This window comes from Triticum urartu, chromosome 4A (genome assembly GCF_056163025.1).
Source record: "Triticum urartu cultivar PI428250 chromosome 4A, HENAU_Tu73, whole genome shotgun sequence".
Lineage (NCBI taxonomy): Eukaryota > Viridiplantae > Streptophyta > Magnoliopsida > Poales > Poaceae > Triticum > Triticum urartu.
Window position 1 is genome coordinate 508,854,429 of NC_141876.1, and position 72,089 is coordinate 508,926,517.

At 46.4% G+C, this 72,089-nt stretch overlaps 1 protein-coding gene across 1 annotated transcript; it reads right to left on the bottom strand.

The window, feature by feature from the left end:
- Positions 1–22,055: 22,055 nt before the first annotated feature.
- LOC125552448 (uncharacterized) lies at positions 22,056–25,457 on the bottom strand. The gene is made up of 2 exons (XM_048716001.2): positions 22,849–25,457; positions 22,056–22,608 (listed from the first exon to the last, which is right to left on the bottom strand). The coding sequence occupies exons 1-2, from the start codon at positions 25,412–25,414 to the stop codon at positions 22,181–22,183; spliced, it is 2,994 nt and encodes a 997-aa protein (XP_048571958.1). The 5' UTR covers positions 25,415–25,457; the 3' UTR covers positions 22,056–22,180.
- Positions 25,458–72,089: the final 46,632 nt, after the last annotated feature.

Consider the following 72,089-nt stretch of genomic DNA (forward strand, 5'->3'; position numbering starts at 1 on the left):
GAATAGACTGGAGGGGAGTGGAGTGGAGTGGAGTGGAGTGGCTAGGGTTTGGTCCACGGACGTAGACGAATATATATGGGGTCGGATGGGCCAGTGTAGGCCGATTCCGACATGACAGATGCACCAGTTGTGCCCGGGCCACCCAATATCCGACCCAGAATTGGGCTACACATAAGAGGTGCCGGTCAGTCCAGGCATTTGAAACTGTTTTGAGGTGTCCGTATAGGCCTTTTTTTTCTTTTTCGCGGTTGGGGGTCATATTTTTTGAGAGGGATTTTGAGGCGTCCGGTCTTAGATGCTTTCATAGATCTCTCAGAGGGACATACACGAATTCTGGAGAAAATTTTAGCATGCATTATTATACTAGTCAATATGTACGTGCAATGCACGTTAATTTGGAAGTATATTAAGTGCATGCGTATATTAAGTAGGATATTATTTACATGTTGTGTTATTATGTGATTAGCATTATATTTGGCATTAAACTAACTACACGCTAAACGTGTTGAGCGCTCGACATTGAATCAGTCTAGGTCGTTGGATTGATATGATTTAATGGTCAAGATTAATTGGATCTGTCCATTTAAATCTTTTTATATTGGTATAGATATAGATATGGATACAACGATGGACGAGGAATTGAAGATTGTATCCATCGGATGCACGTACAGTATCATCCATATATACGCATGTCTCGTACAAGCAGCGGTGCATGTATGGAAGTATGTACACGCACTTGATTGCTTCGGATTCCGTGTATGCAGTACGCACAATTTCCATTTTCTACTTTGCGGTGAAAACTCAGATCCTTGGTGCCGGTCTTTTATTTTGACTTCTGGTTTTCAGCATTATTTATCTCTTAAACAAAAAAACTCAGATTAAGTTTTATTTTCGTATTTGGTTTCTCGTGACCAACACTTTTAAATAAGATTCATTTTGAACATATTTTGACGACTTTTAAAAAGTATGTTAAGTTTCAGTGTTGAAACTTAGTACGAGTGACCGATAAAAACTAATTATTTTGTGTCTACGACAAACAGAAAAAATGCTTAAAATTATATATCAGAAACTTGTCAAAACTTGGCATTCTTAGATGCAAAAACCGTAAGTTTCATCTTTCAAACTTAAAGTTGTTTGAGGAATTTTCCTTTTTTACTGTGCTCTCGTGTGGGATTCAAATACTTGGCGAAATGCGAGGCAAATCAAGCAAACGGCAGACCTTGGCAGGTGAGTGCCCCTGCACTTGCGTACCCCTGCGAATTTCCAAAGTAGAACCCAGTTGTCATTGGGTCATAGGTTGTTACGCAAAAATAAAAAAAGTCAAATGAATACAAATTCAGTATCATCGCTGGTTTTCTTATAAACGGAGGCGAAAATATAGTCACACCACGACTTACATTCATAGAACGGTTAATAACTAGTTAAACTACACTGTAATTAGTTAACTAGTTGCCATATGGTCGCAGCCACAGCCACAGCCACAGCCACAGCCACCGCCTCGTTGTGGTCACGGCTATGCCACCTTCATGGCCATCGCGATCCAAAGGCACATAAAGACTATGTTAGAGTGTCATTTTGAGCTAAAATTGCTATATTAACAGTTATTATGTCGATTGAGGCCATATGACGATTCTGCTGAAGTTGCTTCGCTAGCCGCTGATGGAGCTTAACCCGGACGTTCATAGGACGTTCCTAGCTCGTTGGACGATGGACACACATGTGCTCGTATGGCTTTACTGATTTTTGGAACAATGTACTCCTTTGTCGTGGAATAAACTAGTACTGCAAATTGGATATTATTTGTAGTCGTTTTCTATTGCTTTTTTCACTGGGATTTTTATATCCTTGGTATTATTAATGTTGGAAAACGTAGAAGAAAACAAAAAATTTCGTCCATGATCACCTAGAAACAATATGAAGGTGCATATATGGTTTTGGATCGATGATCATTATCGACTGCGGAGTGCGGCGGGAGTAGATGAGTCGGTGTAGATCGTTCTTGAAGTCCCTCGAATGAAAGACCGGAAGCACTGCCTCTCTACTTGGCTGCAAGTGTACGGTCTTCACGATCCGGCAAGGCTTCGTCATCCAGAGCTAATCGTCATCGGAAAATTAAAGAGAGAAGATTAGAGCCACACTGGGCTTCTAATTATGAGGATTAAAGGAATTAGGTCTAGCTCTAATTAGATCAATTAGGATCAAGTAGAACTAGAACTAGATGAACTAAAGGAGCTCCAAAACTTGTGTATAAATTGTGGCCAAAACCTCTGACATATATATTGGAGGGAAGAAGGAGGAGCATCACAAGGAGGGAAGGAATCCTCCCTCCTTGCCGGCCAAGTGGAGGAGGATTCCCCCCTCCAATTCGTCCTCACCTCCCTCTTTTCCTTGGAGAGGGAGGAACCACCCCTATTGGGCCCTTGCAGCCCAATTCTCTTTTCACTAATTGGCCTTTTAAGACCCGTTGATAATAAATTAAATATCAAAAGTCTCATAACAATTACTAGAGCCTTTTATTATTAATTTAACATCACCAGAAACATTTTTCACCTGTATATTATTTATCGGTAATAACTGGTATTGCCCAATAAACTCTGAAACCCTTCTGGTGACCCCGAAAAGCTTCCGGTTCCTCTTGGAACTATTCCGAATGTTAATGAAACAATTCCATGGATAAATCCTTGATACTCTCGTCATACTAACACTCCACAGATCAAGGTTACCTTAAGCTTGTGACCCTGTAGATTCGGTAAATCATATAAATAAACGAAACTCCTTCGTTCAATGAGCGATAGCGGAATCGTGGACGTCCATATCGGTTCCTATGATTATACGAATGATATTCGAGTGAACCTTTTGAAGGAAATATGCCCTAGAGGCAATAATAAAGTTATTATTTATTTCCTTATATCATGATAAATGTTTATTATTCATGCTAGAATTGTATTAACCGGAAACATAATACATGTGTGAATACATAGACAAACAGAGTGTCACTAGTATGCCTCTACTTGACTAGCTCGTTGATCAAAGATGGTTATGTTTCCTAACCATAGACATGAGTTGTCATTTGATTAACGAGATCACATCATTAGGAGAATGATGTGATTGACTTGACCCATTCCATTAGCTTAGCACTTGATCGTTTAGTTTGTTGCTATTGCTTTCTTCATAACTTATACATGTTCCTATGACTATGAGATTATGCAACTCCCGTTTACCGGAGGAACACTTTGTGTGCTACCAAACGTCACAACATAACTGGGTGATTATAAAGGTGCTCTACAGGTGTCTCCGAAGGTACTTGTTGGATTGGCGTATTTCGAGATTAGGATTTGTCACTCTGATTGTCGGAGAGGTATCTCTGGGCCCTCTCGATAATGCACATCACTTAAGCCTTGCAAGCATTGCAACTAATAAGTTAGTTGCGGGATGATGTATTACGGAACGAGTAAAGAGACTTGCCGGTAACGAGATTGAACTAGGTATTGAGATACCGACGATCGAATCTCGGGCAAGTAACATACCGATGACAAAGGGAAAAACGTATGTTGTTATGCGGTATGACCGATAAAGATCTTCGTAGAATATGTGGGAGCCAATATGAGCATCCAGGTTCCGCTATTGGTTATTGACCGGAGACATGTCTCGGTCATGTCTACATAGTTCTCGAACCCGTAGGGTCCGCACGCTTAAAGTTTCGGTGACGATTATATTATGAGTTTATGTGATTTGATGTACCGAAGGTAGTTCGGAGTCCCGGATGAGATCGGGGACATGACGAGGAGTCTCGAAATGGTCGAGACGTAAAGATCGATATATTGGACGACTATATTCGGACATCGGAAAGGTTTCGAGTGATTCGGGTATTTTCGGGGGTATCGGGGAGTTACGGGAATACGAGGAAGAAGTAATGGGCCTCATGGGCCAAGTGGTGGAAGAGAGGAGGCAGGGCGTTGTAACACCCCGGATATAACTTTCCTAATATGTACTCCAACTCTTGCCGTTTCCGGCGTTAAGTTATTTTATTTTCTCGGGTTCGAGTTTTTGTCTCTGTGTGTTGTGGACGTTGTCATGCATCTCATATCATGTCATCATGTGCATTGCATTTGCATACGTGTTCATCTCATGCATTCGAGCATTTTCCCCGTTGTCCGTTTTGCATTCCGGCGCTTCGTTCTCCTCCGGTGGTCATTTCTACCTTTCTTTCGTGTGTGGGGATTAAACATTTCCGGATTGGACCAAGACTTGCCAAGCGGCCTTGGTTTACTACCGGTAGACCCCCTGTCAAGTTTCATACCATTTGGACTTCGTTTGATACTCCAACGATTAACCGAGGGACCGAAAAGGCCTCGTGTGTGTTGCAGCCCAACACCCCTCCAATTTGGCCCAAAACCCACCTAAACCCTCTCCATCATCTAGAGCGTTCGATCACGATCACGTGTCCGAAAACCGCACCTCATTTGGACTCTCCTAGCTCCCCCTACCTCTATATAAAGACCCCCTCCGAAATCCGGATCTCCTTCTCCCCCGAAACCCTAAAACCAGCTCCCCTCGCCGCCGGACGTGTCCGAATCGGGCCGGACACGTCCGCCCACCGCCGCCGACCAACGAGCCGCCGCCACGTGGCCGGGCGCGCCCACATCGCCGTCCCGCGCCCCCCGCAGCCCGCCGGGCCCAAGGCGGGCCCTCTCCTTCGCCGCGCCGGGCCCGTGGCTTCCCGCGCGCCCCGCGCCTTCTTCCCCGCGGCCGAGCCCGCTCTCGCCGGCCGGCGCCGCCGCGCCACCGCGGCCGCCTTCGATGCCGACGCCGGCGCCTCGCTCCGGCGCCGCCCCGCCGCGCCGCTCCCGCCGGCGACGCCCACGGCCACCCCGGCCCGCGCCTCCTCCTCAACCTCCCTCACCGACCGGCCCCAGCTTCTCCTCCGTGCTCCGGCGAGCTCCGGCACCGACTCTGGCCATCTCCGTTTTGCGTGCTCCGGCGAGATCCGATCTGGATCTGGAACCCTAGGGTTGACCCCTTATTTTTTTCCTAAGTCTGCAGTTTATATGCCCTTGTTCATCGCATCGTAACTCCGCATCCGTAGCTCCGTTTTGGGCATATAGCATATCAAAATGTTCATCTCAGAGAGTACATCATTTCACTCCATTGCATCATTTTCATTTGAGTTCATCTTGATGCCCGAAATGCTGTTGGAAGAGAGCTACTTGAGATAATTATCAGATCTGCTGCTTCATTTAGTTATTTGTCATTTTTGCCATGATTATTGTGTGCATGCTATGCCCATGAGCTCTACATATGTTTTGGTAAGGGTTTTGCCATCTTTCCAGAGGTGTAACCCATGTATTTTTGTGATGTGTGTGGTGACTATCACAAGCTTGCAAAGTGAGGCACTTGGTAACGCTGATTTCAGGGACTTAGCATTTCCACTAAGTCCTTGACCTGTTTATCTCATATGGCGATATGTTCATGTTGTTTCCTAGTGATCCGTGCCTCTTTTGAGGATGATCAGTAAGGATGTTTTGTTAATATTGTAGTGCTATATCCATCCATGTCTTTTTTTGCAATTTTGGAGCACCCTAGCTTGAGTCAATCGAGCTCTACTTTTGCTACCTCGTGAATCTGGGCAGATTGTCTACTTGTTAGCGATTTTGCCGAGGATGTTGTAGTTGATCCGTGCATGCTATGCTATTGTTCTTGCCATGTCTAGCTTGCATTTTGTGTATTCTTGATGGGTGTAAGCTTAGATTATCATGACTTGCTCTGTAGTGAGTGCATCGAGCTCGTAAACATGCCTACTTGATATCTGTTTTCAGCATGCTCCAGTTTTCACTAAGTCTGAGAACTGATTATGTTTTTGCCATGTTCACATGCTTGCAATTGTATTTTCTGATCCCTTTTGGCTCAAGGTCACTAAGGGACTTTTGTTAAGCTCTTTGAGTAGCCCCATGCCATGCTTTACTTTGCCATGTTCAGGTCCTGTAGCATATAGTTTTGTTGCTCCGAAGAGTGCTATCTGATCTGAAATTCCAGACAAGTGTTAATTTCACTAAGTCTGAGATCTGTTTACCATATGCATTTTTTCCATGCTTGTTTGAACCTGTTAATGGATGATTTGGCCGTAGCTCAGTGCTAGACTTTTGTTAAGAATCTTGAATGCATCCCTGCCATGTATTTTTATGCCATGTTTGGGTGCTGTAGCATGTTCATCTCTTTGCATTTAGATGGCTACTTGCTGTAAATCGCAGACCGGTGTCATATTTGAATTGCTTGCCATTTCCAAACCGTAACTCCGATTCCGGCGTTCTTTATATCGTTTTCAAGCGATTTCATCTCATCTTTCCAGTGGCACACTTGGATACCCAAGTTGAGGCCAGGTTCATGCATCCCTTGTCAAATCTTGCATATGCATCCCGCATCGCATCCCGCATAGCATACCATCCTTGCATCATATTGTTTGATCCTTGCACGTGGTTGATTGTGTCCTTGTTGCTTGTTTGTCTTGTTTGGGTAGAGCTGGGAGACGAGTTCGCTAACGAGGAGCCCGTTGAGTTTGCTTTCGAGGATCCAGTCAACTCTGACAACTTTGCAGGCAAGATGATCATACCCTCGAAATCACTACTATCTTTGCTTTGCTAGATGCTCTCTCTTTTGCTATGCCAATGCTACGATGCCTACCACTTGCTTTCAAGCCTCCCAAATTGCCATGTCAAACCTCTAACCCACCATGTCCTAGCAAACCGTTGATTGGCTATGTTACCGCTTTGCTCAGCCCCTCTTATAGCGTTGCTAGTTGCAGGTGAAGATTGGAGGCCGTTCCTTGTTGGAACATTTATTTACTTGTTGGGATATCATTATATTATCTTGTTATCTTAATGCATCTATATACTTGGTAAAGGGCTCGGCCTCTCGCCTAGTGTTTTGTTCCACTCTTGCTGCCCTAGTTTCCGTCATATCGGTGTTATGTTCCCGGATTTTGCGTTCCTTACGCGGTTGGGTTATAATGGGAACCCCTTGATAGTTCACCTTGATTAAAGCTTTTCCAGCAATGCCCAACCTTGGTTTTACCATTTGCCACCTAGCCTCTTTTTCCCTTGGGTTTCCGGAGCCCGAGGGTCATCTTATTTTAGCCCCCCCCCCCCCCGGGCCAGTGCTCCTCTGAGTGTTGGTCCAACTGAGCGATGTCCGGGGCTACCAGGGGCAACTCTGGGCTGGCCTACCCGACGTCTGGCTCATCTGAGTGTGCCCTGAGAACGAGATATGTGCAGCTCCTATCGGGGTTTGTCGGCACATTCGGGCGGTGTTGCTGGTCTTGTTTTAACCTGTCGAAGTGTCTTGAAGAACCAAGGTACCGAGTCTGATTGGAACGTCTCGGGAGGAGGTCTATTCCTTCGTTGACCGTGAGAGCTTGTCATGGGCTAAGTTGGGACTCCCCTGCAGGGATTTGAACTTTCGAAAGCCGTGCCCGCGGTTATGGGCAGATGGGAATTTGTTAATGTCCGGTTGTAGATAACTTGAACCTTAACTTAACTAAAATGAATCAACTGAGTGTGTTATCGTGATGGCCTCTTCTCGACGGAGTCCGGGAAGTGGACACGGTGTTGGAGTAATGTTTGCGCGGGTTGCTCTCTAGTTTCTCGCTCGCGCTTTGCCTCCTCTTCTCGCTCTCTTTTGCGAATAGGATAGCCACCATATTTGCTAGTCGCTTGCTGCAGCTCCACATATATTTACCTTGCCATACCTATTAAGCTTAAATAGTCTTGATCGCGAGGGTGCGAGATTGCTGAGTCCCTGTGGCTCACAGATTACTATTACACCAGATGCAGGGCTGATGATTCCGCTCCAGGTGACGCGCTCGAGCTCAAGTGGGAGTTCGACGAGGACTCTCAACGTTACTATGTTTCCTTTCCTGATGATCAGTAGTGGTGCCCAGTTGGGGGTGATCGGGACCGTGTCGCATGTTGGGTTATCTTTTATTTTGGCGCCGTAGTCGGGTCATGAGTGTTTGGATGATGTAATGTTATTTATGTACTTGGTTGACGTGGCGAGTGTAAGCCAACTATGTTATCTCCCCTTTTATTATCTATATTACATGGGATGTTGTGAAGATTGCCTAACTTGCGACCTATGCCTTCAATGCGATTATGCCTCTAAGTCGTGCCTCGACACGTGGGAGATATAGTCGCATCGAGGGTGTTACAGGCGCGCGGCCCCCCTAGCCCAAACCGAATTGGACTAGGGGGCCGGGCCCCCTTTCCTCCTTTTCCTCCTTCTCCTTCCTTCTCCTTCTCCTCCTTCCTTTCCTCCTCCTAGTAGGAGTAGGAAAGGGGAGTCCTACTCCTACTAGGAGGATGACTCCTCCTGGCGCGCCCATAGAGGGCCGGCCGGCCTCCCCCCTTGCTCCTTTATATACAGGGGCAGGGGGGCACCTCTAGACACACAAGTTGATCAGTTGATCTCTCCCAGCCGTGTGCGGTACCCCCTCCACCATATTCCACCTTGGTCATATCGTAGCAGTGCTTAGGCGAAGCCCTGCGTCGGTAGCAACATCATCACCGTCCCCACGCCGTCGTGCTGGCGGAACTCTCCCGTGAAGCTCTACCGGATCGGAGTTCGCGGGACATCATCGAGCTGAACATGTGCTGAACTCGGAGGTGCCGTGCGTTCGGTACTTGGATCGGTCGGATCATGAAGACGTACGACTACATCAACCGCGTTGTGCTAACGCTTCCGCTTTCGGTCTACGAGGGTACATGGACAACACTCTCCCCTCTCGTTGCTATGCATCACCATGATCTTGCGTGTGCGTAGGAAATTTTTTGAAATTACTACGTTCCCCAACAGTGGCATCCGAGCCTAGGTTTTATGTGTTGATGTTGTGCACAAGTAGAACACAAGTGAGTTATGGGCGATATAAGTCATACTGCTTACCAGCATGTCATACTTTGGTTCGGTGGTATTGTTGGATGAAGCGTCCCGGACCAACATTACGCGTACGCTTACGCGAGACTGGTTCTACCGACGTGCTTTGCACACAGGTGGCTGGCGGGTGTCAGTTTCTCCAACTTTAGTTGAACCAAGTATGGCTACGCCCGGTCCTTGCGAAGGTTAAAACAGCACCAACTTGACAAACTATCGTTGTGGTTTTGATGCGTAGGTAAGAATGGTTCTTGCTAAGCCCGTAGCAGCCACGTAAAACTTGCAACAACGAAGTAGAGGACGTCTAACTTGTTTTTGCAGGGCATGTTGTGATGTGATATGGTCAAGACATGATGCTAAATTTTATTGTATGAGATGATCATGTTTTGTAACCAAGTTATCGGCAACTGGCAGGAGCCATATGGTTGTCGCTTTATTGTATGCAATACAATTGTGCTGTAATGCTTTACTTTATCACTAAGAGGTAGCGATAGTCGTGGAAGCATAAGATTGTGGAGACGACAATGATGCTACGATGGTGATCAAGGTGTCGCGCCGATGACGATGGTGATCATGACGGTGCTTCGGAGATGGAGATCACAAGCACAAGATGATGATGGCCATATCATATCACTTATATTGATTGCATGTGATGTTTATCTTTTATGCATCTTATCTTGCTTTGATTGACGGTAGCATTATAAGATGATCTCTCACTAAATTTCAAGATAAAAGTGTTCTCCCTGAGTATGCACCGTTGCCAAAGTTCGTCGTGCCCAGACACCACGTGATGATCGGGTGTGATAAGCTCTACGTCCATCTACAACGGGTGCAAGCCAGTTTTGCACACGCAGAATACTCAGGTTAAACTTGACGAGCCTAGCATATGCAGATATGGCCTCGGAACACTGAGGCCGAAAGGTCGAGCGTGAATCATATAGTAGATATGATCAACATATTGATGTTCACCATTGAAAGCTACTCCATTTCACGTGATGATCGGTTATGGTTTAGTTGATTTGGATCACGTGATCACTTAGAATATTAGAGGGATGTCTTTCTAAGTGGGAGTTCTTAAGTAATATGATTAATTGAACTTAAATTTATCATGAACTTAGTACCTGATAGTATCTTGCTTGTCTATGTTTGATTGTAGATAGATGGCCCGTGCTGTTGTTCCATTGAATTTTAATGCATTCCTTGAGAAAGCAAAGTTGAAAGATGATGGTAGCAATTACATGGACTAGGTCCCTAACTTGAGGATTATCCTCATTGTTGCACAGAAGAATTACGTCCTGGAAGCACCGCTAGGTGCCGGGCCTGCTGTTGGAGCAACACCAGATGTTATGAACGTCTGGCAGAGCAAAGCTGATGACTACTCGATAGTTCAGCGTGCCATGCTTTACGGCTTAGAATCGGGACTTCAACGACGTTTTGAACGTCATGGAGCATATGAGATGTTCCAGGAGTTGAAGTTAATATTTCAAGCAAATGCCCGGATTGAGAGATATGAAGTCTCCAATAAATTCTATAGCTGCAAGATGGAGGAGAATAGTTCTCTCAGTGAACATATACTCAAAATGTCTGGGTATCATAATCACTTGACTCAATTGGGAGTTAATCTTCCTGTTGATAGTGTCATTGACAGAGTTCTTCAATCACTGCCACCAAGCTACAAGAGCTTCATGATGAACTATAACATGCAAGGGATGGATAAGACAATTCCCGAGCTCTTCGCAATGCTAAAGGCTGCGAAGGTAGAAATCAAGAAGGAGCATCAAGTGTTGATGGTCAACAAGACCGCCAGTTTCAAGAAAAAGGGCAAAGGTAAGAAGAAGGGGAACTTCAAGAAGAACAGTAAGCAAGTTACTGCTCAGGAGAAGAAACCCAAATCCGGACCTAAGCCTGAAACTGAGTGCTTCTACTGCAAGCAGACTGGACACTGGAAGCAGAACTGCCCCAAGTATTTGGCGGATAAGAAGGATGGCAAGGTGAACAAAGGTATATGTGATATACATGTTATTGATGTGTACCTTACTAGAGCTCACAGTAGCACCTGGGTATTTGATACTGGTTCTGTTGCTAACATTTGCAACTCGAAACAGGGACTACGGATTAAGCGAACACTGGCAAAGGACGAGGTGACGATGCGCGTGGGAAATGGTTCCAAAGTCGATGTGATCGCGGTCAGCACGCTACCTCTACATCTACCTTCGGGATTAGTTTTAGACCTAAATAATTGTTATTTGGTGCCAGCGCTGAGCATGAACATTATATCTGGATCTTGTTTGATGCGAGACGGTTATTCATTTAAATCAGAGAATAATGATTGTTCTATTTATATGAGTAATATCTTTTATGGTCATGCACCCTTGAAGAATGGTCTATTTTTGATGAATCTTGATAGTAGTGATACACATATTCATAATGTTGAAGCCAAAAGATGCAGACTTGATAATGATAGTGCAACTTATTTGTGGCACTGCCGTTTAGGTCATATTGGTGTAAAGCGCATGAAGAAACTCCATACTGATGGACTTTTGGAATCACTTGATTATGAATCACTTGGTACTTGCGAACCGTGCCTCATGGGCAAGATGACAAAAACGCCGTTCTCCGGTACTATGGAGAGAGAAACGGATTTGTTGGAAATCATACATATAGATGTATGTGGTCCGATGAATATTGAGGCTCGTGGCGGATATCGTTATTTTCTCACCTTCACAGATGATTTAAGCAGATATGGGTATATCTATTTAATGAAACATAAGTCTGAAACATTTGAAAAGTTCAAAGAATTTCAGAGTGAAGTTGAAACTCATCGTAACAAGAAAATAAAATTTCTACGATCTGATCGTGGAGGAGAATATTTGAGTTACGAGTTTGGTCTACATTTGAAACAATGCAGAATAGTTTCGCAACTCACGCCACCCGGAACACCACAGCGTAATGGTGTGCCTGAACGTCGTAATCGTAATTTACTAGATATGGTGTGATCTATGATGTCTCTTACAGATTTACCGCTATCGTTTTGGGGTTATGCTTTAGAGACAGCTGCATTCACGTTAAATAGGGCACCATCGAAATCCGTTGAGACAACGCCTTATGAACTGTGGTTTGGCAAGAAACCAAAGTTGTCGTTTCAGAAAGTTTGGGGCTGTGATGCTTATGTGAAAAAGCTTCAACCTGATAAGCTCGAACCCAAATCAGAGAAATGTGTCTTCATAGGATACCCAAAGGAAACTGTTGGGTACACCTTCTATCACAGATCCGAAGGCAAGACTTTCGTTGCTAAGAATGGATCCTTTCTAGAAAAGGAGTTTCTCTCGAAAGAAGTGAGTGGGAGGAAAGTAGAACTTGATGAGGTAACTATACCCACTCCCTTATTGGAAAGTAGTACATCACAGAAACCGGTTTCTGTGACACCTACACCAATTAGTGAGGAAGCTAATGGTAATGATCATGAAACTGCAGATCAAGTTACTACCGAACCTCGTAGATCAACCATAATAAGATCTGCACCAGAGTGGTACGGTAATCATGTTCTGGAAATCATGCTACTAGATCATGATGAACCTACGAACTATGAAGAAGCGATGGTGAGCCCAGATTCTGCAAAATGGCTAGAAGCCATGAAATCTGAGATGGGATCCATGTATGAGAACAAAGTGTGGACTTTGGTTGACTTGCCCATTGATCGGCAAGCAATTGAGAATAAATGGATATTCAAGAAGAAGACTGACGCTGACGGTAATGTTACTGTCTACAAAGCTCGACTTGTTGCAAAAGGTTTTCGACAAGTTCAAGGGATTGACTACGATGAGACCTTCTCACCCGTAGCGATGCTTAAGTCTGTCCGAATCATGTTAGCAATTGCCGCATTTTATGATTATGAAATTTGGCAAATGGATGTTAAAACTGCATTCCTGAATGGATTTCTGGAAGAAGAGTTGTATATGATGCAGCCAGAAGGTTTTGTCGATCCAAAGGGAGCTAACAAAGTGTGCAAGCTCCAGCGATCCATTTATGGACTGGTGCAAGCCTCTCGGAGTTGGAATAAATGCTTTGATAGTGTGATCAAAGCATTTGGTTTTGTACAGACTTTTGGAGAAGCCTGTATTTACAAGAAAGTGAGTGGGAGCTCTGTAGCATTTCTGATATTATATGTGGATGACATATTATTGATTGGAAATGATATAGAATTTCTGGATAGCATAAAGGGATATTTGAATAAGAGTTTTTCAATGAAAGACCTCGGTGAAGCTGCTTACATATTGGGCATTAAGATCTATAGAGATAGATCAAAACGCTTAATTGGACTTTCACAAAGCACATACCTTGACAAAGTTTTGAAGAAGTTCAAAATGGATCAGGCAAAGAAAGGGTTCTTGCCTGTGTTACAAGGTGTGAAGTTGAGTAAGACTCAATGTCCGACCACCGCAGAAGATAGAGAGAAAATGAAATATGTTCCCTATGCTTCAGCCATAGGCTCTATCATGTATGCAATGCTGTGTACCAGACCTGATGTGTGCCTTGTTATAAGTCTAGCAGGGAGGTACCAAAGTAATCCAGGAGTGGATCACTGGACAGCAGTCAAGAACATCCTGAAGTACCTGAAAAGGACTAAGGATGTGTTTCTCATATATGGAGGTGACAAAGAGCTCATCGTAAATGGTTACGTTGATGCAAGCTTTGACACTGATCCAGACTATTCTAAATCACAAACCGGATACGTGTTTATATTGAACGGTGGAGCTGTCAGTTGGTGCAGTTCTAAACAAAGCGTCGTGGCGGGATCTACATGTCAAGCGGAGTACATAGTTGCTTCGGAAGCAGCAAATGAAGGAGTCTGGATGAAGGAGTTCATATCCGATCTAGGTGTCATACCTAGTGCATCGGGTCCAATGAAAATCTTTTGTGACAATACTGGTGCAATTGCCTTGGTGAAGGAATCCAGATTTCACAAGAGAACCAAGCACATCAAGAGACGCTTCAATTCCATTCGGGATTTAGTCCAAGTGGGAGACATAGAAATTTGCAAGATACATACGGATCTGAATGTTGCAGACTCGCTGACTAAGCCTCTTCCACGAGCAAAACATGATCAGCACCAAGGCTCCATGGGTGTTAGAATCATTACTGTGTAATCTAGATTACTGACTCTAGTGCAAGTGGGAGACTGAAGGAAATATGCCCTAGGGGCAATAATAAAGTTATTATTTATTTCCTTATATCATGATAAATGTTTATTATTCATGCTAGAATTGTATTAACCGAAAACATAATACATGTGTGAATACATAGACAAACAGAGTGTCACTAGTATGCCTCTACTTGACTAGCTCGTTGATCAAAGATGGTTATGTTTCCTAACCATAGACATGAGTTGTCATTTTATTAACGAGATCACATCATTAGGAGAATGATGTGATTGACTTGACCCATTCCATTAGCTTAGCACTTGATCGTTTAGTTTGTTGCTATTGCTTTCTTCATAACTTATACATGTTCCTATGACTATGAGATTATGCAACTCCCGTTTACCGGAGGAACACTTTGTGTGCTACCAAACGTCACAACGTAACTGGGTGATTATAAAGGTGCTCTACAGGTGTCTCCGAAGGTACTTGTTGGGTTGGCGTATTTCGAGATTAGGATTTGTCACTCCGATTGTCGGAGAGGTATCTCTGGGCCCTCTCGATAATGCACATCACTTAAGCCTTGCAAGCATTGTAACTAATAAGTTAGTTGCGGGATGATGTATTACGGAACGAGTAAAGAGACTTGCCGGTAACGAGATTGAACTAGGTATTGAGATGCCGACGATCGAATCTCGGGCAAGTAACATACCGATGACAAAGGGAACAACGTATGTTGTTATGCGGTATGACCGATAAAGATCTTCGTAGAATATGTGGGAGCCAATATGAGCATCCAGGTTCCGCTATTGGTTATTGTCTCGGTCATGTCTACATAGTTCTCGAACCCGTAGGGTCCGCACGCTTAAAGTTTCGGTGACGATTATATTATGAGTTTATGTGATTTGATGTACTGAAGGTAGTTCGGAGTCCCGGATGAGATCGGGGACATGACGAGGAGCCTCGAAATGGTCGATACGTAAAGATCGATATATTGGACGACTATATTCGGACATCGGAAAGGTTCCGAGTGATTCGGGTATTTTCGGGGGTACCGGGGAGTTACGGGAATATGAGGAAGAAGTAATGGGCCTCATGGGCCAAGTGGTGGAAGAGAGGAGGCAGGGCGCGCGGCCCCCCTAGCCCAAACCGAATTGGACTAGGGGGCCGGCCCCCCTTTCCTCCTTTTCCTCCTTCTCCTTCCTTCTCCTTCTCCTCCTTCCTTTCCTCCTCCTAGTAGGAGTAGGAAAGGGGAGTCCTACTCCTACTAGGAGGATGACTCCTCCTGGCGCGCCCATAGAGGGCCGGCCGGCCTCCCCCCCTTGCTCCTTTATATACAGGGGCAGGGGGCACCTCTAGACACACAAGTTGATCAGTTGATCTCTCCCAGCCGTGTGCGGTGCCCCCCTCCACCATATTCCACCTCGGTCATATCGTAGCGGTGCTTAGGCGAAGCCCTGCGTCGGTAGCAACATCATCACCGTCACCACGCCGTCGTGCTGACGGAACTCTCCCGTGAAGCTCTGCTGGATCGGAGTTTGCGGGACGTCATCGAGTTGAACGTGTGCTGAACTCGGAGGTGTCGTGCGTTCGGTACTTGGATCGATCGGATCGTGAAGACGTACGACTACATCAACCGCGTTGTGCTAATGCTTCCGCTTTCGGTCTACGAGGGTACGAGGACAAAACTCTCCCCTCTCGTTGCTATGCATCACCATGATCTTGCGTGTGCGTAGGATTTTTTTTGAAATTACTACGTTCCCCAACACTATCTAGGAGATGCATAGCAACGAGAGGGGGAGAGTGTGTCTATGTACCCTCGTAGACCGAAAGCAGAAGCGTTTGACAACGTGGTTGATGTAGTCGAGCTTCTTCTCGTTCTGACCGATCAAGCACCGAACGTACGGCACCTCCGAGTTCTACACACGTTCAGCTCGATGACGTCTCTCAAACTCTTGATCCAACAAAGTGTCGAGGGAGAGTTTCGTCAGCACGACGGTGTGGTGACGGTGATGGTGAAGTGATCTGCGTGGGGCTTCGCCTAAGCACTACGACAATATGACCGGACGCGTAAACTGTGGAGGGGGGCGCCGCACATGGCTAACAATTGTTGTTGTATCTTCTAGCGTTGCCCCCCCCCATATATATATATAGGTTGGAGAGGAGGAGAGGCAGCCAAGGGGGCGCCCCAAGTAGGAGGAATCCTACTTGGGCGCCTCCCAATTCGGCCTTCCCCCTTACCATATCCACCGAAGGGGAAGGAAGGAGGAGGGAGGAGAGAAGGAAGGAGGAGGGAGGAGAGAAGGAAGGGGGAGGCCGAATCCCTCCCATTCCTTTCTCTCTTCTCCTCTTTCCTTCCGCTCCTATTTCAACCTACATGGGGTACATCAACCCCCTAGGGGCTGGTATGTCCCCTTCTTGGCCCACTAGGCCCATGTAGTTGCCAGGGGGATGCCCGGAACCCCCTCCGGTGACCCGATATGTACCCGTACCCCCGGAACACTTCCATTGTATGAATATCATCATCCTATATATGAATATTTACCTCTCGACCATTTCGAGACTCCTCGTCATGTTCGTGATCTCATACGGGACTCCGAACAACATTTGGTCACCAAATCACATAACTTATATAATACAAAATCGTCATCAAACGTTAAGAGTGCGGACTACGGGTTCGAGAACTATGCAGACATGACTGAGACACTTCTCTGGTCAATAACCAACAGCGGAACCTGGATGCTCATATTGGTTCCCACATATTCTACGAAGATGTTTATCGGTCGTGCCGTAATGACAACATACGTTATTCCCTCTGTCATTGGTATGTTACTTGCCCGAGATTCGATCATCGGTATCTTCATACCTAGTTCAATTTTGTTACCGTCAAGTCTCTTTACTCGTTCTGTAATACATCATCCCGCAACTAAATCATTAGTCACATTGCTTGCAAGGCTTATTATGATGTGCATTACCAAGAGGGCCCAGAGATACCTCTCCGATACTTGGAGTGACAAATCCTAATCTCGATCTATGCCAACCCAACAAACACCTTCGAAGATACCTATAGAGCATCTTTATAATCACCCATTTACGTTGTGATGTTTGATAGCACACAAGGTATTCCTCCGATATCCGAGAGTTGTATAATCTCGTAGTCGAAGGAATATGTATTTGATATGAAGAAAGCAATAGCAATAAAACTGAACGATCAACATGATAAGCTAACGGATGGGTCTTGTCCATCACATCATTCTCCTAATGATGTGATCCCTTTCATCAAATGACAACACATGTCTATGGTTAGGAAACTTAAGCATCTTTGATTAACGAGCTAGTCTAGTAGAGGCTTACTAGGGACACAGTGTTTTGTCTATGTATTCACACATGTATCAAGTTTTCGGTTAATACAATTCTAGCATGAATAATAAACATTTATCATGATATAAGGAAATATAAAATAACAACTTTATTATTGCCTCTAGGGCATATTTCCTTCACACCATTGTGTGAGATGTACGTCGACCATATTTGTTGGCCGATGGAGATCAAGATCAGGGAGAAAGAGAATGAGATGGAAAAAAGAGGAAGGTGTGGCTCAAAAAATATTGCACAGTAAAGGTTAAGATAATTGCCATAAGAGTAGGGAGTTTTTTTAATGAAACAATAAAATAGATAGAAGCCAATTAAAAAAGGATTACCATAATCCATCACAAATTTCAAATGTCTTCAAATGGTGCAATTCAAAGCTCTTACGGATTCGATAGACTTTAAGACACTTGAGTGAAATTATCGTTTGCTTCAAACATCTGCCTTTAGGGGCCCAACACCTTCCTACATTAGAGGAAGCATCCATGCGCATTTGATTTTTGTTACTTCCATTTCCACTATGTAGTTTGTCCTTGTTATTGTGTATCTTCTCCTCCCTTTTGTTAGTCCATCTTTCTCCAGCACTTTCCTCTCTATGTTGTATTTGTTTCTTTTCACTACAACCTTGAATTGTTAGCTTTTCTCTTCTTCGTGTTTGTGTCTCGAGGTTTTCCGATTCTGTTGCACTTTGGTGTAATTCTTGAGATTGAGCAGTCACTTCCTATATTTCTTGAGGAGTAATTTACTTGCTTAATGACATAGAAGCATCTTATACTTGCAACTTCAGTACAAATTATGTGTGCATCATGCTTAGTTTCAAATGTAATCCCCGTCATAGGGACATGGTTGCTATTTGATACGTCTCCAACGTATCTATAATTTTTTATTGTTCCATGCTATTATATTATCTGTTTCGGATGTTTAATGGGCTTTAACATGCTCTTTTATATTATTTTTGGGACTAACCTATTAACCGGAGGCCCAGTGTCAGTTTCTGTTTTTTTTGCCTATTTTAGAGTTTCGCAGAAAAGGAATACCAAACGGAATCCAAACAAAATGTAACCTTCGCGATGATCTTTCTTGGACCGAAAGCAAACCAGAAGACTTGAAGTTGAAATCTAGAAATCCGCGAGGCGGCCACGAGGCAGGAGGGTGCGCCCAAGGGGGTAGGCGCGCCCCCACCCTCGTGGGCCCCTCGTAGCTCCACCGACGTACTTCTTTCACCTATATATACTCTTATACCCTAGAAACATCAGGGGGAGCCACGAAACCACTTTTCCACCGCCGCAACATTCTGTACCCGTGAGATCCCATATTGGGGCCTTTTTCGGCGATCTGCCGGAGGGGGAATCGATCACGGAGGGCTTCTACATCAACCCCATAGCCTCTCCGATGAAGCGTGAGTAGTTTACCACAGACCTTCGGGTCCATAGTTATTAGCTAGATGGCTTCTTCTCTCTCTTTGATTCTCAAAGTTCTCCTCGATGTTCTTGGAGATCTATTCGATGTAATACTCTTTTGCGGTGTGTTTGTCGAGATCCGATGAATTGTGGATTTATGAACTTGATTATCTATGAATATTATTTGGTTCTTCTCTGAATTCTTATATGCATGATTTGATATCTTTGCAAGTCTCTTCGAATTATCGGTTTAGTTTGGCCTACTAGATTGATCTTTCTTGCAATGGGAGAAGTTCTTAGCTTTGGGTTCAATCTTGCGGTGTCCTTTTCCAGTGACAGTAGGGGCAGCAAGGCACGTATTGTATTGTTGCCATCGAGGATAAAAAGATGGGGTTTATGTCATATTGTTTGAATTTATCCCTCTACATCATGTCATCTTGCTTAATGTGTTACTCTGTTCTTATGAACTTAATACTCTAGATGCATGCTGGATAGCGGTCGATGTGTGAAGTAATAGTAGTAGATGCAGAATCGTTTTGATCTACTTGACACGGACGTGATTCCTATATTAATGATCATTGCCTTAGATATCTTCTTAGATATCTTCATAACTATGCGCTTTTCTATCAATTGCTCGGCAGTAATTTATTCACCCACCGTAATACATGCTATCTTGAGAGAAGCCACTAGTGAAGCCTATGGCCCCCGAGTCTCTTTCTTATTATATTGCATCTCTTTTATTTACATCGCATCTCGTTTACTATTTTGCTATCTTTACTTTCCAATCTATACAATAAAAATACCAAAAATATTTACTTTACTATCTTTATCAGATCTCACTTTTGCGAGTGACCGTGAAGGGATTGACAACCCCTTTATCGCGTTGGTTGGAAGGTTCTTGATTGTTTGTGCAGGTACTAGGTGACTTGTGTGTTCTCTCCTACTAGTTTGATACCTTGGTTCTCAAAACCGAGGGAAATACTTACGCTACTTTGCTACATCACCCTTTCCTCTTCAAAAGAAAACCAACGCATGCTCAAGAGATAGCACTATCTGCTTCCTGGCCCTGTGTGATACTTTTCTTTGTGCTTTCATTTCAAATGTATATTGTGATGTCTTCTCCAGCAATGTCATCTCATCTTCATTTTCTTCTTTAATTTGAATTATATTCTGGTTCTTCTCATTTGTCATATGCATCATTGTTCGTTTCAAGTGATCTTTGATATTTCTCCCTGTTTTTGATGACTCTGCATGATCGCTACTATTCTTGCTTGTTTTTCATGACTCTATATGTTTGCTCCCATTTGCCATTTTCAGATACCTTGTAGTAATTCTTCTTCGTCTTTGCTAGAACTATAGGTGCTATCATCGGTTGCCAAGTCATGGCCATTTAATTCATCATTATGCCGGGGTGATTGAATATTCATGATGTTCTTTGTATATTGAGTCTCATGACTATCATTTGCCTTACCTTCCTAGATGCATTCTTGATGTTTGGATGTATGTTCATGTGAAAGAGCAACCATGGTTTAAGTAATTTTTATTATGCTTAATATGCCTGTTTTCAGCATAATACCAATGATGTTTGATTTTTTTCTTCTTTCTCTTGTTTCCGCATTGTAAACAAAAATTACCCACAATATCACTATGCTTTGTAGTAGTTCCATATACAATGGTATGTTTTTATCAAAGTTGTCACTTTGTAGATCAGTAGATGAGACATTGCAGATAATTATTCCATAAACCTTGTATATGTGCTCTCTCATATTTTGTGAGTGGATCGTCTGCAAATCATACATAATGTATTTTTATAGGAGATTTAATTTGAAATTCTTTTTGTGATTTTTGTAGTTTAACAATGAGTTTCTGCATCCATACATGTGATTCGCTTAAACTTCTTCTGGAACTGCTCCTTCTGCCGTGTATGGCTCACATTCCTGCAAATTTGCAGCGAGTCAAGAGATAGAAATTTAATCAAGGTAAACATCATTGCATAGTCCCAGCAAAAAAACATGAGTAGATAGAACTTTAAATTACTATTTCGAAGTATGGATTTTTTTTATTCGTTTTTAGTTTAGTGCGTGTAAAAAAATCAGTGGCTATTGAAATTTCAAAAATATTGTTTTTGCGGGAAAAATAATTTTTATCATGTGTTCTATTACATGCATTTTCACGACAAAAGGGGACAGGGGGGCTGGGAGGATGGAAACCTCAAGAAAATCTGTCGTGTCGAAGCACAAGGGGCCAGGGGAGGAGGAGTGCTCGGATTTCCACGACAAAATGAGAAGATTCTCTCGGCGGCCTCGTCTCCGGTACGACTCAGGTGTGACCTGTGCGCGACAAGTGACCACACACGCAACATCACGCTACTGAACTCCTCGCAGGATAGCAACAGTAGGAGCGCACTCGCGGTCACAGTCGCCTGCCTCGCCCCTGCATGCGCTGCAGCGCTGATCATCTCGGATTCCGCCCGACTACGTGCTCAGTCCAAGCCCATCACTCGCGGCCGGGGCACGCCGTACCACCACCACCACTAACACGCACGGCACGCTTAAGAGAATGCTGCATGGTAACTCGATCACCGTCGATTCAGCCCTTGCCTGCCTTGTACGTAGTGTACTGATTCCCCGACAGTTTTTACAGTGTTACACAGACTGCTGGAAAGTCATATGAAACGAGTGCCTTGTGCAAGAAAAGACACGCTCCGAGACACGGCGGCCAGGCCAGGCCAGCACAGTGCGGCCAACATCTTTCTAACCCGACACAAGTGTGCCGTGCGAGCGTGTAGATGCCAGCAGCAGCAGCAGCATGGCCCGGGTGCGTCTGACGCCTGCGAGTGAAACCAGGCATGCACTACACTGTGGAGAGGAGATGAGATGACGGTTCACGTGCACGCGCCAATTTCACTTGGCCGCAAGCCATGCATGCCGCTGGGGAAGGTGAGCACCGCTACAGCGACGGCCGTCCGGAGCGAGCGAGCGTGCGCGTCCTCTCCTGCCCGAACCCTTGACGTGGGCGCGCCAGTGCGCCTGCGCCGCGCTGTGCATGCATGTCACCCAAGCACGCGTTCGAGCAAGCAGACGTCGAAGCGTGCACGTACGGGCTGCCTCGGGCCTCCTCTTTTCGTGTGATTTCAGAAACAAATCGCTTCGATTCAATTGGAGAGACGAGACCCACTAACCGCTTTGTACAAGCCAGTACTACCACTACAACAGAGATTACACCGGTCTAATTAATCCACAACATTATCATCATACCACTAATCTAGCACATGCCTGCACACGCATCCGGACACGCCACCACATTCCGAAGAGTACACCACAAGGTACAGGGGCCGCGACAAAGGTACAGCCACTAAATGCTGAGCAGATCCTGCTGCGCCGGGGAGTCCTGTGGCCCGTCCTGATGCTCCTCCTCTTCTCCTTCGGCTGTGGCCTCCGACCGCGTCGTGCCGGCGGTCATCGACGTCGCCCCTGGCATGTCGGCCAGGATCTGCACCACCTCCCGCATCGTGGGCCGCTCGACGCTCTGCTCGGCGACGCAGAGCATGGCGACGTAGAAGACGTGCGTCAGCTCCTGGATGGGCACCGTCGAGAGGCGCGGGTCGACGATCTTCATCACGCCTTCCTTGGTCGACCCGGTGGCCATCCGCACCCACTGCACGATGTCCACGCCGTCGCCGAACTCGCCCACCGGCTTGCGTCCGGTGACAAGCTCCAGCAGCACCACGCCGAAGCTGTACACGTCGCTCTTCTCGTCGACCTTCAGCGTGTAGGCATACTCTGAAAAAGGCACAAAAAACACAGAGAATGCAGCCACATAAGATCACATGCCAACAATTCCCAAAGATGATCCATTTAAACGACAAAGTGATGAGAGGCTGGCTTCAGTTCCAGGGCATGTGCAGCACAGTTGGTGCCACACAGCAAAAACAATCAGAGCATACCAAAGCTGAAAATCTCGATGATTTGAATCCAAAACGTTTGTGAAGAATGAAAACAGAGGAGGACCGTAATACATACCGGGAGCGATGTATCCGTAGGAACCGGCGATCGCGGACATGCACTCGGAGCCGCCGGCGTTGCCGTTGAGGAACTTGGCGAGGCCGAAGTCGGCGACGTGCGCCTCGAAGTCGGTGTCGAGGAGGATGTTGTTGGACTTGACGTCGCGGTGCAGTATCGGCGGCGAGCAGTCGTGGTGCAGGTAGCAGAGGCCCTTGGCCGCCTCCACGGCGATCTTGTACCGCGTCGCCCACTGCAGGTGGCCGCCCTTCTTGCCGTGGAGCACCTCGCCGAGGCTGCCGTTGGGCATGTACTCGTACACCAGCAGGTTGGTCTCGCGGTTGGCCGCGAACCCGAGCAGCCGCACGATGTGGCGGTGCCGGATCCGCCCCAGCGTCTGTATCTCGGCGGAGAAGCCGTAGTCGTCGTGAGCCGAGCCGGAGCGCCCGATGGCGGACAGCCGCTTCACGGCCACCACCGCGCCGCCCGGCATCGCGCCCTTGTACACGATCCCGGACCCGCCCTTGCCGATCACGTTCTCCTCCTTGAGGCAGTCCAGCACGTCGTCCACGGCGAAGTCCAGCCGCTGGAACGCCGTGATCCGCCACGCGCGCGCCTCCGCCGACCGCTTCAGCGACCGCGCCTTCAGCACGGCCGCCACGGCGAAGATGATGGACAGCGCCAGGAGGCCGAGCACCAGGAGAAGCTTCGTGGTCGACGAGAGGGACCCGAAGGCCGACGTGGCGACGCCGTGGCCGCCGCACGGGGACAGGAAGGCCCCGCAGAGACCAGGGTTGCCGGCGAAGGAGGTGGAGTTGAAGTAGGCGAACTGCCCGGTGGCTGGGACCTCGCCGGACAGGCGGTTGTACGAGAAGTCGACGGCTGTTAGGCTCTGCATTCCGGCGATGGGAGGCGGGATCTCCCCGTCGAGCGCGTTGCTGGATAGGTTGAGGTAGTTGAGGATCCGTAGGCTGGCGAGCGCGGCCGGGATGCTGCCGGAGAGCTTGTTGCCGGATAGGTCGAGGAAGGTGAGCAGCCTGCATCCCGCGATCGCCGGCGGCAGCTCCCCGGATATCAGGTTGCCAGACATGTCCACCTTTGAAAGCTGCTGCAACTTCCCAATAGCCGGCGGGAGCTCGCCGGACAGCTTGTTGTCGGCCAACAGAAGCTTCTGCAGCCCCACGAGGCCACCGATCCCCGCCGGCACCGGGCCAGATAATCGGTTGTTATACAGGCTCAGCTCCCCTATCGATGCCGACACCTCGTCGGCGTCTAGCCGGAGCTCGCCGGACAGCAAATTGTTGTGCAGCTCTACCTGTGTCAGGTTCTGCAACGTGAACAGCTTGGCCGGAATCGTCCCATTGAGATAATTCTCTCCCAGGCGAATCCTCGTCAATGAGGGGCACCCGGCGAGCCCGCCCGGAATGCCGCCAAACAACGAATTTCCAAGCGCGATGAACGTCTCCAGCCGACCGCCGGCGCATAGCTCGGTCGGCAGAACGCCGGTGAGCTTATTTGTGCTCACGTCGACAATCCTCAGCCTGGTTGCCGCCACACCAAGCTGCGCCGGCACTCCGCCGGTGAAGTTGTTCTCCCACAACTGCAGCACTTCGAGGTTCGGCAGGTCGCCGATAAATTCGGGAATCTCGCCGGCGAGGCGGTTCCGAAAGAGGTTCAGCAGCGTCATGTTCTTGAGGGCCGCGAAGCTCGCTGGGATCTCCCCGGCGAACAGGTTGTTGGACAAGTCGAGCGACTTCAGCGCGCTCATCGCGCCTATCTCCGACGGCAGCCGGCCGGAGAGGGCGTTAATCTGTAGAAACAGAGTGTCGAGCGCCGTCAGGTTCGCCAGCTCCGGCGGGACCGTGCCGGAGATCCCGCAGCTCGCCATGTCGAGCCGCACGAGCTGCCGCAGCCTCCCGAGCTCAGGCGGTATCCCGCCGGTGAAGCTGTTGAAGTACCCGAGGTACAGCTCCCTCAGCGTCGCCAGGTTGCCGAGCTCGGGCGGTATCTCCCCGGTGAGCTCATTGCCGGAGAGGGCCAGGTACCGGATGCGGCTCCATTGGCCGTACGACGTGGGAATGCTGCCGGAGAAGAAATTGCCGCCGAGGTGGAGGTGCACAAGGTTCGTGAGATTGGGGAGCGCGGCGGGGAGCGGGCCGGTGAGGTTGTTGTTGTACAGGTCGAGAACGCGGATGTCGGCAAGGCTGGCGATGAGGCCGTCCGGGAAGGTGGAATTGAAGAGGTTATTGGAGAGGTTGAGGGACCGGAGGTGCGGGACGGAGGAGAGGGCGGCGGCGGGGATGGGGCCGGTGAGGTTGAGGGCGGAGAGGTCGAGGGAGACGACGCGCGAGCCGGCGGCGTCGCAGGAGAGGCGCGGCCACGAGCAGAGCGGCGTGGCCGGCGTCCAGTGCGCGGAAAGGTAGCCCGAGGGGTCAGCGAGCGCCACGGAGAGGTTGAGGAGGGCGGCGGCTTCCGGGGAGGCGACGGAGGTGGGTGAGCCGGAGGCGGTGGAGCGGGTGGCGGTGGCCAGGAGCAGGAGGAGTACGGGGAGGAGAAAGGTGTGAGTGGCGGCCATGGAGCGTGCCATGGATGGGGGCTGAGCTGGAGTGGCGCTCGAGTTCAGGCGGACAGCGTGAGATTATATGCGCGTGTGCGGATCTTCCGTTTCAATTTCTTTCCTTTTCGCTTCCTTTTTTCCTTGGTGGAAAAAATGAAGCGGTACCGTGCGAGCATGCTGATTTCCAATGTTCTCCTTTGGTTCGTTTTTTTGTCAGAAGGTAAAAGCTTCAAAAAGAAAAGAAAAAGGTAAAAGGTAAAGATTCAAATTTACCTAGAGCACTAGGGCAATCGTCGATGGACAACTGTGGTACAATCTTTGAATCATCACAAGATTATTTTTTTTTGGCATCTTGAATCATCACAAAAAATTTCCGCAGTCTGTAGCAAAAAGGGGTCATATCAAATTACGGAAAGTTCGCTTGCCAATATTACCTTGATACTTTTTTTCATGGATACTCGATACTTTCATATACGGATTCTATAACTCCCGAACGTGCCCTGTTTTTGCTCCTTGTCCCGAACGCCTCCTACACCGTTGGTTTTTTCAGCTGGATAACATTTTTTCTCATGGATACCGGATACTTTGATGTCATATATGCCACCATGACGGTAGCACATATCAGATTAACCATTTCTTGCGGTGGTTTTCGATGCATGATATTTACAGTGGTATCTTACAAAACATGAAATTGGTTGTGGCATACATCGAGTTCATCCGTGACACGAGCAAAAATGTGTTTACTTCCAGAAATGCTAAATTGAGGACAAGCTCCATGGAGCTAGTTATTTTTTGAAAATTTCGAGAATCATGTTTTTAAGTTTATTTTTTGAAAAAAAATACACACATTCCATACACATGATACCTCATGTGTGTAAAATTTCAAGATGATAAACGTTATGATGGGAGCTACACTAAAAAGACAATTATACATGTTATGATGGGAACTACACTATAGATATTACTAAATAAAGTCTTGATACAACATGTACTCCCTCCATCCCTAAATACTTGTCTTTCTAGGCATTTCAACAAGTGACTACATACGGAGCAAAATGAGTAAATCTACACTCTAAAATATGTCTACATACATCCGTATGTAGTAGTCATTTGAAATGTCTAGAAAGACAAATATTTAGGAACGGAGGGAGTATAATAAAGTCTTGATAAAAATGATGATTATAGCATACATGTACTCCAACGTAAATAATTATTGAAAACAGAAAATTGGTGTTGTGAGGGGGAGAGGGGCCAGAGCCCCTGCCCTAACATGACGTAGGGGAAGGGCACAATCCTCCCTAATTCTAATTCAACTGGTTATTTGAGATGATCCGAATAGACTTTAAGTGTTTGTTGGTAACATATATGGATTTTTACCATATTGATGTTTCTATTAAGTACCCATGGATTTTAGTTTACGCTCGAGAATTTGTCGGGACCCGCCTTGTTGAGAAAGCAACTAACTTATAGAGATACATGACATGTTTGGTTCATGACTAATTTTGTCAGAACTAACCATAGGTAAATTGTGGCGGTCATAAAATGTGGCATACAAAATGACCACCACAACCGTGAAAAAATGTGGCAAAAAAATCTAGTCATTGACACCAAACCATATAGCTAGAGAAGTGTGGCAAACCAAAGGTGTGACAATTGACCAAACGCATGCGTGAGATATTGTTGCATGACTAAGGTTAGGTGTGACAACCTTAGGCCGCAAACCAAATATGCCGAAAATGTATCATTAAATACCTAAGCATACAACTACAGTCCATACTTTGAATCAAAATAAATTCCCATATGGTGGTACCACCATATATCATTTGTTTTTTTTAAGTTTGAAATGCCAATGGGTGTGATTTTAGTAAAGTTAATCAGATATTTACTTCTAGTTTTGATAACGAGCAAAACACTACGTACCTATCCAAAAACAAAAACTTACAACTTGGTAACTTGTAAAGTACAAAACACATCCTCCTCATATCTTTCCGAATTTTTTCTTTGCGCACAAGTTTTGGCTTGCCACTTTTTAAAATTCTAGCTTCATCAAACTGGCCAGACACTCAATTAAAATACTCTAAACATTGTTGCATTCCTTCCTCTTGGTGCTTCGACATAATTTTGATTCATATTTTAATTGATTCGAGGATCTATTGTGCTAAATTGACCATGGGCAGTTTTTTTCCTTATATTCTCATACATTGTTTTCCGTATGCATGCCTACCACATAGAATACGAAAATTTTGACCATGGGCAGTTTTGTGTGTTTTTTCGATGCATGTGAACCAAACATCCAACTTGGCCGAATTCTTGTTACCAATCATCTATTTTTGGATGCATTTTGTTTCCTATTCCGGTGTTTTCCTCATTCTTATGTTTTTAGAATCCGCCAAACCAAAGGACCTTAAGAAGGGGCACTAAACCTGGCCGGGAAACTGGAGAGGCGTCTCTTCTTATTCTATTTAACATTATGGCCAAATGACAAAGATGTTAGCCTAAAGTTTTCTCCTGGTTCGGGAACAAATGAATGTTGTTCTGCATCACATATGTAAGCATCCCTGCCGAATGTAGAGTACTCCTTCTGTTTCTACCTACTTTATAAAAAAATTATGTGAAAATATACAACAAGAAATGTAGATATAATGTGAAAATGTATTCACAATGAATCTAATGGTTTCAATTTGGTATTGTAGATATCAATTTTTTTCTTAAAAATTAGCAAAGCTAATATGCTGAGTAAATAGAAAAATTGAGGGGTGGGTAAATAAAAATGGAAGCAGTATTTTGAATATAGTGCCATGCATCTAGAGCCCATCCGCAGGTGCAGCCCACAAAGCGGCGGGTACGGAGGAAAGCAGCCGAGGGAGCAGTGTCGTTGAAAGACTTAAATCCCTAAAGTTTCCGCCGATTGAAGTAGAGCCCATGTCGGGGAATCTGGGGAATGACTCGCGTAAATGCTGCTGGTTAAATCACCTTTGGCGCGCATACAGCACTTACACTGACGTGTTGGTCCCAGCATGCCTGGTCCCACCTGTCACTGAAAGACGATTCGATGCAGGAGCAGCTGAAGCGTGTGCGGGAGCGAGTCATCTTTCCCGTCTCAGGGAAGCAAGGACGCGGAGGAGCAGTAGGGGTCGCGTGTGCGGGAGCGCGGGGCCCACGGGCCAGCGGCAGCGCATGAAACACGAAGAGCGTGAGCCGTTGGTGATGTTCTCCGTCAGTGGGCGTGGGGCAGGAGACGCACGCTCCGTGTTGCACTGTTGCAGCTACAGGCGGAGCCCGGCCGCTTTTTGTGTTGCACTGTCGTCCAGCGTCGTTCGTGCTCCGGCGTAGTGTAAAATGAACGTGTGCCGTTCGTTCAAAAGTGTAGCTTAATAAGCCCTGTCTCTCATCATGCTCAGGCCCCATGCAGCATGCATGCATCCATCATCACACGGGGGCCGGGCGCGAGCACGTCTTTGGTTGTTTACCACCTCCAAAAGACGTGCAATGCAACACGGCCGACGTCCTACGGGGCGCCATCATGTTAGCAGCTCTAATAACAATGCGGCAGGCAGGCGCCTAAGGGTGCATTAACCAAACGTACTGTGTGAGGTGCCGCGCAAGCATGAGCCAAGGCAGGCACGCAGACGATCGATTAGGCAGCTGGCTGGCGTTGGCAGCCAACACATATGGCATGCACGTACCCGCCGAGAACCAGCACGGTGCATGGTACCAGTACACGTGTTTGGTAAACTGCGGGATCATGCCTCCTGCATGCAGAGGTGCTTTCGTACAGTTGCTAGTCGTCACCTCGATCAAGACGGGTTGACGGCGGACGACGGACGGGGGCCATACGTGACGCAGAAACAACGGGGAGGATGAGGGTACGTGGAGTGGAGTCCGGGGCAGGCATGATGCGGCGCCCATGATTCGGTCCGGAAAACGCTGCGCGGTTTTGTCCCCGGACACGACCGCTAATCTGGCTCGGGCGGGCGGGCGGCGAGGAGGAAGACGAAGCAAATATGATGGTGCCTCTCTCTGTTCTGTGTTCCACATGATGATGGTTCGCGCGCGCGCGCGAACGACGGGAGCCCACCGCCGCCGCATCGGCTCGCACGCGGCGATGTGGGGCTCCGCTTCGGCCCGAGCCCAATGCGGATGCGCGATTAGTTTAGGTGTTGGCCCACTGCTTATGGAGTACCCTTGTAAACAAAGTGTGGCATTTTGCTTTGTTTTAGCCTCCCAACAGCAGACCAGCGTTCCTACGGAGCTCCGTTGCTTTGGATCCCTGTGTGGATACACGCAACGGAGGAGGATCCGCGTATTGCAGGGTGATGGGCTTATGGCAACGCATTACTTAATCTCTGGTGAACCGTCAGGTTCATAGAGCGGACAGCGATGCGCGCATCAACATTTAACAACAGCAACGGACAGCCCTTGTGCGTGTTCCGTGCATTGCAAAACCGCGAATCCAGAGCTTCTGTCCTCGTCTTTCCTTTGTTTCTGCGTACGTCGTTACAGTCGCAGAGAGAGAGAGAGAGAGAGAGAGAGAGAGAGAGAGGGGTCATGGACAAACCAGGATGCCGAATAATCAAATGCACTGTGGACACAACGAGCAGTAATACTGTAGTACTAGCTGGCTTCCGGCCGTGCCTTCTGTGGGAGTAATTCAATTAGCTCATACTCGAATGGTCGGCATTAGCCTGTCTTGACACGGAGCCAAGAGCTGACGGTTATTACTCAGATGGCATACATGTTGCATTCGTATCCTACGTCCCCCACGACAATCCTTGCCACAGCAAGACTGAGACTAGTCACAGAGGGGAGTAACTTAGAGTAGTAACATGCATATGTTACTAGTCTATGTTACTACCTTCATAGTGAGTAGTAACATATGTGTTATATTATGTATCACTTCATTTATTATATTGTAGACTTAGTTTTTTTTGATAAGTGTGATGTTACGGTAACTAGCTATGTTATCATATGTATCTGCTTTTTTATTAATTACATGTCACATTATTTATTTTGCCTAGATAAATATGATATTACAACCTATATTACTTTCATTATGGATAATATGATATAGATGAGATGGCTATCAGATTAGGAAAACTCCTAGTCCTACGTAGGCAAAGGTCTACTCTAGATAGTAGACTGTAGGCAGCTTAACAGTACGTACCGCTGCTCCCATGCACCGTTCGTCTCGAGCGTCTTCCGATCCTCCTTGTCTCCCGGGAACTCAATTTGGACGCTTCAAGTACTAGACTACGCAGCCATGCACGAAGCCCCAGTACCCTAGATTGCCCGGGGATCATCGCCAGATCGATTTGTAAATCCGGTTAATTCATAGAAAAATCAACTGCTCCCAGCAAGAGCCCTGCCTCTACGTACGTGCACATCGGATGACCGGTCAAACCACGGCATTTGTTTGCTCGCTCTGTCTTGAATTTGACGGACGCATCGAGCGAGCGTGTGCTCTTGTCAGACTAGCCACAATGGAGAGTACCATACACTAATAATATACCCATATCATTAGACTATGTGGGTAGTAACATAAGCGTGTTAACATACAGAGCTTTATTTATTAGTTTATAGACTCATATTGCATTGAGACATGTGATATTACAGTAACTAGCTAAATTACTGTAACTGCCTTTCTCCTCATTAACTCATTGCCACATAAGCAAATTTGTTGAGTTAGACTCGATGTTACTGTTGAAATTACTTCCATTGTGGCTAGTCTCAACTGCGCAGTTCGATCCGGCTGATCTTGGTTTGAGGAGGCAGCAGGAGTTAATTGCTCAGCACATGACCCAAAGACGGAATTCTGCTCTGGCCCTTGGATCCTCCAGGCCATCGTTTCGGCTGCCGGGCGTCGTCTCTCCCTGGGCTCGCGCGGGTGTGGTGCAAGCGTGACACGATCCGATGAATGGAAGGATGGACCGCGTCCCGGGAAGGCACTGTTCAACGCGCAGGCTCACGAGCCACACGCGGTCACGGGGCTGCGCGCAAGCCGCCAGCAGACGTGAGCACACGACGGCACGGGAGAAGCAGAACGCACGTACTGGTGGTACGTTGCACGCGCGATGCGATGGCACGGCCAGCAAGCGGACGCGAGAAGGTCGCTTGTCGAGGAGCGGCGACCGGCCGGAAGGGAGGGGCGCCGTCTGGCCATGACCATCACCCGTGTCCATGTACGCATGCGAGATTACGAAATCGCGAACCGGAGCATGGAGCCAAGACGGCGCGCAGAGGTCGACACAGCGCAGCCGAGCTGGCGAGGGGTGGGCGCGGCGGACTGACCGCCGGAAGGGAAGGGGCATGGTGGTTTCACCTAAGATGCATTCCTTTTTTTTTTTTGAGGAGATTGTGGGGTGTTTCCTTTCGACCCTTGTTCGGCCAAGGTGCGAGCCCGTGATATATGATATACTCTCTCCGTCCCGAATTACTAGTCGCAAAAATGATAGGAACGAATGTATCTAAAATAAAAAATACATCTAGATATATTTATTTCTGCGACAAATAATTCATGACGGAGGGAGTATGTGATATGATCTCCTATTTGGCGCAAGACAGGGCCAGCAATGAAATGAGGTGGCTACTGTGGCGATCGATTTTTCTAACATTTTTTGAATATATTAAAAATATGTGACCATTTTCAGATATCCAAAGGACATTTTTTGGGGAAAAAGGGTGAACATCTTTTCAAAATGCAAACGCGCTTTCATTTTCTGGGGAAACACAATCACATTTTGAAAAGGCAAACACTTTTTGAAAATTATGATTTTTTAAAAGGGCAAAATATTTTGAAAAAAATAAATAATTTGAAAAGTTTTTTAAAAGCACAAACAAAAAAAAAATTCATGACATTTCTGATTTTTTTCACAAAAATATATAAACTAAGTAGAAAACTAAACATGAAAACCGAACCAAAACTTTCCAGAAGGTTCGGGAACCGGGTCTACCCCTAAATGGGCCTGCCTAGAACACTTGCTATTTGAGCTACCTTATGCGCTTGCTCGCCTATTTGATGCAGCAAGCGTCAAATAGGAAACGTCGATCTCTGGATGTGTGCGTAACTACCACCACCAAGCAGCTAGCGGGGTCCCCTCAAAAAAATAAAAGCAGCTAGCGGGTTGGGTTAGGTTCCCTAGAATGACACAACCCCGATTATTGTAGCCCCTTGTTAGCGGGCAAGCCTTCTCTTGCTACATGTAATTGGACCATCTCTCTGATTTTATAAGGGCATGTACGATGGTTCTATCTTAAAAGTGTCACATAGGATAAATGATGAGGTGAAGGAGAGAGAAATCATAAGAGAAGGCTTGTCTTATCTTATTTAAGAGAAGACAAGAGATGATCTCTTAGCATAATTTGTCTCACCATATTTTTAGGAACAATTAATTATTGAAGATAAGGCTAAGAGATGACTCTTTGTAGACATGTTTTTTTGTCATCTCTAATTTACATGCAAAACTTAAGATAAGACTATCTTATCAACCATTGTACATGCCCTAACCACGCGCCAACTATGGCATCAAGCGATCCAAATGGCAGCTCTCCCTGAAGCATTCCCCCCTCGCATCGTATTTTTTCTTCTTCATTTTTTGTTTTTGTTTTTGTTTTTCGGTTTTCTTTTTTTCTTTTTTCTTTTTAATTCTACATCCTTATATAAATTATCAGTATTTTACAAAATATTTGTTCACATTTTTCATAGACTTGTTCAACATTTTTCAAACATGATCAATATTTTTTAAAATACTTGCTCAACATTTTTCAAATAAATGTTAAATTTTTTTAAATACTTGTTCAACATTTTTAAATATCTGTTCAACATTTTTACATACATGATCAATTTTTTTAAATAGTTGTTCAATATTTTTCGAATCTTGACAACATTTTTCAAATACATACTCAACAGTTTACAAATATTTTTCGCAGACTTTTTTGTAATATCTATATATATATATATTTCAAATATTTTAAAGTATGAACAAAAATAAAAAATAAAATAAAGAACGTAATAAAAACAGAAAAACAGGCTGTGGCCTCGTTCGTGCGTGGGCCGGCGTATATTGCTCACTTCCTTCAGCAAGTCGGGAGTTACACTCGCTGAAGGCGAGGAATAGGGTTGCCCTTATAACCATAGGGATACTTACCATGCTCGTGCGTTCTTAGGTGGCTAAGTTCAGGATTTTCTAGCAAGCGCTCCTTAGCGCATGCGTTCATACATTTGTTCTAATTATGGGTTTGTTTGCTTTATTTTGGTTTTTCGGTCCGGTTTTCACATTTACTTTTTTATTTTTAAATAAGTTTAATACAAATGGAAAAAAATTGTCACAAAACCAAAAAATATTCATGCATAATATAAATATAAATATTTTTTAGAAAGGGTACGCATATTTCTAGAATGTTCATTACTTCAACAAAATGGTTTTGAATTTTCAAAAATGTTCATGTGTTCCTGAAACGTTATTTTTTTTGAAAATGATCACAAATTCAAATATGTTAACGAATGTTGGAAAAAATGTGCATCTTCAAAAATATTCTCAGACTTCCAAAAATGCTTGGGGTACTTCACATTTTTATAAATTAGAAAATGTACAAGAAATTTAAAAGGAAAAGGAAAAATAAAATACAAAGAGCAAAAAAGAAGGAAAAACAAGGGAAAAGAAAACCGTTAAAGAGGAGAACAAAACATAAGTAAAACCAGAGCCAAGCACACTTGTCCCGTTCGTAAGCAGACGAAGTCGTTGTAAATGGGCCGAGCAAGCTTGCGCGCCATTGTGTGTTTGGGTGGAAATTTGACACAGTTAGAGTCCAATAGGTTTTTTCGACCGGGGAATAGAGAGTAGGCGAGGAAACATGCACGTTTTGGGCTTGAGCCTTTGTCTTTAGTCTCCCATGTTATTTTTTCCTTTATCTATTGTTTTAAAAAAACTTGAATCTTTTTTCGTTTGGGCATCAATACTGTGCGGCTGTCCATGCTACAGGGATCCATGATGGCTTGCGAATTTATGACTTTTTATGAGGAGTTTTGACTTGGTTTTCATCGGTTTTTGGTTATTTTTAAGGCTAATCCTTTGAGAGAGAAGAAAACTTGTTTATCCATTGTTTGGAAGGGAAAATTATTTATGGAAGAAAACCATGGAGAATTATATGAAATCAAGTCATTTAGAGAAACTTCCATGTTGAGCAGATATGCACCAGTGGCAACAGAGCGGAAGACGGCCAACATGCGTGCCTGGCCCCCCTCGTCTACAGGAATAACTTCTATGGAAGGCAATAGGACATCAGCGATACCTAGCAACTGCCATTCCATTCAGAACAGAGAGAGAAGAGATCCGGAGAAGAAGAAACACCGGAGATCTTTCTTGATTTGTTCTGTCATCCTTCACATTTATTTCATCGCCTGATCACCATTGTATGAGGAATTTCTGTTGGGGAACGTAGCATGAAATTTCAAAAAAAATCCTACAATCACGCAAGATCTATCTAGGAGATGCATAGCAACGAGAGGGGGAGAGTATGTCCAAGTACCCTAGTAGACCGAAAGCGGAAGCGTTAGGTTAACGCGGTTGATGTAGTCGAACGTATTCATGATCCAACCGATCAAGTACCGAACGTACGCCACCTCCGAGTTCAGCACACGTTCAGCTCGATGACGTCCCTCGAACTCTTGATCCAGCAAAGTGTCAAGGGAGAGTTTCGTCAGTACGACGGCGTGGTGACGGTAATGGTGATGTGATCCATGCAGGGCTTCTCCTAAGCACTACGTGAATATGACCGAAGAAGTAAACCGTGGAGAGAGACGCCGCACACGGCTTGGAACAATTGTGTGTCTCCAAGGGGTGCCCTGTTGTTGGTGTCAAAATCGGCGGATCTCGGGTAGGGGGTCCCGAACTGTGCGTCTAAGGTTGATGATAGCAGGAGACAGGGGACACGAAGTTTTACCCAGGTTCGGGCCCTCTTGATGGAGGTAATACCCTACGTCCTGCTTGATTGATATTTGATGAGTATGAGGGTTACAAGAGTTAATCTACCACGAAATCGTAATGGCTAAAACCCTAGAAGTCTAGCCTGTATGATTATGATTGCCTCTACGGACTAAACCCTCCGGTTTATATAGACACCGGAGGGGCCTAGGGTTGTACAAAGTCGGTTACATAGAAAAGGAAATAGTACATCTGGCCGCCTAGCTTGCCTTCCACGCAAAGGAGAGTCCTATCCGGACACGGGAGGAAGTCTTCTATCTTGTATCTTCATGGCCCAATAGTCCGGCCCACGTCACACAGGCCGGACGCCCGAGGACCCCTTAATCCAGGACTCCCTTAGTAGCCACTGAACCAGGCTTCAATGACGAGGTGTCCGGCGCGCAGATTGTCGTCGGCATTGCAAGGCGGGTTCCTCCTCCGATCACTTCAAAGTACTCCCTCCGTTTCTTTTTAGTCCGCATATAAGATTTGGTCAAAGTCAAGCTTTGTAGAGTTTGACTAACTTTATATTAAAAATATAAACATACACGATATGAAATCAATATTATCAGATGCACCATGAAACGTATTTTCATACTATATAGTTTTAGTATTGTATATGTTCATATTTTTTATATAAAATTGGTCAAACTTTGTGCAGTTTGACTTTGACCAAATCTTATATGCAGAGTAAAAAGAAACGGAGGGAGTACCTGACTTAAAGAGCCGTATTCGGCCCTCCATTTAATGCCGCACCCATCGGCTTCTGTGCCTCCACACCTTCTGCTTCCATGTGTCGAGCGAAGACAAGAGGTTGGGGTATTTTTTGCATACCCCCCCGGCCACACTAAAAAGGCCTCTATTTAAAGGGATTGAATCTCAAATCCATTCCACACCCAGCGGAAAATCCTCAGAGTCTTACCAGGGGAAACCATTAGACATGGCTAGCGTCCCTAGTTCCTCCTCCCATGAGAAGTTGGTTAAGCTCCAAACACATGGATCCCCCCCCCCCCCCCCGCAGATCTGGTCCCTGTCCGACCAGGATTGACCTCCTTCACAGGCGAAGTATTGGCGGAAAAATTCCCCAATCCAACCAGGGGAACGGGTATGCTTCGTATCTTACTTGTTGAGAGGCGTCGGGTTTCCAATCCATCCCTTCCCCCGTGGACTCCTGGAGTATTACGGCCTCCAACTACACAACCTCACGCCAGCCTCTATCCCGCACATCGCGGGTTTTGTTGCCCTGTGCGAGCTTTTCCTGGGCTGTGAAGCCCACTTTGATTTGTGGAGGAAGTTATTCTACCTCGTCCCTCGCAACCGAGAGGGATCGATATTCGAGGTGGGCGGCGCCGAAGTATGGCGCATAGCCGGGACCGGATACTTGTCCGGTACGCCGAAGAAGGCGCTCGAAGAATGGCCCTCAGAATGGTTTTATATCGAGGACGTCGCTCTGCCCGACCCAGTTCGAATGGGTCTTCCCGAATTTTCAAATGCTCTGCTGAAGAAACATCACAGCTGGCGCCCTCGGAGCCTCAAGGAGGAAGATAGCGCGGAAGTCCGTCAATTGATGGGAAAGATAAAGACACTTGCCCAGTCTGGATTATCAATAATCGAGGTGATAGCAACTTCCATAGTGCGGGGGGTCCAGCCACTCCAATACCGAGGGCTTCCCATGTGGCACTATAATGGGGAGGATGACGCCTCACGCTGCAGTCGGAAGGGTCTGGACACCCCCACCGCTTTGGTCAAAATATTGGCCGAACTGTACAAAGGGGAGGAAGAGGAGTTCACTCATCTTAAACACCGAGATGGATTTTTCATGTACAATCCTCCGAGCTGGGTGAGCTCTAATCCCACCACTTTACTCAATCTTCTCCCTGAATCACTTTTAATGGACATTAACTCATCTATTTGTAACAGGAATGGCGGAAGGTTACCGAGGGGATCCATTACCCCGCCCCACAGCCAAAGGATCACAACCGGGACCTTGACCCCGGATTCGAAGAGGATCGGGACATATTTGTGGAGCTCGAGAAGGGAGTATTCTACCAGGTGAGCTATGATGGCACAGTAGTGCCAATCGTGGACGACTATCCCGGCGTCCTTCCTGCCTCACATGTAAGTAATCAAGAGACACCTTCTTCAAAAGAGCTTCCTCATTATGCCTCACCCCCTGCACTATTTCATGCTCCAAAGGGGAGATGCTCGACGCCACAACATGCACCAGAGGCATCTCCTAGGAGAGTGGTGCCCGCGCCAAGATCATCTTCGAAGAGAAAGGCAAACGACAATGCGGCAGAACCTTCATCAAAGAGGTATGGCTTTCTTTTTAAATATGCCTCCTGGTCGTCACATCAGACTGTGACATCATCCGCTGCATTTTATTACGAAGAGCGTCCGCCGGACTATGTCCGGGGATCCTGCCGGTCGCGCCTCCACTAGTCAGATTCCAGACCCTGCCCTAAGGACGGGGGCTGACACGGGAGTGGTGCCAGACTGTCCTTCCGTAGAGGATTCGAATGATATGTCCGTCACAAACTCTGAAGTGAAGAGCGCCATGAATATCGGCGCCGGAGGGCCGCTCTCCGCGACCTCGGGTTTTCAAAAGAGGCATTCAATGCCTTCAGCTCAGCCGATGCATACATCCGAGCTGCTCGGGATGGACTTGCCAGAGCCACAGACCAACATTTAAAAGATATGCGAGTAAGTGTAGATTTGATACTCATATACTAGTAGCCCTCGAGACTTGAAGCAGTTGATACAACTGATTTAAGGATCATTGTATAATCAGGTACTCACGGAGAAGAATAGCCTACTGTCTCAAGAGCTGGAAAGGTGTCAGACCCAGCTAGCTGCGGCTACCGCTGAATTGGAGAAATCCAAGGGGGTACCGCCTGGTAATGTTTCCCCTCATAAGGAAAAAAGTATAATCATATACCCGTAATATTAATACTGTTGTGTTTCTGCTGACAGGATCAGTAGATCAATTGAGGGAAAAACTAAAAATCGCCCAGGCTGGTGAACAGGAGGCTAAAAGGCAACATGCGGCAGGCAAACGTGTACTGACACGGGTTAGGGAGTAAAAGAACAAGCTGCAGGATTCCAACACCTTGCTGGGCGAAGAACTAAAAGATGTGCGAGCCCAGCTAGCTGACGCCATCAAGGAGAATAGGAGGCTACAAGGCGGCATATTCAGTATGTTTTTGACCTCACCCTTATGCATTTCAGTGAAGAAATGAGCTGACAGATTTATGTCTGCAGGTATGCTGACTGGTCGTCCCGGAGAGGAAATGTCCGGCTCTCAAGGCGACCTTCCGCAAGAGCTGTCTCAATTGCACGAGCGAGCTCGGCAAGCAATGCGGAGCATTGCCAAAGCTTTGTGGTCGTCCGCCTCTCCTCCAGGAAGTATGGAGGAGCTTGTGAAGCTATTCCAGGGAGCTCGGCGTCGCTTCTGATTATGGAAGATATCGACCTGCCGAGAAGGTGCGCGAGAGGCCTGGGCCATGGTAAAAACACAGTACAGCAAGCTCGACCCGAATCATATGGCCCGGGTCGGACCTAAGGGGTCAGATGGAAAAGAAATTCCAGTTAGTTTGCTATATGACCAAGTAAAGGTAGCCGCCAAATATTCCCAACAGGATTGTAAGCTAGACAACCTGTTAGACGGCATAGAGGAAGAAGCTTTTGAGTCCAAATGACTATGTACTTCAATTGACAAATTTGTCCCTAGCCGGATTGTAAAACGATTGTCATGGCAGACCTTTTCGCTTCGACCTCTGGACCCGAAGGCTCGGAGTGTTTCTGAATACCCGCTCAGTAATATAAACCGGGGCATGCATGGAAACCAGGCATAGGGGTCATAGTTGCTTGAACAGACAAGTTGTATCCGGCTAGCTATGTTATATTACATTTTGATTGTAAGAAACATCTTCCAAGGAGAATAGTTCCATTAAGGGTTCCTTTCCCTGGGCGGATATGCGTTAGTATGCATGTACGAACGGTGATTGAAGAATCGCAGTATACTTAACATCTGGGGGTTCATGGTGTGATGAAGGTAAAATGTCTTTAGTTCGTCGAGCGAATATTCCTTTAAGAACGCTAGCTTTCGGCTTCACCCAGTCTGAGGTACACGTTCGGATGACCCGGCAGTATCAATCGTAGAGGTGCTCCCTTTATGCCCTAGCCGAACAAATGGGAACGTAGGGCATAAGCACAGGAGCCGTGCAACCCAGCTTGGCCAAAACTGAAGTCATAACGATGCATATAATGGTGAAGAAAAGGTACATATGCGGAAGAGGACACATATGTGTTGAGCTTGATGCTTGGAAAATAATAATAAGCTTCTGTAAAGGAAGACCCCGGGTATTATGAGTGTATACTGATAACCCACAAGTATAGGGGATCGCAACAGTTTTCGATAAGTAAGAGTGTCGAACCCAACGAGGAGCTAAAGGTAGAACAAATATTCCCTCAAGTTCTATCGACCACCGATACAACTCTACGCACGCTTGACGTTCGCTTTATCTAGAACAAGTATGAAACTAGATATACTTTGTAGGTGTTGTTGGATAGGTTTGCAAGATAATAAAGAGTACGTAAATAAAAAGTAGGGGCTGTTTAGATAAAGAAACAATAAAGTAAATATAGCGAGTGTGGAAAAGTGGTGGTAGGAGTTGCGAAATTGCCCGTAAGCAATTGACTACTTTACTAGACCGATAGCAAGTATTATGTGGGAGAGGCCACTGCTAGCATGTCATCCCTTACTTGGAATTCTATGCACTTATGATTGGAACTATTAGCAAGCATCCGCAACTACTAATGTTCATTAAGGTAAAACCCAACCATAGCATTAAGATATATTGGTCCCCCTTCAATCCCATATGCATCAATTTCTATGCTAGGTTGAAGCTTCTGTCACTCTTGCCCTCCAATACATAGTCCTATCAACATAAAACTAACCCTATGGTGTGATCCAAGCGCGCGCTCATATGATGGGCACCAAAGGACAACAACATAACCACAAGCAAATTAAATCAATCATAGCAATTTATCAACCACCGATAGGACAACGAAAATCTACTCAGACATCATAGGATGGCAACACATCATTGGATAATAATATGAAGCATAAAGCACCATGTTCAAGTAGAGGGTACAGCGGGTTGCGGGAGAGTGGACCGCTGTAGATAGAGGGGGGAAGGTGATGGAGATGTTGGTGAAGATGGCGGAGGTGTTGGTGAAGATCACGGTGATGATGATGGCCGTGGCGGCGTTCCGGTGCCATCGGAGGAGAGGGGGAGAGGGGCCCCCTTCTTCCTCTTCTTCCTTGACCTCCTCCCTAGATGGGAGAAGAGTTTCCCCTCTGGTCCTTGGCCTCCATGGCATGGGAGGGGCGAGAGCCCCTCCGAGATTGGATCTATCTCTCTGTTTCTCTCTGGTTCTGCGTTCTGTTCTGGCTCTGTTTCACCGTTTCGTATATATATGGAGATCCGTAACTCCGATTGGCCTAAAACCTTCGCCGTGATTTTTTTCCGAATATTAGCTTTCTTGCGGCAAAAGAAGAGCATCAACCGCCTTACGGTGGGCTCACGAGGGTAGGGGGCGCGCCCTAGGGGGGCCCTGCCTCGTGACCACCTCGGACACTGGTTTGCATTGATTTTCCTTCCGAATTTTCCATATTTTCCAAAAATAAGCTCCGTTCGTTTTTATCCCGTTTGGACTCCGTTTGATATGGATATTCTTCGAAACCAAAAACATGCAACAGACAGGAACTGGCACTGGGCACTGGATCAATATGTTAGTCCCAAAAATAACATAAAAAGTTGCCAAAAAGTATATGAAAGTTGAATAATATTGGCATGGAACAATCAAAAATTATAGATACGACGGAGACGTATCAGCATCCCCAAGCTTAATTCCTGCTCGTCCTCGAGTAGGTAAATGATAAAAAAATAATTTTTGATGTGGAATGCTACCTAGCATAATCTTGATCATATGTCTAATCATGGCATGAATATTAAGACACGAATGATTCAAAGCAATAATCTATCCTTTGACATAAGGACAATAATATTTCAAGCATACCAACCAAGCAATTATGTCTTATTGAAATAACATAGCCAAAGAAAGCTCATCCCTACAAAATCATATAGTCTGGCTATGCTCCATCTTCACCACACAAAGCATTCACATCATGCACAACCCCGATGATAAGCCAAGCAATTGTTTCATACTTTGACGTTTCTCAAACCTTCTCAACTTTCACGCAATACATGAGCGTGAGCCATGGACATAGCACTATAGGTGGAATAGAATATGATGGTGGGGGTTATGTGGAGAAGACAAAAAAGGAGAAAGTCTCACATCAACTAGGCGTATCAACGGGCTATGGAGATGCCCATTAATAGATATCAATGTGAGGAGTAGGGATTGCCATGCAACGGATGCACTAGAGCTATAAGTATATGAAAGCTCAAACTGAAACTAAGTGGGCGTGCATCCAACTTGCTTGCTCATGAAGACCTAGGGCATTTGAGGAAGCCCATCGTTGGAATATACAAGCCAATTTCTATAATGAAAATTCCCACTAGTATATGAAAGTGATAACTCAAGAGACTCTCTATATGAAGAATATGGTGCTACTTTGAAGCACAAGTGTGGTAAAAGGATAGTAACATTGCCCCTTCTCTCTTTTTCTCTCATTTTTTTGGGCCTTCTCCCTTTTTTTGGCCTTTCTCTTTTTATATATTTTTTCATCCGGAGTCTCTGAATGTGCGTTATATCGACTAGAGGGGGGGTGAATAGGCGATTTTTATGGAAGTCTTCAGAACATGGGAGTTTTGAAGACAAACGATAAAATTAAACCTATTACCATGCAGTGGAAGGTAGACTACACTAGGCAAACCATAATTAAGTATTCAATGAAGTGAAAGCACAAAGACTAATAGCAACTAGGTAGTAAGGATCAGGTAGGAAGATATTGTGAAGCCAAACAGAACACGCAATCACTCAGTGAAGACAAATGATAGAGCAAACATACAATGACTTCACAAGGAGTAACGGTAAGTAAAGTGAAGTGAAGATGAAACCAGTGACTCATTGAAGACAATGATTTGTTGGACCAGTTCCAATTGCTGTGACAACTGTACGTCTGGTTGGAGCGGCTAGGTATTTAAATCTTAGGACACACAGTCCCGGACACCCAGTCCTGAACACGCAGCTCAGGACACCCAGTCCTCACCGTATTCTCCTTGAGCTAAGGTCACATAGACCTCGCCCAATCACTCTGGTAAGTCTTCAAGGTAGACTCCCAAACCTTCACAGACTTCGTTCACCGGCAATCCACAATGTCTCTTGGATGCTCAGAACGCGACGCCTAACCGGCTAGAGGATGCACAGTCCTCAAGTGTAATAAGTCTTCAGATCACACAGACAAGAAGACTTAAGTGATGCCCAATTCTCTCTGGCTCTGGTGGTTAGGGCTTTTATCCTCGCAAGGAATTCTCTCTCAAAGGCTTCGAGGTGGGTTGCTCTCAAACGACAAAAGCCGTACTTTCAGTCTGAGCAGCCAGCCGTTTATGGTTGTAGGGGGTGGGCTATTTGTAGCCACTTGGCAACCCGGCCTGATTTGTCCGAAATGACCCTGGGTCACTAAGGAACTGACACGTGTTCCAACGGTCAGATTTCAAACTCACACGGCAACTTTACTTGGGCTACAAGCTAAGCTGACTTGTCCGACTCTGGACAAGATTCGCTCTCATAGTCTTCACTCGAAGACATAGGTTTTTGGTTTAGGCATCACTTTAGTCATTCTGACTGGTTCTCTTGGACCACACTTAACAGTACGGTGGTTCCTATGACTCAACACAAAATAAAAAGAACTACGAAAGATCTAAGTCTTCGAGCTCCATAGGCTTCATATAGTGTCTTCTCTTGTCATAGTCTTCAATGTGAATATCTTCATATACCACCTTTGACTTCAATGTCTTCATACATTTTTAGGGGTCATCTCTGGTAGTAAAACCGAATCAATGAGGGACTTCTACCTGTGTTATCCTGCAATTCTCACAAACACATTAGTCCCTCAACTAGGTTTGTCGTCAATACTCCAAAACCAACTAGGGGTGGCACTAGATGCACTTACAGTCTCATCCCGACTTGTGGGGGAATCATGGTCTCCATCATCCTTTCCTCACTGGGGCAATGTCCTAATAATGATGATCATCACACTTTTATTTACTTACAACTCAATATTACAACTCGATATCTAGAACAAGGATATGACTCTATATGAATGCCTCCGGCGGTGTACCGGGATGTGCAATGATCTAGCGTAGCAATGACATCAAAAAACGGACAAGCCATGAAAACATCATGCTAGCTATCTTACGATCATGCAAAGAAATATGACAATGAATGCTCAAGTCATAAACGGAACGGTGGAAAGTTGCATGGCAATATATCTCGGAATGGCTATGGAAATGCCATAATAGGTAGGTATGGTGGCTGTTTTGAGGAAGGTATATGGTGGGTTTATGGTACCGGCGAAAGTTGCGTGGTACTAGAGAGGCTAGCAATGGTGGAAGGGTGAGAGTGTGTATAATCCATGGACTCAACATTAGTCATAAAGAACTCACATACTTATTGTAAAAATCTATTAGTTATCGAAACAAAGTACTACACGCATGCTCCTAGGGGGATAGATTGGTAGGAAAAGACCATCGCTCGTCCCCGACCACCACTCATAAGGAAGACAATCAATAAACACCTCATGCTCCGACTTCGTTACATAACGGTTCACCATACGTGCATGCTACTGGACTTGCAAACCTCAACACAAGTATTTCTCAATTTCACAATTACTCGACTAGCATAACACTAATATCACCATCTTTATATTGCAAAACTATTGCAAGGAATCAAACATATCATATTCAGTGATCTACAAGTTTTATGTAGGATTTTATGACTAACCATGTGAATGACCAATTCCTGTCATCTCTCTAAATAGATATAAGTGAAGCAAGAGAGTTTAATTATTTCTACAAAAGATATGCCCGTGCTCTAACAAGTATAAGTGAAGCAAAAGAGCATTCTACAAATGGCGGTTGTCTAAGTGAAGAGAAACAGGCAATCCAAACTTCAAATGATATAAGTGAAGCACATGAAGCATTCTATAAAGCCATACTCAAAAGATATAAGTGAAGTGCAATGAGCATTCTATAAATCAAACAAGGACTATCTCATACCAGCATGGTGCATAAAAAGAAAAATAAAAACCTAAATGCAAAAGACGCTCGAAGACTTGCACATATCGCATGAACGAAACGAATCCGAAAACATACTGATATTTGTTGAAGAAAGAGGGGATGCCTCCCCAGCATCCCCAAGCTTAGAAGCTTGAGTCTCCTTGAATATTTACTTGGGGTGCCTTGGGAATCCCCAAGCTTGATCTCTTGCCTCTCTTCCTTCTTCTCACATCGAAACCTTCTCGATCATCGAACACTTCATCCACACAAAACTTCAACAGAAAACTTGGTAAGATCCATTAGTATAATAAAGCAAATCACTACTCTAAGTACTATTGCAAACCAATTCATATTTGTTTTTGCATTGTGTCTACTTTAATATAACTTTTTCATGGCTTAATCCACTGATATAAATTGATAGTTTCATCAAAACTAGCAAACTATGCATCAAAAACAGAATCTGTCTAAAACAGAACAGTCTGTAGCAATCTGAACATTCACCATACTTCTGATACTTGAAAATTTCTGCCAAAATTAGGAAAAAAAATTACAGCAAGACAGTGAAAAAAGAATCAGAACCATTTGACGTTCCGGTAAAAAACGTAAAATCGCGCACTACAGCCAAAGTTTCTGTCCTGCACCGTACAAACCATGAAGCAAATGTAAACATCCTAAAGGCAAACCTTGGCACATTATTTTTATAATACAATGGAATTATACAAGGGGATAATTATTTTTGTTGAAAAGTTTCTGTAATCAAGATTCACAAAGTTGCCATGAGCATGAACAAAGTTCAAGGAGCTCTCCCACTTCAACAGTGCTTGTCTTTCTCACTTTCACTTTCCTTTTTGAAAAAGTTTTGGGTTCCCCTATTTATTTTTGTTGTTTTTAAAATATATATATGAAAGCACTTAACAGAAATAAATGACTCTCTAAAACTTCCGAGTTGTCTCCCTGGCAGCGCTTTCTTTAAAGCCATTAAGCTAGGCATATAGTGCTCAAGTAATGAATCCACCCGGATCCCAAGGTATATCAAAGCCAATTTTAATTAACAATGATTTAGCATTTAGTAGTGAGCACAAAGTAACATATATCATGTAACAATAAAGTCTAACTCTCTTCCTATGCATCGGCATGTCATAAAAGAACAATTCATGCACACATAGTAAAGGCCAATGCATAGTAAAAATAGTTTCTTGCAATTTTATCATATTGGAAACATAGAGAGGTGGAGATATAGTTCCTCTCTCATAATAATTGCAAGTAGGAGCAGCAAGCACATGCATATTATATCTATCAAAATCATCATGTGCAACGGTAAGAGGCAACCCATCAATATAATCCTTAATAAGTGCAAACTTCTCCGATATAGTGTAGTCGGGAGAATTCAAAAAGATAATAGGACTATCATGTGTGGGTGCATTAGCAACAGTTTCATGTTTAACATAAGGAACTATAGAAAGTTCATCTCCATAAGCATAATTCATATTGGCATCTTGTCCACAAGCATAGCAAGCATCATCAAAAAGGGATATTTCAAAAGAATCAACGGGATCATAATAGTCATCATAGCAATCATCCTTCGGTAAGCATGAAGGGAAATTAAACAATGTATGAGTTGAAGAGTTACTCTGATTAGAAGGTGGGCACGGGTGATCAATCCGCTCTTCCTCCTTTTGTTCTTCGCTCTCCTCATCATCTTTTTCATCCAATGAGCTCATAGTTTCATCAATTTCTTCTTCCATAGACTCCTGCAAAATATTAGTCTCTTCTTGGACAGCGGAGACTTTCTTAATAAGCACATTTATTTCGTAATTGTATTCATAATTCTCATAACAATATTTTAGGATAGCTAAATTTTCAGGTCTATAAACAACATCATCAAAATCTTCAAACTCTTTAAACATAGATTCAATTTCATAAGCACCCTTAAAAGAAACAAATTCTTCTATTTGTTCCACATCATAGTAATCATATATACCATTAGCATAAGAAGCCAAGGTTTCATTATCATCAAATTCACATGAAAAGGGAAGGTGTGGAGCCTTCACCTTAGAACAACAAGTATAATCATATCTCAAGCATAGTTGTCTAGCATACCACTTCAATATATGAATTTGATCCCATAATAGTTTCCCTTTTTGTGTCAAGCGGTAATCCCTAAAGTATTCACGTTGATCCAACGTTACTCCCATTACATAATTGAATGGGGTTTTCTCAGGATTATTAAAGTAGTAAATAATATCTTTCACATAACCAGCATCGAGGGTTTTAGGAGGTTCCCCATCTCCATGAGCAACAAGTACACCTAATTTTTTTGGTATTTCGTGTTCCATATCCATAACTAAAGATAGACAACAACTAAGAACAGCAAATAAAAATTACTTAGTGATAAAGCAAACAAGCACACACGAGAATATTCACCCCACGCTATCCTGCAACGGCGCCAGAAAAAGGTCTTGATAACCCACAAGTATAGGGGATCGCAACAGTTTTCGATAAGTAAGAGTGTCGAACCCAACGAGGAGCTAAAGGTAGAACAAATATTCCCTCAAGTTCTATCGACCACCGATACAACTCTACGCACGCTTGACGTTCGCTTTACCTAGAACAAGTATGAAACTAGATATACTTTGTAGGTGTTGTTGGATAGGTTTGCAAGATAATAAAGAGTACGTAAATAAAAAGTAGGGGCTGTTTAGATAAAGAAACAAAAAAGTAAATATAGCGAGTGTGGAAAAGTGGTGGTAGGAGTTGCGAAATTGCTCCTAAGCAATTGACTACTTTACTAGACCGATAGAAAGTATTATGTGGGAGAGGCCACTGCTAGCATGTCATCCCTTACTTGGAATTCTATGCACTTATGATTGGAACTATTAGCAAGCATCCACAACTACTAATGTTCATTAAGGTAAAACCCAACCATAGCATTAAGATATATTGGCCCCCCTTCAATCCCGTATGCATCAATTTCTATGCTAGGTTGAAGCTTCTGTCACTCTTGCCCTCCAATACATAGTCCTATCAACATACAACTAACCCTATGGTGTGATCCACGCGCGCTCATATGATGGACACCAAAGGACAGCAACATAACCACAAGCAAATTAAATCAATCATAGCAATTCATCAACCACCGATAGGACAACGAAAATCTACTCAGACATCATAGGATGGCAACACATCATTGGATAATAATATGAAGCATAAAGCACCATGTTCAACTAGAGGGTACAGCGGGTTGCGGGAGAGTGGACCGCTTTAGATAGAGGGGGGAAGGTGATGGAGATGTTGGTGAAGATGGCGGAGGTGTTGGTGAAGATCGCGGTGATGATGATGATGGCCGTGGCGGCGTTCCGGCGCCACCGGAGGAGAGGGGGAGAGGGGCCCCCTTCTTCCTCTTCTTCCTTGACCTCCTCCCTAGATGGGAGAAGGGTTTCCCCTCTGGTCCTTGGCCTCCATGGCATGGGAGGGGCGAGAGCCCCTCCGAGATTGGATCTATCTCTCTGTTTCTCTCTGGTTCTGCATTCTGTTCAGGCTCTGTTTCACCGTTTCGTATATATTTGGAGATCCGTAACTCCGATTGGCCTGAAACCTTCGCCGTGATTTTTTTTTCCGAATATTAGCTTTCTTGCGGCAAAAGAAGAGCGTCAACCGCCTTACGGTGGGCTCACGAGGGTAGGGGGCGCGCCCTAGGGGGGGCCCTGCCTCGTGACCACCTCGGACACTGGTTCGCGTTAATTTTCCTTCCGAATTTTCCATATTTTCCAAAAATAAGCTCCGTCCGTTTTTGTCCCGTTTGGACTCCGTTTGATATGGATATTCTGCGAAACCAAAAACATGCAACAGACAGGAACTGGCACTGGGCACTGGATCAATATGTTAGTCCCAAAAATAATATAAAAAGTTGCCAAAAAGTATATGAAAGTTGAATAATATTGGCATGGAACAATCAAAAATTATAGATACGACGGAGACGTATCATATACATTTAAGGATGTGTACATCATAGGTGTGCGGTTTGGCCGCACAAGAGATAAAAAGCTTAAATGAAATGTTAAAGAGAGAAAAATAAAATAATGGAAACAAAGGGAGAAGAAGAAGACGAACAAAGATTCCACCTCTAGGCGTAGAATCTTCGGAGTCTGGCGGCATTCCACGGGTTCGGCTCTAAGCGGTTGTACGATGCATCACGCTGGCGGTACGCTCCTCTAGTGAGAACTTCATCTATGATGAAGGGAACCTCCCACTTGGGCTTGAGTTTGTCCTTTTTCTTCTGTGGTAAACATAGAACAAGTTTGCCAACATTATAGGTCTTGGCCCGCACTTCTCTGCTTTGATATCTGCGAGCCTGCTGTTGATAAAATGCGAACGGGATTTTGCGATGTCGCGCTCCTCCTCTAGGGCATCTAGGCTGTCCTGCCGATCAAGCTCAGCCTCTCTCTCTTCATACATGCGCACTCGAGGTGAGTCATGAATAATGTCGCAGGGCAACACAGCCTCTGCGCCGTACACCATGAAGAAGGGTGTATATCCGGTAGTGCGATTGGGCGTGGTCCACAGCCTCTAGAGTACAGAGTCGAGCTCCTCAACCCAGTTCTTGTCTGATTCTTTCAAAGACCGCACTAGTCTAGGCTTAATGCCACTCATAATAAGACCATTAGCTCGTTCGACTTGACCGTTTATTTGTGGATGATAGACCGAGGCGTAATCGAGTTTAATGCCCAATTTAGCACACCAGGATTTTACTTCATCGACTGTGAAATTGGAGTCGTTACCGGTGATGATGCTGTGTGGGACACCATAACGGTGCACGACACCGAATATAAAGTCTATCACCGGTCCAGCTTAGTCCGTTTTCTCTGGTTTGGCCTCTATCCACTTGGTGAATTTATCTACCATGACTAGCAGATATTTTTTCTTATGGATCCCTCCTTTAAGGGGTCCCACCATATCAAGCCCCCAGACCGCAAAAGGCCAAGTAATGGGGATTGTTTGTAGTGTAGTAGGCGGCATATGGCTTTGATTGGAGAAGAGCTGGCATCTGACACAAAGTTGGACCAAGTCCTGGGCGTCTGCTCGGGCCATCGACCAGAAGAAACCTGTACGGAAGGCCTTACTTACAAGGGCCCGAGCCGCGGCATAGTGACCGCCGAGGCCAGCATGGATTTCAGCCAGGAGTTGCCGTCCTTCTTCTTCGGAGATACATCTTTGAAGGACTCCGGTAGCACTTTTCTTGTAGAGCTCTCCGTCATGGACCTTCTAGGCTTTCGAGCGCCGAACAATGCAGCGAGCCTCATTCTGGTCCGATGGGAGCTCTCGCCTATTAAGGTAGGCCAAGAACGGTTCGGTCCATGGGGCAATTACTGCCATTATTAGGTGGGCCGATGGTGTTATTTCGACGGCTGCGCCCCCGATGATATCGGTATTGTGTTCGGAATCTGGGGGTATAGTCGGATCCGGACTAGTGTTGCCGCTCTTATCCTGCCATACCACGAACGGCTTGAAGAGCCTTTCCATAAAGATGTTAGGCGGGACGGGGTCTCGCTTGGCGCCCATGCGAGCGAGGACGTCCGCCGCTTGATTACTCTCTCGAGCCACATGATGGAACTCGAGTCCCTCGAACTGTGCTGATATTTTGAGTACGACATTACAATAGGCCACCATCTTCGGATCCTTGGCATCGAAGTCTCCATTTATCTGGGATATTGCGAGGTTTGAATCCCCGTGCACCTCCAGGCGTTGTATGCCCATGGAGGTAGCCATCCGAAGACCGTGCAATAAGGCCTCATATTCGGCTGCATTGTTGGAGTCTATGTATAATATTTGGAGTACATACTGGACTGTGTCTCCAGTGGGGGATGTTAAAATGATGACTGCTCCTAAACCAGCCAACATTTTAGAGCCATCGAAGTACATGACCCAGTTGGAATATGGTCCGTACTCTTTAGGGAGTTCGGCCTCTGTCCATTCGGTGACGAAGTCGGCCAATACTTGGTATTTAATGGCCCGACATGGTTTTTATGTTATGTCAAATGGTAGGAGCTCAATAGCCCACTTAGCAATCCGACCCGTAGCGTCGTGGTTATTTATTATGTCATTAAGTGGTACTTCAGAAGCCACTGTAATCGAGCACTCCTGGAAGTAGTGTCGTAGCTTCCGGGATGCCATGAATACCGCATATGCTAACTTTTGGTAATGAGGGTACCGGGATTTGTATGGTGTAAGCACAATGGATACATAGTATACCGGTTTCTGGAGTGGGAACTTGTGTCTGTCCTCCTCTCGCTCAATGACGAGCACCGCGCTCATCACCTGGTGCGTTGCAGAGATGTATAATAATATCGGTTCACCGACGTTTGGCACGACCAAGATTGGGTTGCTCACTAAAAGAGCCTTTATTTCCTCCAGTCCGGCCATTGCCGCTTCCGTCCACTCGAAGTGGTCGGTACGTCAGAGAAGGCGATGAAGTGGCAATGCTTTTTCTCCTAGTCTAGAGATAAATCGGCTTAAAGCTGCCACGCATCCGACTAGTTTTTGGACCTGTTTAAGGTCGGTTGGCGTAGCCAATTGTGACAAAGCTCGGATTTTGGCTGGATTTGCCTCAATTCCTCTATTGGAAACGATGAAGCCCAGCAGCTTTCCGTCGAGAACGCCGAAAACACACTTTTCCAGATTGAGCTTAATGTCATATGTCCGGAGATTGTCGAATGTGAGACGCAAGTCGTCTATTAACGACTCGACATGTTTAGTTTTGATGACGACGTCATCCACATATGCTTCCACTATCTTGCCGATTTGCTTCTCCAGGCATGTTCGAATCATGCGTTGGTAGGTGGCGCCGACATTTTTAAGCCCAAAGGGCATAGTGTTGAAGCAGAAAGGCCCGTATGGGGTGATGAATGCCGTTGCGGCTTGATCGGATTCCTTTGTTTTAATTTGATGGTATCCGAAGTATGCGTCGAGGAAACACAGTGAGTCGTGTCCTGCAGTAGCATCAATGATCTAATTGATGCGGGGGAGGGGGAAGGGATCCTTAGGGCAAGCCTTATTGAGGTCTTTGAAGTTGACGCACATGCGCCAGGATTTGTCCTTCATTGGTACCATCACCAGGTTTGCTAGCCAGTACGGGTGTTTTATTTCTCTGATGAATCCGACCTCAATTAACTTGGCTAGCTCCTCCCCTATGGCTTGGCGTTTAGGTTCGAAAAAGCGCCGCAGTTTTTGCTTGACCGACTTATATCCCTTCAATATATTGAGGCTGTGTTCGGCCAGCCTGCGTGGGATTCCTGGCATATCAGAAGGGTGCCAGGTGAATATATCCCAGTTCTCGCGCAGGAACGTTCATAGTGCGGCGTCAACTGTTGGGTCCAGCTGTGCCTCAATGGAAGCTGTCTTCCTAGGGTCCGTCGGGTGGACTTGGAATTTTACTATTTGTCTGCTGGTTTGAAGGAGGTGGATTTGGGACACTTATCAAGGATTACGTCGTCCCGATCCACCGTAGAGCGTAGTGCGGTTAGCTCTTCGGCCGCGGGGGCCTCAGACAGTGCCTCGAGGGCTAGGGATGCTGTTTTGTTTTCGGCGCGGAGGGCTATGTCCGGATCACTAGAAAGAGTGATAATACCATTGGGCCCGGGCATCTCGAGCTTCATATACCCGTAATGAGGTATAGCTTGAAAGCGTGTGAATGCATCTCGCCCCAACAGGGCATGATATCCATTGTTGAAAGGGGCCACTTGGAAGGTTATCTCTTCGGACCGATATTTCTCCGGCGTGCCGAATACCACATCGAGTGTAATTTTCCCAGCGCATCGTGCCTCCCGGCTGGGAATGATCCCTCGGAAGGTTGTATTACTATGCTCGATGCAGCTCCTGTCTATTTCCATTTTATTCAGTGTGTCCTCATAGATGGGGTTTAGTCCGCTGCCACCATCCATGAGCACTTTAGTGAGCCGAAAGCCATCCACAATTGGGTTGAGGACCAAGGCAGCTGGTGCCCGGACTGACCGGATTTTTGGTTCGTCACTGACGTTGAAAGTTATGACCGTGTCGTTCCAAGGATTTATTGTTGTGATTTGGCAGACTTTGGCGAGGTCGCGGAGTGCCCTCTTGCGCCGATTGTTTGAAGCGAAAGTCTCGAAGACTGTCAATACTCTATGGTTGTCGTGTTCCGGGTGGAGTTGCTCCGCGGTGTTTTTGGTGAGGATATCCTCGCCGCTCTTGGCCACTTGTCGGAGTATCCAACATGCTCTAAGGCTGTGGGTTGGTATGGTATCCGGTGTTGTGTGTATTTTGCTTGGCCTATTGAGCCATCCCTCCAGAACGGTTTCGCGGCCCATGATGGGCTTAGATTTCTTTACTACTGGGTCGGGCGCCCCGCGAGGGTGCATCCTTTTTGCTCGGACGAGGGGCTGAGTGGAAACCGGTGGTTCCCAGTGAGATGCCTGAGCTTTCCAGGTGCTTTCCATTGCACGGTACTTCCGTACTATGGTTGCCAGGTCAGCGAAGTGTAATACATGATGACGGTTGATAGCGTTGAGGATTCCTTCGTCCGTGCAATTATTGCAGAATACTGAGATCGTGTATTCGTCGCGGCAATCTTTAATTTTGTCTTTGACCAGGAGGAATCTGGCCCAAAAGTGATGGACTGTTTCCTGAGACTGCTATTGTATGCACGTGAGATCGCGCATATCTGAGTGGGTGGTGGCTTTAGATCCGAACCCTGACCCAATTTGGGATCCGGAGTCTGAGGAACTCCCGAGCTTAATTGTTCGGGCTCCGGGGTATCAACCTACTTTTCAGGTCCACCGTCCGATTCTAGGTTCGGAGGATGGGACATGTTGTTCCGTGGACGGGTATCCGGCTCTTCGAGCTAGGAAATCTGAACATAGTTCGTCCTCAATATAGAGGAAGAGTTGTCGATTTGCTCCTCTACTACCGCTATCTAATGGGTGATCGATGGAGATTTGATTTCTCTATGATCGGGTTTAAGCCCAATCCGATCGTAGTCTGTAGCGACCCCCAAGGCGGCGATGCGATCCAGGAGCTCGTTTAAAGATGACAAATCTGTCGGATCCATCTGTTTTGAGTATTCAGGGTCAACACGAAGGCGATTTTCGATGACCCAAGAAGTCATCGTTGGCTTAACGGCCGGACGGGCGGTCATGGTAAAGCCGCCCAGCCAGAGGGTTTGGCCTGAGGACAGGACTCCTCCGGAGGTGATACTGTCCTTGATAACAAGGCGAGGCATCAATCCTGTCTTTGACGTCATAGAGGACTCTCAATGAAAGCACCAATGTTGGTGTCAAAACCGGCGGATCTCGGGTAGGGGGTCCCGAACTATGCGTCTAAGGTTGATGGTAACAGGAGACAGGGGACACGAAGTTTTACCCAGGTTTGTGCCCTCTTGATGGAGGTAATACCCTACGTCCTTCTTGATTGATATTTGATGAGTATGGGGGTTACAAGAGTTGATCTACCACGAGACCGTAATGGCTAAAGCCCTAGAAGTCTAGCCTGTATGATTATGATTGCCTCTACAGACTAAACCCTCCGGTTTATATAGACACCGGAGGGGCCTAGGGTTGTACAAAGTCGGTTACATAGAAAGGAAATAGTACTTCCGGCCGCCTAGCTTTTCTTCCACGCAAAGGAGAGTCCTATCCGGACATAGGAGGAAGTCTTCTATCTTGTATCTTCATGGCCCAATAGTCCGGCCCGCGTCACACATGCCGGACGCCCGAGGACCCCTTACTCCAGGACTCCCTCACCTGCCCACGTGTATAAAGGAGGGAGAGAGAGGAGGCCGGCCAGGGGGCGCGCCATAAGGGGGGAGTCCTACTAGGACTCCTAGTCCTAGTAGGATTCGGCCCCCCTCTTATTCCTTCTCATGGAGGGGGGAAGGGGGAAGGAGAGAGAGGAGGAGAAGGAAAGGGGGGCGCCGCCCCCTCCCCTAGTCCAATTCGGACTCCCATGGGGGGGGGGGCTACCCCTTGTGGGCTACCTCCTCTCTCCCCTATGGCCCATTACTTTCCCCGGGGGGTTCCCATAACCTCCCGGTACTTCGAAAAATACCCGAAACGATCCGGAATTGTCCTGGTGTCCGAATACTATCGTCCAATATATCAATCTTTACCTCTCGGCCATTTCGAGACTCCTCGTCATGTCCGTGATCTCATCCGGGACTCCGAACAATCTTCGGTCACCAAAACACATACCTCATAATACAAATCATCATCGAACGTTAAGCGTGCGGACCCTACGGGTTCGAGAACTATGTAGACATGACGAAGACACATCTCCGGTCAATAACCAACAGCGGAACCTGGATGCTCATATTGATTCCTACATATTCTACGGATATCTTTATCGGTCAAACCATAATGACAACATACGTAATTCCCTTTGTCATCGGTATGTTACTTGCCCGAGATTCGATCGTCGGTATCCTCATACCTAGTTCAATCTCGTTACCGGCAAGTCTCTTTACTCATTCCATAATGCATCATCCCATAACTAACTCATTAGTCACATTGCTTGCAAGGCTTATCGTGATGTGCATTACCGAGAGGGCCCAGAGATACCTCTCCGATACTCGGAGTGACAAATCCTAATCTCGATCTATGCCAACCCAACAAACACCTTCGGAGGCACCTGTAGAGCATCTTTATAATGACCCAGTTACGTTGTGACGTTTGATAGCACACAAAGTGTTCCTCTAGTATTCGGGAGTTGCATAATCTCATAGTTAAAGGAATATGTATAAGTCATGAAGAGAGCAATATCAATAAAACTTAATGATCATTATGCTAAGCTAACGGATGGGTCTTGTCCATAAAATCATTCTCCTAATGATTTGATCCCATTCATCAAATGACAACACATGTCTATGGTCAGGAAACTTAACCATCTTTGATTAACGAGCTAGTCAAGTAGAGGCATACTAGGGACACTTTGTTTTGTCTATGTATTCACACATGTACTAAGTTTCCGTTTAATACATTTCTAGCATGAATAATAAACATTTACCATGATATAAGGAAATATAAATAACAACTTTTTTATTGCCTCTAGGGCATATTTCCTCCAGTCTCCCACTGGCACCTGAGTAAATAATCTAGATTACATTGTAGTGATTCTAACACCCATGTAGTCTTGGTGCTGATCATCTTTTCCTCATGGAAGAGGCTTAGTCAACGGGTTTGCAACATTCAGATATGTATGTATTTTGCAAATCTCTATGTCTCCCTCCTTGACTTGATAGCGGATGGAGTTTAAGCGTCTCTTGATGTGTTTGGTTCTCTTGTGAAATCTGGATTCCTTCGCCAAGGCAATTGCTCCAGTATTGTCACAAAAGATTTTCATTGGACCCGATGCACTAGGTATTACACCTAGATCAGATATGAACTCCTTCATTTGCTGCTTCCGAAGCAGCTATGTACTCCACTTCACACGTAGATCCCGCCATGACGCTCTGCTTGGAACTACACCAACTGACAGCTCCACCATTTAATATAAATACGTATCCGGATCAGTGTCGAAGCTAGCATCAACGTAACCATTTATGACAAGCTCTTTGTCACCTTCATAAACGAGAAACATATCCTTAGTCTTTTTCAGGTATTTCAGGATGTTCTTGACCGATGTCCAGTGATCCACTCCTAGATTACTTTGGTACCTCCCTGCTAAACTTATAGCAAGGCACACATTAGGTCTGGTACACAGCATTGCATACATGATAGAACCTATGGCTGATGCATAGGGAATGACTTCCATTTTCTCTCTATCTTCTGCAGTGGTCGGGCATTGAGTCTAACTCAAATTCACACCTTGTAACACAGGCAAGAACCCTTTCTTTGACTGATCCAGTTTGAACTTCTTCAAAACTCTATCAAGGTATGCGCTTTGTGAAAGTCCAATTAAGTGTCTTGATCTATCTCTATAGATCTTGATGCCCAATATATAAGCAGCTTCACCGAGGTCTTTCATTGAAAAATTCTTATTCAAGTATCCTTTTATGCTATTCAGAAATTCTATATTATTTCTAATCAACAATATGTCATACACATATAATATTAGAAATGCTACAGAGCTCCCACTCACTTTCTTGTAAATACAGGATTCTCCAAAAGTCTGTATAAAACCATATGCTTTGATCACACTATCAAAGCATATATTCCAACTCCGAGAGGCTTGCACCAGTCCATAAATGGATCGCTGGAGCTTGCACACTTTGTCAGCACCTTTAGGATCGACAAAACCTTCTGGTTGCATCATATACAACTCTTCTTTAAGAAATCCATTAAGGAATGCACTTTTGACATCCATTTGCCAAATTTCATAATCATAAATCCGGCAATTGCTAACATGATTCGCACAGACTTAAGCATCGCTACGGGTGAGAAGGTCTCATCGTAGTCAACTCCTTGAACTTGTCGAAAACCTTCCGCAACAAGTCGAGTGAGGGAGTCCTGGATTAGGGGGTGTTCGGGTAGCCGGACTATACCTTCAGCCGGACTCCAGGACTATGAAGATACAAGATTGAAGACTTCGTCCCGTGTCCGGATGAGACTTTCCTTGGCGTGGAAGGCAAGCTTGGCGATGCAGATATTCAAGATCTCCTACCATTGTAACCGACTTTGTGTAACCCTAACCCTCTCCGGTGTCTATATAAACCGGAGGGTTTTAGTCCGTAGGACACCTTCAGCATACAACAATCATACCATAGGCTAGCTTCTAGGGTTTAGGCTCCTTGATCTCGTGGTAGATCTACTCTTGTACTATCCATATCATCAATATTAATCAAGCAGGACGTAGGGTTTTACCTCCATCAAGAGGGCTCGAACCTGGGTACAACATCGTGTTCCTTGCCTCCTGTTACCATCTGGCCTAGACGCACAGTTCGGGACCCCCTACCCGAGATCCGCCGGTTTTGACACCGACATTGGTGCTTTCATTGAGAGTTCCTCTGTGTCGTCGCCTTTAGGCCCGATGGCTCCTTCGATCATCAACAACGATGCAGTCCAGGGTGAGACTTTTCTCCCCGGACAGATCTTCGTCTTCGGCGGCTTCGCACTGCGGGCCAAGTCGCTTGGCCACCTTGAGCAGATCGAAAGCTACGCCACTGGCCATCAGGTCAGGTTTGGAAGCCTAAACTACACGGCTGACATCCGCGAGGACTTGATCTTCGACGGATTCGAGCCACAGCCAAGCGCGCTGCACTATCTCGATGGGCATGATATAGCTCTGGCGCCGAACAGCGCCTTGGAGGCCGCACACGCATCGGTTCCGACCATTGATTCGGAGCCTACTGCACCGATCGAGGATCAATGGTTGGACGCTGCCTCAGGGGTTGCGATCCCAGAGGCGATCGAGCCAAACTCCAGCCCCGCACTCCGCATGGCCTGTGACTCCGAGGAGCCAGATTCCTTTCCGAACTCCGAGCCCCCCGCGCCCCTGCCGATCGAATCCGATTGGGCGCCGATAATGGAGTTCACCGCCGCAGACATCTTTCAGCACTCGCCCTTCGGTGACATCCTGAATTCACTAAAGTCTCTCTATTTATCAGGAGAGCCCTGGCCGGACTACGGTCAGCAAGGATGGGATTCGGATGATGAAGAAATTCAAAACCCACCCACCACCCACTTCGTAGCCACTGTCGACGACTTAACCGACATGCTCGACTTCGACTCTGAAGACATCGACGGTATGGACGACGATGCAGGAGACAACCAAGAACCAACGCCTATAGGGCATTGGACAGCCACCTCATATCACGATGTGTACATGGTGGATACCCCTAAAGGAAGCAACAACGAGGAAAACGGGGATGGAAAGAGGGACCGATCTCTCGAAAAACAATCAAAGCGTCGGCGTAAACGCCGACCCAAGCCCCGCCTCGATAAAGACCCAGCCATAGAGCAGGATGAGCCGGTAGACGACGAGCATGCCTTAGAGCAACCGTCCCAACAGGACAACCCGGATAGAGAAACCGAACATCCCTCCCCCGGCAAAAATGGCATTCCGGATGACCCTACGCCGGACAAGCCCACGAAGCAGAAGAACCTCCACAAACGGCTCGTTGCAACCGCACGCAGCCTGAAAAAGCAGAAGCGGAAGCTAAAAACTGCGGAAGATGCACTCAGGATCAGATGGAGTAAAGTAATCAATACCGCAGACAAATACGGCGACAATCGCCGCACTAAAAGCTATCCGAAGAGAAAGCTACTGCCTGAATTCGACAAGGAGGCCTTAAAGCCCTCGCATTCCAAAAGTGAGAAAGCCACATGGTCGAATAGACGACCCCATGGCCAGCATAAAGCGACAAGCAGCGCCACACTTAAGCCGGCATGCGACCCACTTAAGGATTCGCATCATGGCCCAGCCAGGTCCATTTACGGGCCAAGAAAGCAAGCTCTCGTAAGAAATGCAATAAAGCCATTATCAGAATCCGGCACACCCAAATACAGGGGTGCCGCACACCCCCTATGTTTCACCGATGAGGTCCTGGATTATGAATTTCCAGCGGGATTCAAACCCGTAAACATAGAGGCATATGATGGAACAACAGACCCTGGAGTCTGGATCGAGGATTATATCCTCCACATACATATGGCTAGAGGAGATGACCTCCACGCCATAAAATACTTACCCCTCAAGCTTAAAGGGCCAGCCCGGCATTGGCTCAAAAGCCTTCCTGAAAACACAATCAGAAGTTGGGAAGAGCTCGAGGACGCTTTCCGAGCAAATTTTCAAGGGACCTATGTCCGCCCTCCGGATGCAGACGGTCTTAGTCACATAACTCAACAGCCCGGAGAGTCAGCTCGGCAATTCTGGAATAGATTTCTTACTAAAAAGAATCAGATAGTCGACTGTCCGGATGCTGAAGCCTTAGCGGCTTTCAGGCATAATGTCCGAGACGAATGGCTCGCCAGACACCTCGGCCAAGAAAAGCCAAGAAGAATGGCCGCACTAACAAGCCTCATGACCCGCTTTTGCGCAGGAGAGGACAGCTGGTTGGCAAGATGCAGCACCAGTGACCCAAGTACATCCGAAACTAGGGATGGAAACGGAAAACCGCAACGCAATAAGGACCGTCGCCGGACTAAGGAAAAAGGTCCGAAGAGCACGGCAGTCAACGCCGGATTCAAAAGCTCACAACAGAATCAGAAAAATCCGCCCCTCCAAGATAACAGGGACGACCTATCCAACCTAAACAAAATCTAGGATAGGATATGTCAAATACACAGCACTCCCGAAAAGCCTGCTAACCATACCCACAGAGATTGTTGGGTTTTCAAACAATCCGGCAGACTCAACGCCGAACACAAGGGGCTCGACACACCAAGCGAAGATGAGGACGAACCCCAAAAGCAGAGTACCAGGAAACAAAAGAATTTCCCACAAGAAGTAAAAACAGTAAACTTACTCCACATAACAAAACGTGCGGTGCCCATAAAGGTACGCGCCCCATGGCCTATCCCAAAGGAATCCCGCCACTGGTTGTCAAAACCAATCATCTTCGATCATCTAGATTATTCTAGAAGTGTCAGGAACCCAGGCTGGACTGCCCTGGTACTTGATCCAATAATTGGCGGACTCCAGTTTTCAAATGTCCTTATGGACGGTGGCAGCGGACTCAACCTGATATATCAGGACTCAATCCGCCACATGGGGATCGACCCAAAAAGAATTCGCCACAGCAAAACCTCCTTTCAAGGAGTAATGCCAGGTCCGGACACCCATTGCATGGGTTTTCTCCGGCTCGAGGTTATTTTCGGCTCTGCCGATAACTTCCTTCGCGAAAAGCTGACTTTCCACATCGTCCCATTTTCAAGTGGCTATCAAGCACTACTGGGACGCGAAGCTTTCACCCACTTTAACGCAATACCGCATTATGCATCTCTCACGCTTAAGATGCCCGGTCCACGCGGCATCATCTCCTTAAAGGGGAAGAAGTGAGAACACCTCCCCCAAGCGGAGGATTGTGCGGCCGCTTTAACAGCCCCACAATACAATGGCTTCACCAGCCAGAACATCGGAACAGGTCATTAAGACCACGGACACGGATAGACGAGTCCGGCACAAAAGTATCGTTGATAAAGGCTTAGTGGCCATATACCCCTGCACTAGGGGCTTCACACGTATAAAATAAGAGACAATAAAGCTCAATTTTTCATATTTTACTTTACACTTTGTTTATTTCATATAACTTTTGTTCGGCATGCCCCTTTTTCAACTTAGTTGCTCTCTTTTTACAGATGAACGTCGTGCTGCGCCCGTCCAGGATACGGCACAACGGAGACACAGGCGCAGACGTGCAGTAGGGACCCGTTCCAAGGATTCTTTTCAGATTAAGACCCTGCGTAAACCTTTTTTACTGTCTCTTGTTGATACACATCCCCTGGTTCTATGACCAAGGAGGAGGCTGGCGTCTTAGCATGTGGCCACGTCAGAATTCTTGCGCGTACCTGGACACTAGGGGCTTATACCTCAGAGCGTTACCTCGCCCGCTCTCATAAAGACCGAATACCTTAGGGAGTGTTCGGCATCGCGAGTTTGGCCTTATATGCATCAGCTCCGAGTTATGATTTTGGTCAAATGTTGGGTTGCCCGGCTCCTGTGTTCGGCCGCCTTACGTTCCGCTCTATCGACTAAGGCGGCACCAGGAGAACTACTACGATTGTGCCCTGGTTCGGCCAGGCGAGCACCTCAGTAGAGAAAGCCGAAAACCGACTGTCATGATATGGCGTGATACTGGTCAACCACTCGATGACTCTCCGGAATCCGTAGGATTCCTCCGCATTAACGAAGGGCCGTTTCCCGGCCAGGCACATACGCGCCCCGAATTCGGGCGAGCGCAGTCGTCACCAGGGGCTACCTAAATAGTCCCATTGTCAAGCTCCTATGGCTAAGTGAAAGTGTTAAAGCATTATAGTCCGGTTGCCTAGTCCGCTGCACTATCACCTCCTTTGTAGGACCAAGACGTTGGATTAAGTGTGAAAATGCGCCTTCTGCGAGCACCCCCGCACTATGTGCGTGGGGGCTGAAGCCAACGACTGCAATCTTTCAGATTTTGTATATATATCTTAAAACGGCCGCACAGGAGATGTTCCAAATACTTGAAGGCACAAGTATAAAAGGCTACTACAATTCATCAAAACATTTCTTTATAATTACATATGCTATCAGAACATAGCATCCTTCGAGCATTGTGTCTCTATTACACGAGCGCCTTCAAGGACTTCCTGAAAATAGTGCTCGGAGGGTACTCGGCTTTTGTCCGAATCTCGGGATGCAACAACGGTGGTCTCCATCTCTGCCCAGTATGTCTTGACACGGGCAAGAGCCATCCGTGCGCCCTCTATGCATGCTGACCTCTTCATCGCATTGATATGTGGCACCGCATCAAGGAATTGCTGCACCAAGCTGAAATAACTCTTCGGCTCTGATCTCCCCGGCCACAGATGACCCATGACGTACTTCATGGCGAGTCCGGACAATCTATTCAGTTCGGCCCATTGAGCCAGACGATCGTCCACTGCCAGTGGACGCTCTGGATTCTGGAACTGCAACCAGAAAAGCCTTTCCACTTCGCGATCTTCTTGATCTCGAAAGTATTCAGTCGCATCAGCAGCACTCGCTGCCAAATCCAGATAGGTGTCCTCCGCACTCCACATCCGGTCCAACGGAGCAAACTTCAGATCGCAAAACTTCCTCCGCAGCATAAAGGGCTTTCCAGCCGCAATCTGTCCGGCCTGATGCAGCTCCTCCTTCGCAGCTCTCATCGCAGAGCGAGCGTCCTTGGCATCAGCAACGGCCTTCTCTAAGTCCGTCTGTCTCGCCCGGTCTTCTTTCTCAAGAAACTTGCAATGGTCAGCAGCACTTTTTAACTTCACGGCCATCACGGCCATCTCCTTCTTGCTTCGGCAGTGAGCAGCCTGTTCGGCTCTCAGCTCTTCAAGGGCCTTCTCGGCAGCCGCATCACTTTTCTTGGCTTGTTCCTTAGCTCGGGCAAGTTCCGCCCGAAGACTCTCCATGGCGGCCGCACCATCTGCGTCAAGCACACACATTGTAAGATACTGGCATAAAGCTCCTCTTACCAGATGCCGCCTGAGGAATTGCATACCTTGAGCCTCATCAAGCCGCTCGTTGACGAGCGCGATGTCGGCATCTGCCACGTCAAGTTGCCGCTTTAGTTCGACAAAATCATCAGTTCGGCTCAATTCCGGACACTTCGCCACCTGTATACAAAGGCGACATTTTAGACCTGGGATTATGATCCTCTGCGCGCCGTCAATTTTGACAACGCACAGAGTCTCAGGGGCTACTATCTACACAGGGCGCATCTTGTTTATGCGCAACTGACAAAGAAGTACATTATCAAACGTACCTCAAAACCCGTCAGCAAACTTCTGACGGCCGCATGCAATCCGCTTTTCGCGGACGAAATCCTTCCAATCACCGTACCCATCAATGCACGGTGCTCCTCTGAGATAGAAGCTCGCCCCAGCAGAATCATCAGCTCCTCCGACCGCGCACCGGACGGTGCCGGACTCGTCCTATGACCTCCATCGAAGGCCGGACGTGGAGAACCTTGGGGGGACATATGGCTACCTTCCACCCCTGCCGGATTCGGAGAAACCCTCCGCGACGACACCTCAGGGTCACCCGCCTCACCAGGCAGTACGGCAGGGGGAGGCGTTCCACTCTCCATCATCTCTGGGAGAAGATCCCCCGAAGACGAGCTCTGCTGAGAAGGGCTGAGGTCCGAGCTACAAAGTAAAATTTCGGTTAATCTTCTCAGATAAAAAGCAAGGATTTCTCTCATCCCTCTAAAGGAAAATCTTTCTCTACTTACGGCTTGCTGGAGGGCTGATCCCTTTGAGGGCGTAGTTCGGCCGAGGATCTCCCCGGCGTCGGACCCTCTGATGAGGACTTTCCCCCCCGCTTTGAGGCCATGGTCTCCGGGTCATCAGAGGCGGCCCTCTTCTTCCCCTTAGGAGAGGAATTGTCGGTTCTTCCCTTCGGAGCAGCCTCCTTCGAGGAGGCCATAGTTTCCTTGTCCTCCCCCTCACTTCCCTCCAAAGGCACGATCTTCAACATCCTGACTAGCACGGGATCCGGCCTGGTCTCAGGAAGGGGAGCCGGACACTTGATCAGCTTTGCCTTCGCTATCGACTCCTGTTTAAAAGGACAACTCTTTTAGGGGCGAATTTATGACAATTTTACGGATAGCGAGTCTGGGCACAAGGTTACTTACTTGAGTATCCGGGCGATTGCAGCTTAAACCTGCGTCCTCGGTCAAATCCGGACACATTGCTTGTGATCCGAAGAACATTTCATACATCTCCACGGGCGTTGTGCCCATAAAATGCTGGAGAGCTCATGGTCCCTCCGGATTAAACTCCCACAGACGAAGGGAGCGACGTTTGCCGGGCAGTGTTCGGCAAATCAGCATGACCTGCGTCACCTTGACCAGGTTGAGGTCTCTTTCTAAGAGATCCCTAATGCGGCCCTGCAACAAGGGCACGTCTTTGGATAACCCCCAATCTAATCCTTTGTTGACCCATGACGCTAGCCGTGGTGGGGGACCCGAGCGAAAGGCAGGAGGCGCCACCCACTTGGTGCTCCTGGGAGCGGTGATATAGAACCACTCTCGTTGCCACAAGCCGAGCTCCTCTTGAAAGGAGCCCTCGGGCCATGGAGCATCAGCATTCTTACTTATGACAGCGCCTCCGCACTCTGCGTGCCGTCCCTCGATCGTCTTCAGCTCCACTCCAAAAGTCTTGAGCCATAATCCGAAGTGAGGAGTAACACGAAGGAACGCTTCGCACACAACGATGAATGAGGAAATGTGGAGGATGGACTCCGGAGCTAAGTCATGAAATTCCAACCCAGAATAGAACATCAGCCCCCTCACGAAGGGATCCATCGAGAAGCCTAACCCCCGAAGGAAGTGAGACATGAACACTATGCTCTCACCGGGCTGGGGACTGGGAATAGCCTGCCTTTGAGCAGGCAACCTATGCAAAATTTCGGCGGTCAAGAACTTAGCCTCTCTCAACTTTAGCACGTCCTCCTCCGTGACGAAGGAGGGCATCCATCGGCCTTGAAGGTCGGAACCGGACATTGTCGAAGGTCCAAAGCGCCTGGAATCTGGAGCCTAGGGTGTTGGAACTCGAGGCGATGGGTGAACTTGTTTTGAGGTTGGAGAAAAGGAGTAAGGCCTTGGTCTCTTTATAAGAGGTTGAATACCAGGAGCCCTCCCCGTAACCGTTTGGGACTCGCCTTTAATCGAGAAGACATGCTAACGGGCACAATTGGGTTACCCACGTCCGTATTGATGAGAATCCCATAAATAAAGGGGACACGATCTCTGGTTTGACAAGATGTGCCAAGGAAACCGCCTCGCAAAACACGCTGAGGTGGAAAAGTGAAAACGATTCGAATAAAGGCTTGGCCGTAGTGTGATGTCACGCTGCGGAATACGTCAGCGGATTAGATTTGTGTTAATATTATTCTCTCTATGGCAATACGTGGAAACTTATTTTGCAGAGCCGGACACTACTCTTGGTGTTTACAAACTTTTATGAAGAATTTGGAGGAGGAACCCGCCTTGCAATGCCGAAGACAATCTACGCGCCAACCTCGTCGTCATTGAAGCCTGGTTCAGGGGCTACCGAGGGAGTCCTGGATTAGGGGGTGTTCGGGTAGCCGGACTATACCTTCAGCCGGACTCCAGGACTATGAAGATACAAGATTGAAGACTTCGTCCCGTGTCCGGATGGGACTTTCCTTGGCGTGGAAGGCAAGCTTGGCGATGCGGATATTCAAGATCTCCTACCATTGTAACCGACTTTGTGTAACCCTAACCCTCTCCGGTGTCTATATAAACCGGAGGGTTTTAGTCCATAGGACAACTTCATCATACAACAATCATACCATAGGCTAGCTTCTAGGGTTTAGCCTCCTTGATCTCGTGGTAGATCTACTCTTGTACTATCCATATCATCAATATTAATCAAGCAGGACGTAGGGTTTTACCTCCATCAAGAGGGCCCGAACCTGGGTAAAACATCGTGTTCCTTGCCTCCTGTTACCATCCGGCCTAGACGCATAGTTCAGGACCCCCTACCCGAGATCCGCCGGTTTCGACACCGACATTGAGCTTTGTAGATAGTAACATTACCATCAGCGTCAGTCTTTTTCTTGAAGATCCATTTATTCTCTATGGCTTGCCGACCATCGGGCAAGTCAACCAAAGTCCATACTTTGTTCTCATACATGGATCCCATCTCAGATTTCATGGCCTCAAGACATTTCGCGGAATCTGGGCTCATCATCGCTTCCTCATAGTTCATAGGTTCGTCATGGTCTAGTAACATGACTTCCAGAACAGGATTACCATACCACTCCGGTGCGGAACGTACTCTGGTTGACCTACGAGGTTCGGTAGTAACTTGATCTGAAGTTTCATGATCATCATCATTAACTTCCTCACTAATTGGTGTAGGCATCACTGGAACTGATTTCTGTGATGAACTACTTTCCAACTCGAGAGAAGGTACAATTACCTCATCAAGTTCTACTTTCCTCCCACTCACTTCTTTCGAGAGAAACTCCTTCTCTAGAAAGGATCCATTCTTTGCAACAAATGGCTTGCCTTCAGATCTGTGATAGAAGGTGTACCCAATAGTTTCTTTTGGGTATCCTATGAAGACGCACTTCTCCGATTTGGGTTCGAGCTTATCAGGCTAAAGCTTTTTCACATAAGCACCGCAACCCCAAACTTTAAGAAACGACAACTTAGGTTTCTTGCTAAACCATAGTTCATATGGTGTCGTCTCAATGGATTTAGATGGCACCATATTTAACATGAATGCAGCCGTCTCTAAAGCATAATCCCAAAACGATAGTGGTAAACCGATAAGACACATCATAGATCGCACCATATCTAATAAAGTACGGCTACGATGTTCGAACGCACCATTATGCTGTGGTGTTCCAAGTGGCGTGAGTTGCGAAACTATTCCACATTGTTTCAAATGAAGACCAAACTCGTAACTCAAATATTCGCCTCCGCGATCAGATCGTAGAAACTTTATTTTCTTGTTACGATGATTTTCCACTTCACTCTGAAATTCTTTGAACTTTTCAAATGTTTCTAACTTATGTTTCATTAAGTAGATATACCCATAGCTGCCCAAATCATCTATGAAGGTCAGAAAATAACGATACTCGCCGCGAGCCTCAACACTCGTCGGACCGCATACATCAGTATGTGTTATTTCCAATAAGTCAGTAGCTCGCTCCATTGTTCTGGAGAACGGAGTCTTAGTCACATGAGGCATGGTTCGCAGGCATCAACTGATTCATAATCAAGTCATTCCAAAAGCCCATCTCCATGGAGTTTCTTCATGTGCTTTATAAGGATATGACCTAAACGGCAGTGCCACAAAAAGTTGCACTATCATTATTAACTTTGCATCTTTTGGCATCAATATTATGAATATGTGTATCACTACGATCGAGATTCAACAAAAATAGACCACTCATCAAGGGTGCATGACCCTAAAAGATATTAGTCATATAAATAGAACAACCATTATTCTCTGATTTAAATGAATAACCGTCTCGCATCAAACAAGATCCAGATATAATGTTCATGCTCAACGCTGGCACCAAATAACAATATTCACGTCTAAAACTAATCCCGAAGGTAGCGTGCCGACGGCGGTCACATCGACGTTGGAGCCATTTCCGACGCGCACCGTCACCTCGTCCTTAGCTAATCTTTGTTTAATCTGTAGTCCCTATTTCAAGTTGCAAATGTGAGCAACAGAACCATTATCAAATATCCAGGCGCTACCGAGGGAGTCCTGGACTAACGGGTCCTCGGGCGTCCGGCCTGTTGGACATGTGCCGGATCATTGGGCCATGTAGATACAAGATGGAAGACTTTTTCCCGTGTCCGGATAGGACTCTTTTTGCATGGACGGCAAGCCGGGTGGCCGGATATACTATTTCCTTTCTATGTAACCGACTTTGTATAACCCTAGACCCCACCGGTGTCTATATAAACTGGAGGGTTTAGTCTGTAAAGACAATCATAATCAGATAGGCTAGACTTCTAGGGTCTTAGCCATTACGATCTCGTGGTAGATCAACTCTTGTAACCCCCATACTCATCAATATTAATCTAGCAGGACGCAGGGTTTTACCTCCATCGAGAGGGCCCGAACCTGGGTAAACATTGTGTTCCCTGTCTCCTGTTACCATTGACCTCAGACGCACAGTTCGGGACCCCCTACCCGAGATCCGCCAGTTTTGACACCGACATTGGTGCTTTCATTGAGAGTTCCACTGTGTCGTCGAAGCCAAGGTTGATGGCTCGCCTCATGATCAAGAACAACATCACCACCGATGGAGCCCTGGCCTCAGGCCAAACCCTCCGGCTGGGTGGCTTTATTATGACCGCCCGTTCGGCCGGTGAGCCGACGATGTCTTCTCGGGTCATCGAAAATCGCCTCCAAATTGACTCCGAATACTCTAGACAGATGGATCCAACAGAATTATCGTCCTTGAACAAACTCCTGGATCGCATCGCCGCCTTGGGGGTCGCTACAGACTACGGTCGGATTGGGCTTAAACCCGATCAAAGAGAAATAAAATCTCCATCGATCACCCACCAGATAGCGGTAGTGCAGGAGAAAAAAACAACTCTCCCTCTATATTGAGGACGAACTATGTCCGGATTTCCAAGCTCGAAGAGCCAGATACCTGTCCACAGAGCGACATGCCTTATCCTCCGAACTTGGAATCAGGTGGTAGACCTGAAAAATCGGTCGATCTCCCGGAGCCCAAATTATTCGGCTCGGAAATTTCTCAAACTCCGGACCCCAAATTGGGTCAGCGTTCGGACTTAAATCCACCCACTCACCCAGATATACGCGATCTCACATACCTACAACAGTAGTCTCAGGAAACAGTCCGTCACTTTTTGGCCAGGTTCCTCCTTGTCAAGAACAAGATCAAGGATTGCCGCGAAGAAGACGCGATCTCAATATTCCGCAATAATTGTACAGACAAAGGAATCCTCAACGCTATCAACCGCCGTCGCTTATTACACTTCGGCGACTTGGCAACCATAGTACAGAAGTACTGCGCAATGGAAAGCGCTTGGAAAATCCAGGCAGCTCGTTGGGAGCCGCCAGCTCCCACTCAACCTTTAGTCCAGACAAAAAGGATGCACCCTCGAGAGGCGCCCAACACAGCAGTAAAGAAATCCAAACCCATTACGGGGCGCGGAACCGTTCTGGAAGGATGGCTCGGTAGGCCGTGCAAAATACACACAACACCGGATACCATACCTACCCACAGCCTTAGAGCATGTTGGATACTCCGGCAAGTGGCCAAGAGTGGCGAGGATATCCTCACCAAACATACCTTGGAACAGCTCCCCCCGAAACACGATGACCGCAGAGTATTGACAGTCTTCGAGACTTTCGCTTCAAACAATCGGCGCAAGAGGGCACTCCGTGACCTCGCCGAAGTCTATCAAATTGCAACAATATATCCTTGGAACGACACAGCCATAACTTCCAATGCCAGTGACGAACCAAAAGCCCGGCCAGTCCGAGCACCAGTGGCCTTGGTCCTCAATCCAATTGTGGACGGTTTTTGACTTACCAAAGTGCTCATGGACGGCGGCAGCGGGTTAAACCTCATCTATGAGGATACACTCGGTAAAATGGACATAGATAGGAGCCATATTGAGCAAAGTAGCACGACCTTCCGTGGAATTATTCCCAACCGGGAGGCACGATGCGCGAGAAAAATCACACTTGATGTGGTATTTGGCATGCCGGATAACTACCGGTCCGAAGAAATAACCTTCAAGTGGCCCCTTTCAACAGTGGATACCACGCCCTGTTGGGGCGAGACGCATTCACATGAAGGAAATATGCCCTAGAGGCAATAATAAAGTTATTATTTATTTCCTTATATCATGATAAATGATTATTATTCATGCTAGAATTGTATTAACCGGAAACATAATACATGTGTGAATACATAGACAAACAGAGTGTCACTAGTATGCCTCTACTTGACTAGCTCGTTAATCAAAGATGGTTATGTTTCCTAACCATGAACAAAGAGTTGTTATTTGATTAACGGGATCACATCATTAGGTGAATGATCTGATTGACATGACCCATTCCATTAGCTTAGCACCCGATCGTTTAGTATGTTGCTATTGCTTTCTTCATGACTTATACATGTTCCTATGACTATGAGATTATGCAACTCCCGTTTGCCGGAGGAACACTTTGTGTGCTACCAAACGTCACAACGTAAATGGGTGATTATAAAGGTGCTCTACATGTGTCTCCAAAGGTACATGTTGGGTTGGCGTTTTTCGAGATTAGGATTTGTCACTCCGATTGTCGGAGAGGTATCTCTGGGCCCTCTCGGTAATGCACATCACATAAGCCTTGCAAGCATTGCAACTAATGAGTTAGTTGCGAGATGATGTATTACGGAACGAGTAAAGAGACTTGCCGGTAACGAGATTGAACTAGGTATTGAGATACCGACGATCGAATCTCGGGCAAGTAACATACCGATGACAAAGGGAACAACGTATATTGTTATGCGGTCTGACCGATAAAGATCTTCATAGAATATGTAGGAGCCAATATGAGCATCCAGGTTCCGCTATTGGTTATTGACCGGAGACATGTCTCGGTCATGTCTACATTGTTCTCGAACCCGTAGGGTCCGCACGCTTAAGGTTTCAATGACAGTTATATTCTGAGTTTATGAGTTTTGATGTACCGAAGTTAGTTCGGAGTCCCGGATGTGATCACGGACATGACAAGGAGTCTCGAAATGGTCGAGACATAAAGATTGATATATTGGACGGCTATATTCGGACACCGGAAGTGTTCCGGGTGATTTTGGAGAAAACCGGAGAGCCGGAGGGTTACCGGAACCCCCCGGGAGAAGTAATGGGCCATATGGGCCTTAGTGGAAAGAGAGAGGGGCAGCCAAAGGTGGGCCGCGTGCCTCCTCCCCCCTGGTCCGAATTGGACTAGGAGAGGGGGGGGGGCGCCCCCTTTACCTCTCCCTCCCCACTTCCTTCCCCCCTCCTAGTAGGAGTCCTACTCCTACTAGGAGGAGGACTCCTCCTTGGCGCGCCTATAGGGCCGGCCGGCCTCCTCCCCTTGCTCCTCTATATACGGGGGCAGGGGGCACCCCTAGACACACAAGTTGATCCACGTGATCATATTCTTAGCCGTGTGCGGTGCCCCCTTCCACCATAGTCCTCGAGAATATTGTAGCGGTGCTTAGGCGAAGCCCTGCGACGGTAGTGCATCAAGATCGTCACCACACCGTCGTGCTGACGGAACTCTTCCCCGACACTTTGCTAGATCGGAGTCCGGGGATCGTCATCGAGCTGAACGTGTGCTAGAACTCGGAGGTGCCGTAGTTTCGGCGCTTGATCGGTCGGGCCGTGGAGACGTACGACTACATCAACCAAACGCTTCCGTTGTCGATCTACAAGGGTACGTAGATCACATTCTCCCCTCTCGTTGCTATAAATCACCATGATCTTGCGTGTGCGTAGGAATTTTTTTGAAATTACTACGTTCCCCAACAGTGGTATCCGAGCCTAGGTTTTATATGTTGATGTTATATGCACGAGTAGAACACAAGTGAGTTGTGGGCGATATAAGTCATACTGCTTACCAGCATGTCATACTTTGGTTCGGCGGTATTGTTGGACGAAGCGGCCCGGACCGACATTACGCATACGCTTACGCGAGACCGGTTCTCCCGACGTGCTTTGCACATAGGTGCCTTGCGGGTGACAGTTTCTCCAACTTTAGTTGAATCGAGTGTGGCTACGCCCGGTCCTTGCGAAGGTTAAAACAGCACCAACTTGACAAACTATCGTTGTGGTTTTGATGCTAGGTAAGATTGGTTCTTGCTTAAGCCCGTAGCAGCCACGTAAAATTGCAACAACAAAGTAGAGGACGTCTAACTTGTTTTTGCAGGGTATGTTGTGATGTGATATGGTCAAGACATGATGCTAAAATTTTATTGTATGACATGATCATGTTTTGTAACCGAGTTATCGGCAACTGGCAGGAGCCATATGGTTGTCGCTTTATTGTATGCAATGCAATCGCGCTGTAATGCTTTACTTTATCACTAAGCGGTAGCGATAGTCGTGGAAGAATAAGATTGGCGAGACGACAACGATGCTACGATGGAGATCAAGGTGTCGCGCCGGTGACGATGGTGATCACGACGGTGCTTCGAAGATGGAGATCACAAGCACAAGATGATGATGGCCATATCATATCACTTATATTGATTGCATGTGATGTTTATCTTTTATGCATCTTATCTTGCTTTGATTGACGGTAGCATTATAAGATGATCTCTCACTAATTATCAAGAAGTGTTCTCCCTGAGTATGCACTGTTG

What these genes read in the sequence shown, in the direction of transcription:
- LOC125552448 (XM_048716001.2), bottom strand. Translation starts at nt 25,414, where the DNA reads ATGGCACGCTCCATGGCCGCCACTCACACCTTTCTCCTCCCCGTACTC. An exon ending in CTACGGATACATCGCTCCCG is followed by an intron (nt 22,609 to 22,848) that starts GTATGTATTACG and finishes TGCCTTTTTCAG; the next exon opens with AGTATGCCTACACGCTGAAG.